General features: G+C 36.6%; 1 pseudogene; it reads left to right on the top strand.

Moving 5' to 3' along the window:
- Nucleotides 1–29,051: 29,051 nt before the first annotated feature.
- LOC101533039 (tubulin alpha chain-like) lies at nucleotides 29,052–46,352 on the top strand (annotated as a pseudogene).
- Nucleotides 46,353–72,089: the final 25,737 nt, after the last annotated feature.

Raw genomic sequence — 72,089 nt, 5'->3', positions numbered from 1 at the left:
ACGTTTTCATAAACGAGGCAATCTCAAAGAAACACAAATCCAAAAGAACATTGTGACATGGTCTAGAAATCACAGTTTACTTTTTCTTTTTTCTTAAAAAGAGAACCTCAGTTAAAATAATTCGGTGGCTCGAGGAAATCCCAGTACCTTTAAAACTGTGTCACTTATTGTAATGTAATTATTAAAAAAAAATTCAGTGTTATGTGTAAAACTGAAAGAACCAATAATAGAAATTGTTAATTTGTTTATATATTTGTAAATTGTTTTCAAATTTTCAGATCTATATTTTCATTCCGATTGCATTTGTAAATGAATACATTGAAAAATTAATTTTTTCCTGGTACTTTCTGGATTTTGCATGTTACATGTTATCATGCACGTTGTCCTCCGACTGTGAAATCATACTTAGTTAACATAGTACATTAGCCTGTGTTCCTCAGAGAAATAGGAGCCATAGCATATAATTGTAACATGGATTATGAGGGATTAATTAATGCCACTTTGGAGGCTGAGAAGCGCGTGATTGGTTAATTGTGTACTGGGAGCTCTACAAAATCTGGAATATTATTTCAAGTCAAGTCTGAGAACCTAAGAAGCAAGTATTCCAACGGTGCCAATCCGGATCTGAATGAAAAGCATGCGGACCTGCATGCAATGAACTTGCACTTTCTCCATTGTGTTTTTCTGGGGACATCTTACATATTTGATGAGGGAATTGCACACTGATGAGTGGAATTGGTTTTTAAGTTCTTTTCACTCACATGCTGATCTGACCCTGAAACTGCCTCACTGATTTCAGACACTGTGTTTTACCAACCAGTGACTCTAAGCAGGTTACCTCAAAGCCAGGAGCCCATATAAATATTGTGGGCTTATTACTATATTTGTGCAGTGTAACTTGATATGACGGGGCAAGATACAAAACTGACCTTGTGTACACTATAGCTTTCTCTAAAGATAATAGCCTCAAAATGAAAAACACACTCCGCTTGTAATGGCAATTTTAGTGCAAAAGTCTATCAGTTTGGGACATAATTTCAAGTGCTTGTAATAATGCTAAATTGCTTCTTCTAAGATTCTATCAGTTTCTTATATGGTTGCCAAGATTTGGGAAGTGCAGTTAAGAAATGAAAGTTAAATTTCTTTAATTTCCGGTAAAATATAGCTATTAATGTACATATACATAAAATTAGTTGGGGAATTTTTGTTAGATTTAGCAGATCTAGTTCTTATTTTATTCTGCATTTGTCAATGCATTTACTTTGTAATTTTTAAAATTTGAAGCTTTTGAGGCATTTGAACAACACTATGGTGTCTCATGAAAGTAATTATCCTTTATGAATAAATTTTGACAGTCTTCTTCGTTATCACTATGATTTGTCCCTCAATTCAAATATTGAAAATATATGATTTTTAAATAATTTACAAGAAGAACACTATTAAATGGCAAAACTGTAAAAGATTTGTAGTCTCAATTATACTAAAGAAATCTGTTTAGCAGGTCATGGCTTTTGTTGCACTTTGGTTTTTGGTCATTTCTCAATATTGATTTTATTGCATTGTGCTTTTTCTAATATCAAACCTAATGGCACTCATCATTCAACTTCACCTACAATTGCTTTGGATCATTTCCCATATAGAAACTATAGCACTTGAAAAATCTTTCTGGTAGACACAACTTCCTCTGAATTAAATGTAGTGAGACTATGTTGGTTTTTTTAATTTCATTGCACAGCACTTAATTAATACATTAAATGCAGTATATGTCATAAAAGAGTTTTGATAGTGTTTCCATTACCATACTTACATTACCGTCATTTTTTTTCCACACAAAACTCCTGCAAGTGGTCGTGCTTTGAACACTCATGTCAAAATCAAGAGCAACACACTGAAGTCCTACTTGAATAAGTAAAAAAGAATAACAGTTTTTTTCTTTTATTTTCACTTATTACTCATTATAGTAGGCATCTATAGACACCATATCCCTTCATTTGTCAAAGCTACTGTGATATTCAGAAAAAGTAACGGTGAAATTTCTCTAAATGAGTTTACATGTAGATTGCATAACAGTTCAGAAAATTTTCTATAATTTCTCTTTGCCTTTATAAAAATAAAGACAATTTTAAGTTGTGCTAAACTAAACACAATGCGCTCATATATTATAAGGTAAAGTAGTGATTGTACTCTTAACAATATCATAATTTCTAGGTACACATAAGAAATAATTAACTTTTTATTATTATCACCAGACACTATATCCTAAAAGTCTTACAAGCAAGTTCCTAGTCTCATTGATTTATATTTGCTTTTACATGCTGTTAGAAACATTACCATGTCATTTTCCTTACCTAAAGGAAGAGAGGATGGAAGGGAAGCATTTTGACATTCTTACAATGTAGCTTTTTTTTTTTTTAAAGATTTATTCATTTTTATTGGAAAGCCGGATATACAGAGGAGGAGAGACAGAGAGGAAGATCTTCCATCCGATGATTCACTCCCCAAGTGAGCCGCAACGGGCCGGTGCGCGCTGATCCTATGCCAGGAACCTGGAACCTCTTTCCGGTCTCCCACACGGGTGCAGTGTCCCAAAGCTTTGGGCCGTCCTGGACTGCTTTCCCAGGACACAAGCAGGGAGCTGGATGGGAAGTGGAGCTGCCGGGATTAGAACTGGTGCCCATGTGGGATCCCAGGGCATTCAAGGCAAGGACTTTAGCCGCTAGGCCACGCCGCCGGGCCCTATAATGTAGCTTTAATCAACTTGAAATTTATGCTTTTTTTGCTATTAAAGATGAATAAGAGTAATGCTGTATTATGAAAACCAATGAATTATTGTGTATGAAAATCAAATCCTTTTATATCTATTCTTTTCAGAAATTTCCCAAAGTATCATCAAGTTTAAGTTTAAGCTAAACACTGTGTGACATTGACCACCCCTGAGGGGTAAACAAGAGTTCAAACAGTGGTTTCGTTCATTGGTTATTACAGTATAAATCAAATGCAAAAACAGACACATAGGAATGAAGTAGATATCCTAAGATTTCATCATAATTTTTAGTTCATGTTTATGCTCCTGTGGTACTGTGATTTTTATAGTGTTACTTGCTGAATAATATTATTATCGGTGTATTAAGTGAACTGGCATTAGATTTTGTGAAACGTAAGGAAAAAAAAAAAGGATGGAAGAAAAGGATCAAAAGAGACAGAGAGGGACATACAGCTATCTTAAAAATTGTACCTGTGAATACATAAAATATATTCGCTCAATTAAAAAGTTAACAAGATTACCATGTTCAACTCTTAGGTAATTTCAAACTTCTTAAAATAATAGAAAATAGCAAAACTAAAATGATATAGCCAGTGTTGTGGCACGGTCGGTAAGGCAACCTAAGACCCTAGTATTCTAAATGTGTAGGAGTTTTTGTCCTGTATGCTCTACTTCTAATACAGCTCCCTGCTAATAGACTGGATAAAATAGTAGAACCTGACCTAGTGTCTGGGTACTTCATTTACACAGGAGACAAAGGTACAACTTGAGATTCCTGGGTTCAACCTGGCCATTGTGGCCATCTGGGGAGTGAATCTCTTACAATTTTCTCTCTTTCTGTCTCTTTCTCTTTTTCTTGTTGTATTCATCTGACTTTAAAAATAAATAAATGAATCTTTAAAAGTGTTAAAATAAGAATAAAATATTACTTCAGTCCTAAGGATAAAATATTGAAGGAATCGTTATATGCAGGTATATTTCAGTTATTAGATCAAGATTCATTGATATTGGTTTCTAAATATTTTGAATGGAGTTTCGAGTGTTATTATGTTTTAGAGATGTATTTTATTTATCTTCAAGGTACAATACAGATGAAAGTATATGTGAGAGAGCGAAGGGAGAGTATAGGGCTTGATTATGATTGGTCCAGACCAAATGCAGAATGCCGGAAATCCATCCAGGTTACACATGGGTGATGGACGTCCAACTGCTCGTCTATGTTCCTCTGTTTTCCCTCAACCTGTGCAGGATTGCACGTGGTCTCTGAAACAGAGGTAGAACCACAATGGCACTAAAGCATTAATGCCTTAACTGTTCAGATATAGTGAGAAAAGTAAGAGTGGTTACTGTTATAAGTTAATTTGATTCAGTGATTTTATTTGCAGTAGAGTCAAGCAGATTGACTGCATTCCTCTAAATGAATGTTAGCTGCATAACCTAAAAATGAAATTTAGGAAAAGTATATAGAAATATTAATGCATACAGACATCCTAGATGTGTTTTTTTTTTCTCCCTACCTTTTAGAGTGCTTCATGGTAATGGAATTTAGAAAATGAATATCATCATGATCCTCATGAAAATTAAGGTGGCTTGACTCTGTAGCAATTTGAGAACATAATCATCTTAAACCATCTGTTATCTTTTGTTTGTGCTACATCATAAGTATAATCTAATTTGCTCAAGAATGGTGACTGGTGATGGAAAAAAGAAAGTATAATAGGAATTAAGTTAGGATTTGTTTTTGTGTTCGCGGAATTTGAAATTGCTTGAAAAAATCCGAAGTACACAGCATAGCAATGTTAGATACTCTTTAAATATAATAATAAGGAGAAAGCTTATTTTGAAATATTCAGTTAAAAGGCTAGTCTTTTTTGTTTTTTAGTTTCTTCTACACAAGTTGTAAAAAAGCAGTGCTGTTTCAGGTACAACGAACTGCCAGCAAGAAAACTGAATAACTCTTATATTCACACAGTATTTTTCAGACTTCAGTCTGTCCTGCCTGAAAGAGAATGAATAGGCAAATCCAACTTCAACCTGTATGGTTCCGACATCATAAATTCATAATATATTTCGTGGCCAGCTCTACATATGAAGATAACTGATTTTTTTATACTGTAAAATTTTTGAATTTTTTTGTGTTATAAAAATTTTGTTAGATTTCTGAAACTCTATTAGTAGAAAAATGAAATACAACTTTAAGGACAAAAATAATCCCATATATTAACTATAATAAAATAACATTGTAAATTCACTTCCTAAAACATTTGGGTCATTTTTTCACAATAGAGTTTTCGGTGATATCTTTTTTTCCCCTCATTTCCAAATTTCTTAAATGTCGCTGAAAGAATCTGTGAATAACAGAGAGGATATACATATCAGACTTTAGAATTTGAATTGCATCAAATATTATTTTGCATAATAATTATTGTTAACACAAGGTTGTTTTCAGTATCTCAGACAGGGATGGCAGGTGGGTCCAAATGAGCAACTGTCAGTGTTTTCTAAGAAGTATTTTACATTGAAAATTATTAAATCAATGCGCATGGTATACTTTAAAGCATTAAAATAGAGTGATAGCATAGAGATATGGTAATGTAAAAACGAATGATTATAATTATTTTTGAAAAAAATGAACTTTGAAAACATTTGAAAAAACTACACATTTAGCTTTGAGGTATGGCATTGGACTGGGTGGTCTCAATCAACCAATGGACCATGAAGGTACTTTATCAACCGTGAAACAATAAAATCAACAACATCTCAGAATTCTCAATACCGCTTAAGCAGTACTGTTGGAATATATTACACATTGAAGATCCTGAGATGACGTTAAGTGTCTGTTCCCTAACTCCTAAAACTGATGGTGTTAGGCTGCTGGAAGCAGGCCTTTCGTCCAATACTGGAAGTAAAAAGAAAAAGTAGGAAATAATTGTGTCATTTACTTTTTTCAATTCCTTGACACTCCCCAACCTAATCAGTGGTTCATATGTGTATTCATCCTCCACAAGGATGTAAACATTGTCAAAATAAAAATAAATCTATAGACAACAAACCAACAAACGTACTCTCACTGCAATGCAAACAATCCTTTTGAGTAACAGTCTTTAGTTCCGATTGCTCCATTTCTGATTCTGTATCCTGCTGATACAGGTAGCAGAAGCAGAGGACAGCCCAAATGCTTGGGCCTATGAATGCATATGAGAAACCGGGAAGGTACTCATGGCTCCTGACATTAGCCTGGCCCAGTTCTAGGCAGTTTGGCTGTTCGGAGGGAAAACCAGTGAGTGGAAGAATTCTCTGTAATCCTGCCTTTACAAACAAAACAAATCAAACAAAAACTTCGTTCCCCAACATGATTTAGGTTTTATTAATAATATTTATCAATAGTGTTATTGCTTAAAAGTATTCTAAACTACTTCATATGAAACTGTAGTTAGCCATTTATTATTTTCTGAAAGGTTTAATGTTTATTAGACCTGGCACAATGGCTGAATTCAATAAATTCCCACCTTGCAAGTGTTGAGATTACCTAAGGGTACCTGTTCCTGTTCTAGCTACTAGACTTTCTATCCAGCTCCGTGCTTGTGGCCTCGAAAAGCAGAATAGGATGACCCAAAGCCTTGGGACTCCACACCCTTGTAGGAAACTCAAAAGAAACTCCTGGCTTCAGACTGGCTTGGCTCTGGTCATTGCAGCCATTTGGGTAGTAAACCAGCATGTGCAAGATCTTTCTTTCTGTGAATACTTTTTCTATAAAATAAGATTTTACTCTTAATAATCATTAGTCTCTCCCTCTCCCATTTCCTTTCTGTTCCTCTGCTTTCTTCCCTCTCCCCCTCTTAAATTCTCAATGCCTTTCAAATCAAACATAAATTTATAAATATTTAAAGAATAAATAGTCAAGAATTTGATGGTATATACGTATCAACTTTTTGAAAGCTATAAATAATAAAATGAAAACTTTTTTTTTAATTGTATAATTTTAGAGCTGTCACTGCTTCCATATTCATAACATTGCAGTATCTGAAATTTATCCTTCTGTTTGCACAGGTGTCTTTGCAATGACAGTAGAGAGATTGAAAGAGTTATGAAAAACTAAACAAATTTCATAATGAATACAAAGTATAGCAAGAGTGCAAAAATAAATCCAACCATTTTGAGTTTAACAGAATTTATTAGGGTTATTAATGCAATAACTTATCTTAAAACATGATTTTAAAAAGATATCGACAATTATAAGCGGTCATGTAAAAAACTCAGCCAAGACACCAGAAATTCGAAAGACAAATAAACAGTATAATATCTACTGATTCGAGAGTGACATTCTGAATTTCTTAAAGCTATTAATCACAATTAAAAAGCAATGGTTAGGGCCCGGCAGCGTGGCCTAGCGGCTAAAGTCCTCGCCTTGAACGCCCCGGGATCCCATATGGGTGCCGGTTCTAATCCCGGCAGCTCCACTTTCCATCCAGCTCCCTGCTTGTGGCCTGGGAAGGCAGTCCAGGACGGCCCAATGCATTGGGACCCTGCACCCGTGTGGGAGACCCGGAAGAGGTTCCTGGTTCCCGGCTTCAGATTGGCGCACACCGGTCCGTTGCGGCTCACTTGGGGAGTGAATCATGGGATGGAAGATCTTCCTCTCTGTCTCTCCTCCTCTCTGTATATCTGACTGTAATAAAATAAATAAATCTTTTAAAAAAAAGCAATGGTTATAAATCTATAAATAGTACGTAACATGAAAGTTGCAGTTTGAAGCAAAGTTAAGCAGCTGAAGAAACCTCCAAGTATTCTCATGGTGACTATGTCAGGTACTACTTAATCCCATTGACAGAACATGTGGCAATCAGCATATCTACTCTGCTCAAAGTGCCTTTTACACAGGCAGTGTGCCTTTACAGTGTAGTGTTGGGGATGGCTTGCGGAGTCAGATGCAGAATTACAAGTACTAATCCTGTCTTTTTTTTTTTTTTTTACTGAATCAGAGTATTTTTTAATCTGTTTGTTGCAATTTGAATTTCATCATTTGAATACTGCCTGTGTATGACTTCTTTTTTGCCTGCGTATGCTTATTTTTTGTCAGGATTGTCTATTTTGTTGCTGTTGAATTTGTTGAATTCGGGACATTGATTGTTTATGAGTTTCAGAATTTGTCATTTTTATATTGAAAGTACAATACCCTTTCAGATACTGTAGAATAATCTTTAACACCTTGGTATAAACCTAACCAAAGATGTGAAATATCACTACGATTAAAATTATAAAATATTAACAAAAGAAATAGAAGGAAAGAGTTAGTATATTCCTGGGATCAGCCGGATCGATACCGTCAAATGTTCATATTACTGAACGTAACGTGCAGATCCTTCTCAGGCCACTAAGAATGTACTGGATCAGAAGCAGATCTGTTGGTAATTGAAGTTGCTCTGATTTTGGGATGGTGCCACAGGCAGAGGCCTAGCCTGATATTCCATGATGCTAGCCCCTCTTAATTTGTGTATTTTTGCTTTTGTAGCTTTGTGTCATGACAAATTTACATTTCCTTCTTATCCTCTTCTTTGTATTTGCTCTGTTGCTGCTTTTAACTGACATGTCTGTTCATCATGTCATTACTCTCCTTTACTTTCTATTTTTTAAATAAGTTTGTTTATTGGAAAGTAATAATTTGAGAGAGAGAAACCCATGTTTTGGTTCACTCTCACATTGTCCATAAAAGCCAGGGCTGGATGGGCCAAATAAAAAGTAACCAGGATAAAACTCCAGGTTTCACATCTAAGTGAAGGGGCACAAACCACTCGGCCATCTTTTACTGACTTCTCAGGTCATGAACAGGGTTGGATTAGAAGTCGAACAACAGAATATCAGCTTTAACAGCTATGGCACAACTGCATTCCCCGTGCTTTACGAAGTAATTCTGTCACGACCCTTCCTCAAGCTTTCTTGGGGGATTCATGTGGTAATGGTTAAATGCAGAAAATGAAACTGTTAAAACCTGATGTTTAGATAAAAAATGTAAAAATCAACATATTGTAGTCGTTTCTGTTTTTTTCACCAAGCCACTTCACACTGCCCAAAAATCTTTTCTCAGGAAAAATCTCAAAATCGAAACAGGATACTTTATTACAGAAACTGAAAGATAAGATGGAAGGAACTCTTTGTGCCTGCAGATAAGATTAAACTGCCAAGCACCCCAATGCCTGTGCTCATTTTATCACCTATTTATATCCCTTTGTGATAATAAGTAGCAGACAAATCTTCCTTTACATGGTCCTTCGCTTCATTGACATGGTTTTTACACTTTGACTATGCGAACATATGCCTGTCATTTACATCATGAAACTTGGAAGATTTGGAAGCCAGTTACATAATGGGAGATAGGAAAATAGGGTTAAGTTTATTAAACAGTTTATGTCTCGAACTGCTATTTCTCTCATGCAGTGTTTTCCTACACAAATAACTCACTTTTATTTCAGGCAGCCTCCAATCAGATCTTTGCAATTATTTTATTTTAATAATCTTTATGTAGTTTATTTGGGGCACAAAGGGTCAAAGGCTACAGGAAAGTGAGTAAGGTCATTGTTTCCACATTATTATTATTCTTTTTTTTTCTGTACCTGGGGTAAGGGGAGAGATAAAGGAAGAAGCCCCACCCAGCCTCTCACCCTTCCAGGTCCCTGATGTGGGGCATGCTCTGGGGGTCCTCCTCACGTGGTTTTGAAAGCAGTTCTGAATTGCTGCCAATCTCGCCATTCTATGCATGATGAAATCTCTCCAGAATCCACTGGAGATTCACCTTAGCTTCTCCATTGGCCCAGGTTTTCACAGACAACACATGGCTTGTGTAGTTGATTGATTTATTCTGTCCTCTGTCCTGGTACCAGGTGTCCTCTACAGGTTCTGATGGACTGCCATAACCTCCATGTGCATCGGGGCAAGTGTCCTGAATAAGTAGTTTTGCAAGTGTCCCAAGTGGATTGAACCCTAACACTTATACTTTGCGATGATATTTATGTGATTGAAGGTTAGAACTGCTAATGTACACATTGGATGTTATATCAGATATGCTATAACTTCATATTTGTTAAATTTTGCTATAAACAAATGAGTCTTAAATTTAAAATTAAATTTTAAATGAAATAAGATTTAAAAATTGGTAGAAATGAGTACCTATCAATAAACCACTAGTAATTCTGTATGATCCTGCACAAGAAAACATGCTGTGTAAAGGGATTGTTTCTGGAGTTATTGGCACATTTGAATGCAAACTGCCTGACCATGAAAAATGAGACTTTCATTTCCTATAAAAATAAATTAGAAGCTTTGCTTTGCCAGTAAAGCTGTTTGAGCACCTCAGTTCATAACTATTCATGGTAACATAAACAGATGTTTTTGCTCATACTGTGAACTAGCTATGACATTACTATATTCAGCATTATTTTGTACCTAAAGAAAAAGTAGCTGCCTTGTTTTACAATTAAAATAAACTAGGCAGAATATTGATAGTCTTCAGAAAATTATACAATCATCATAATAACTTTTTAAAAATCATGATTCTTAGTACGTTACAGACATAGAATGTGTGTTTTAAATTACTATTTCTGTATTATAATAGTAAAGCTGAAATAATGGTTTAAATAAAAACATACATTATGCAAAACAATTCTTTCAGAGGAAGTTCTCACTTCTAAATTAAAAATAGAATAAAATAAATATCAAATATGCTATGCATTGCTACTTATGCTAAAATTATTTTGTATGAAAAATGATATTTTCTCAGATTACAATATGATGCTAGGGCTTCATATGTTTTAAGTGAGAACAATAACTTAAGAAAAAAATATGGGACTATCCATTCTTTTGCTAGTTGTACATGGGTTTGAAATTCTTGGAAAACAGTAAGGAATGCAGAGATATCAGTTTAAATGTAAGTGTCCTGACCTTACAAATATATATATTAGTGTCTTTTTCTACTGTGACCATTAGAAAACAGAATTTCATTTTGGAAATGACAAAGATTTTGATTTAGGAAAGAAGGAACACATTTATGGATTATGTTCAAGTATCTGTATGTGCTATTATCATCTTTATTGTGCAGCAAATTAAATCAATGCCTGTAGCTAAGCATCCTACACCATATCAGAGAGCTGTTTGAGTACCGGTTATGTCAGTTCTGATTAACTTTCTTTCTATCTCATGAGGCAGGAAAGGGGAAGGTGTTCCAATACTTAGGGCCTTGATTTCCATTTAGCACACAATTGGCTTTTGGATTTTATTGCATGAAGTTTTCTCTAGGATACATCATATTCTAGTCACTAATAAAGTGATCAATAAAATGAAATCATACCATGTATTTTTTCTGATCACAGTGGAATGAAACTGGAAAAGAAATATGAAGAAGGTAAATATATAGAAACATATTGGGAATGAACATCATGCCTTTGAGGAACATTTGGTAACAGAAAATTAAAATTGAAATAAAAAAATGTCTGGAAATGGGATCCAAATGAGACTCAATTGCAAAACCCTTATTTTGCAACTGCCAGGATTGTGACTTCCAATTCAGCTTCTTACATTTTGGCTGCAAAAGCAGTAGACTGTTTGATAAAACATTTTGTGATAGAATACTTATACATATTTCAATTTAAAATAACATTCCTTAACACAATCACAATAATAGCCTGACCTTAAACCAGAAAAAGTTGCAAGCATTTACCCCCTAAAGACCAGAAACTGTCAGGATGCCCATTCTCTCATGGCTATTCAATATATATTTTGTTAGTTTCAATCATAGCCATTAGCAAGAAAAAGAAATCAAACAGAAAAAAAGAAGGTGAGGTACCATGTTAGCAGTTGATATGATTTTCTGAAAGAAAAGCAATAAGAAACTCTTGGAATTCATAGGAGTTTGGTAGTTTGCCGAGTATAAAATAGAATCCACAAACAAAAATCAATAGCCTCTGTACACACAGACAATGTTATTAGTGAGGAAGAACTCGCAACATAAGTATCATTCATAAGAGTTGGAAAATATTTCAGTACTTTGGAATAAATTTCTCCAATGATATGAAACATCTGTATAATAGAAATTACAAGGTGTTCTACAAAGACACGTCAAAAAAATGCACAGAAAACTGAGAAATCTTTTGTGTTTGTGGATTGAGATAATATCACCAAGGCACCCATAATACTGAAAACAATTTACAGATTCAATGCAATCCTAAACAAAATACATAGGGCGTTTTTCTTATATCTAGAAAATATCATCTTAAAACTCCTATGGAAACAGAAGAGATTCTGAATACCTAAAATAATGTTCATCAACAAGAACAGCATGCTGGAAACATCACAATACCGAATTTCAATATGTACTACAAAGCAGTTATAATAAACAACGTAATACTGGTAGAAAAAATATACATATAAATCACTGGAACTGAATAGTCTACTAATATATTTTCCCTAAGCTGTGGTAATTTGCATTTGGAATGTAGTCCTCAGTGCTGGTACTGATAGTTCTTGGTGAGGATCTGGGAATCTTCAGAGTTGGGATAGGAGCCTGCTGCTGTCTGCCTGCTCCACTCTGGGGCCCCCCCCTGCTCTATGCATATGACCTGTGTTAAGAGGTTGTTAGGATTGCTCCTGATTCCCCCTATATGCGTTTGTCGTTTTACTGTTGTCTAATGCTAATTCGAGTCTGCTGTTTATGAGTTACCAGTTATGATCCTAATAGGTTATACTTCCTGTCTTCCTCACACCTTCTAGGGTGATGTGAGATTTCTCTGCTCTCTCTCCCCATTTCTTAGTAACATAGGGCCTTACAAGTATATTAAGTTTTACAGTTCTTTGATGTAGATCATAAGCAATCTGACTCATATCGATTGGATACTACTGAATAGCATTTTTAATACATACTCCTTATAAAATTAATTCTTTAGTGAAGCATTATACTTGTGATCATTAAAATAATTTTAAAAATTTAAAGATGAAATAGGAAAGGAAGAGAGGGAAGTGTGGGTGGGTGGCTACAAGATAAGATTGAAACTATCATTATTCCCTTAAATCTGTACCTAAAAAGTAATTGAAATTTGTAACTATTTTATATGTAGCGATTAACGAAAACCAGCTTGTCCATCTTTTTAAAAGAACACTTTTTTGAAATATAGGTTGACAGAGCGACTGAATATTATTTCCCACATAAGTGGCAGAAGCTCAAGCAGTCGCCTGCTGCTTCCCATGCCATATGGAACAGGAAATTGAACCAGAAAGCAAAGCTTTAACTGGAGCCGTGCGTTCTGAAAGGGATGCAGGGAACATAGTTTTAATAAGTTTATATATAGTGCCTTAATTGATTGTGTGGAAGCATAAAACTGCAAATGGACTCTGAAGTAGTATCTAATGATATCATGTACAAATCATTTGTTCTGTCAAAAAAGCCTAAATTATGATTGCTTTTAAAGTGTTCATAAAGATACACTTAAGCAACTAAAACAAATTACACAGAAGACGTTTCTCAGCAGTCGTCTCTCAATATTTAAATGGCCCGAAGATCCAGGAGGAGCCAGGAAAAACAAACATATTGTGGATTTTATGTATTTGACTTGTTGGTTATAGTTCACAACTAACAGTTTACCTAATCCTAGGATATTTTGTTAGATTTTAATTAACTCAAGCTGGGAATGTCATGGAATCAAATTTTCTGGCAGCAACAAAAATGAATCTATTCACATTGGTCTTACAACTGCAAAATATCAAAGTCAAACAATATTAGAAGTTAATCATGAAGGATATAAACAGGTGTATGAAAGGTAAAAAAAATTCTTTATCAAAATATTACATATTTTAAAGCAACATATACACATACATGCATAAGCAATGAATAATGTTTATGCTTGCCAAAAAAAAAACCCCAGAAAATCAAAAAAATTTGTGTTGCTTTTTACATGATTAGTCTGAATCATCCCAAAAGTTCCAGTAACAAGTATTGGATCCTAGAATGAATGGTACCATAGAGGCAGAGTCTATCGCAAAAAAAAGTTCTGTGACAACAAAAGACATGGGGGCAATGCTGCCACAGTGAAAAACTATTCAAGGAACCTGTAAAGCTGGTGATACACAGCAATGCTGCCCCTGCGTAATCAGAAGAAGCTAAACATTCAAGATTCCGATTTTAGTTCCCTGAGATGTGCCTCTAGAAATGTAAGATTTTAGATTTGTATTTTTTTTAAAGCATTGAATTCACGGTAATTAGTTCGTGACACACAGATAAAACCTGGTAAACAATGCATAGCCTTTACATTGTGATGGATATGTAACGTTTAGCAGGCTTCAATCATGGACTGCACAGTCTGTTTTGTACTGGTCTTTGGGACTCTGCACCTGCATGGGAGACTTAGTAGAGGCTCCGGGTTTCTGGCTTCAGATCGTCACAGCTCCAACCATTGCTGCTGCTTGTGGAATGAGTCATTCACCAGAACTTCCTCTCTGTCTCTCACTCTCTCTGTATGTGGGAGTTTGCAATAAAACTAAACAGAACGTTTTTAAAAAAGAAAACAAATAAAAGCTTAATTGTACTAGAATATTCTGCTATGTAAGCAGGTGTACTGTTAAAGAAATACAAAAACAAATACATGAGTTAAATGACACATTTGGAATGCACTTTAAAACTAACAATTTTTTGTTGTTTAAGGAAATCATGAGCAAAAAAAAATATTAGTTTGGTTTCTCTTTTTTTCCTGGGCTTTTGCACCAAGAAAAAAAATTAGTATGTAGTCTAAACCGTCCAAATTGATATTTTTTCTTTTTTTAATTATTTTTTAATTATTAGTATTATAAGTTTATGATACAGTTCCATAGGCTGCTGGTATTTCCCTTATCTCAGCCCCAATCCACCCACCACAGTTCCTGTATATCATTACTGAAGTATAGTTCTTCATGCAGAGTCATATGCTCATGATTTTCGGCATGTATAATGGCAGAGAGTCCAAAATATAGGAAACAGTTTCATTTTAAGTCCATCTTTGTCTGGAAGTAGAAATGCATACTGCGTTATATCCTCACATCTGGGTATTAGTCTCCATTTCAGAGCTATTGTACATCCCCTCAAGTCAAAAGTCATAATGCAAAATTAACAATAGAAAAAAATAGAAATTTATAATGCCATGATGTTAAATGATATGTTACTAGATATGACAGTCTCCATTACACAGCTACTATACATTTTTGTTGGTGAAGTGTGTCTCTTCTTGACAACAAATACGTGAGTTTTGTTTTTAATCCAGTCTACTAATTTATGACGTTTGTTGGAGCTTCCACCATTTACATTCTGGGTTAATACGTATAGATGGTGTATTTAATACTTAAATTTCAGCCATGGTATCATATAATTTTCTACATGAAGATTAATTAATTAGGCCACTGATGGCTATTCCTAACAAAATGCAAGATAACTAGGCCAGATTCATGTTAATATAACTATCAATAGTGCGCCAATAACACATGATTTTCAGACATTTGTTTTCACACACACTCAAATATACACATGTTGCTGTTTTTATCTCTTTATAACCCCATAAAACTATTGGTTTTCTACATTTTGTTTGTTGAATATTCCTGCAGAACACTGGTTGTCACTTTGCATAGTTTTGTATTAATTGAAATACATTTAAATAAAGCGTAGAAATGTTAGGTACATTCAATATCTTAAGTTATTGACAAGATGAAAATATCTCTACCTATTGTCTAAAATAAAATATGTATTAGCAACTGCTAATAGAGTCCTAGTAGGTATAGAGAGCACATATAGAACCGGTAGAAATTTGTTTTTGTAACAAAATTAATGTAACACAATTTTGGAATTTGCATTTCTAAGTTTACAAGCCTCTTTAATATATGCCCACATTTGTGGTATTTGCTAGCATAGATGCAAACTTACAACAAAGCAGAGCAGAAAGGAGCATTGGAGAGGACAGGGCTTATTTTTAAGATCATTCTTCCTGTGAATAAAATTTTATTTTGTACAACGTACCACTGTTAAATTTTTGCTTTAATTGCTGCTCAAAAACTATTTTGGGGTGACTTAATTATATTTAAAAACAAAAATTAATTACCCAAAAGGATGATTCAAAGAGCAGTCATCAAATCTATGTGTGCTTTGAGGAAGAAAACGTTTCACTAATACTTAATGCTATATAATTCTATTGATGACAGTTTTAAAAAGGAAGTTCTGCTCTAGGAAGACACAGTTCAGTGAACTTCACATCTGAATATTCTTAGAAACTTCAACTTCCATTTTAATTATAGTTTGATTTTAGAACCAGGCAATTATTTGTAAGAATAAAATATTTTGGCAATTTCATTTTTCTGACATCTCAAATTTTTTCATCATGATTTGTATCCTGTGGATTTTTGTTTCAATTGTCATGTAGAAAAAGAACAATTCACTTTCTTACAATGTGAACATTTCTGCATTTATTTCTACATCAAATATGATTGTTAGTAAAGTCAATATTTGCATGTCAGCAATGCGTAATATATTACAGTGGGAAAATAATTGAAATTACTGCTCTTAATGGTTATAATACGTATCTTCAGTTTCCATGATGATAAATTATCGTTAGTGTTTGGCTTAAATTAAAGGCACAGAAGTTTTTCTTATTAGTTTTTGCTAAATCAGAAGTAGTCATTTATGTTGAATAGCACAAGTAAATGTAATGTTTAAACAAATTATGTTTCAAATTGTCTCAAAATTCTTGCAACATATTTCGGGACTAACTGCAAAGTAATCTCTATAATTTGTCTCAAAGAACCAATTGACATCTAATTTAGCTAACACTAACTGTTTACATGCAAATTAAGCACTTATCTGAGCAACTTAATTGGAAATAATTCTCTGGTGCTTTTATTGATTTGAGTAACTGCTTTAATTGAGTATTTCATCAGCTTCAGGTTTCTATAGGAAGAACAACATGCTGAACTGAAATCATAGCTTATGGTTCATGCCAAAAATATTGTTTTTAAATAGCGAATACTATTCTCATTCAAATTCACAAATAATTGGACCTTATACTACAGTTCATCTTCTTGCACATTAATGAGCATTAAGCATAGGTAGAAAAAGAAATAACTGAACAAAACCTTTTGTGATTTTCTAAAGGATATTTATCTGTTTGATTGATAGAGAAAGCAGGAGGAGAGGAAGAGAGAATGAGAGAGAATGAGCAAGAATGAAAATTAAAGAACCTCCATCTATTGATTCATTCCAAAATGCCTACAATATGTGCAACCAGGATGATACAAAGCAAGAAACCAGGGTATTCTGCAATTCCTATGTGTTTGCAGGAACCAAATTCTTGGGCTATTCTGTGCTGCTTTGCTTGGCTCATTAGCAGGGTGTGGGGATCAGAGGTGGAGCAGCTAGAAGAGGAACCCAATTCTTCATAGCGTTAAAGCTCTGTGTCAATCCAGTTTGTTTGCATTTAAGCAGTCATATACTGTGTTTTCTAATATTTTGTTTTACAATTAAAATAACTTAAAATGCTTATTTACTTAAAGTCAACAAAGTTTACATATTTCACAATATGGTTATAGGAAGATAATGATACTTCTCATCCTACTCTGCCTCCTGCCCATAGCTGCCCTCACTATCCTCCCTTCTGATTTATTTTTAATTTAACAATGCCTTGTTTTTAATTCAGTTAAAAATCACAGACCTAGCTCTCTATTTGGTTGAAAAAAATTAAGTTTAGCAAATAGAAAAATAACTCACTGTTCCTCAAAAGTATAGACAAAGTATGGAAGGAATAATCGAATCTCATATATGCTTGTATAGGCACACAACACAGTTATATATATATACATATATATATATACACATGTGATATATAATATAATTATATAATATATTAAAATATGCAATACATTATACTATATGTACATATAACATAAAATACTAAATTGCATATATACAAATTATGTATATATGTACATATCATATGTGTATATATATCATATGTGTATATATATATATCATAGGAGAGACTAGGAAGTCTTTACAAAAGGAGAAAAGTTGTGTCCTTGACAGCCCTTGGATATGAGATTCCACCCACTGGGTCACCATGTACATCCTTCCAGTGCTTTGTGCTTTCCGCAGCAGGGCAACTCAATGAATGTCTGTGAAATAAATGTTTGGGAAAAAAATGAACTATCATTGCTGCCTTCTTGGGTTTGCTCTGACAAATTTAAGTTCTCAAATAATTTATGCCAAATATGATTTAATATCTTTGTGGCAAAGCCAAATTTCAGCCCAAAAACTCCCGGTCTTGATACATTAAAGGGATTTGTCTTCGTTGATATTTGTTTGTCATTATTGTGTGTATATTTATGCTCCTTGCACACAAGTTTATTTGAAAATGTTAGAAGTATAACACACACACACACACACACACACACACACACACACACACACATATATAGAGAGAGAAATTGTTTTTCATAGAATTCTTAGTAGTGAAAGGCTACCAAAAAATGAAAAAAAAAAAAGGATTTTCTGGGTGCTCTGGCTCCATATATTGTTTATAAGATTTGTTAATGTTCATTTGAAAGGCAGATTTGCTGAGAGATGGAGAGACAGAAAGATCTTCATGTACCAGTTCACTTCTCAAGTGGCCACAGAGGCCAGAGCTGAGCTGATCCAAAAGCAGGAGTCAGGATCTTGATCCAGTTCTCCCACTGCAGTGCGGCGTCCCATGGACGTATCCCTGCTAGGCCTTCGCAGGGAGCTGGATGGCAAGTGGAACAGCTAGGACATGAACCAGCACCCACATGGGATCCAGGCAACTGGACATAGAGGACCATCTAACGGATTGTGTTAGTTAAATCAAGTCTCATGCTAAAGAAGATTTCACTTGATCACTATTGTGGGGAAAGTTGATTTTTCTAAAGTCAAGTTCCCTTCCCTATTGTAATTTGTTCTAATCCATGTACACTTTGAATAAATAATTTTTTCTCCTCTAAGCAGAGGAATATGATGGAGTATACCAGAAAGAAGTATGACAAATGTCCCTATCTTCTCCCTGTTTGAATTGTATTGGCACAGATGATCTCCCTCTTGAAAAAGCATAATATTTACTTAAAAACAAAGACTACTATAACCTCAAAATTTTAAAAATTGAGAAAATTGACTCAGATAACACTTATCAATACTAGCTGAAAATATCAGAATATATGCTTATTATTATATCAATATTTTTTTTCCCTCCCATTGGATTCTTAAAGCAGATCTTGACTACATTTTATCGGTGCACTGTGTTAGTTTCTTTGAGAATGCCCTCCTGTTAAAACTGAGATAATAAAATGAAATGTATCTCTGTCTAATCTTTATCAGGGAGTCTCTGGCTAACTGTGGTATAAATGGGGCATGAAATGAATGTATTACTGCAAAGCGTGGAAATAAAACCCATTATCAACTAGAAATTAATCGCTGCAATGGCAAATCACTTTGTAAGCTGCAGGATTTTCTTTGTGACTGCTTTGCTTTATTCTTCTGAAAGCTTTGTTGCAAAGCAATCATTTTGTTCTCTTTGCTTTTTATGTCTTACATATTAATGTTCCCCTCATCACTGTTTGAATACTTAAAGAATTGGTGTTTGAAGATGGTGATACTCTAACAACCTTTCACCTCTTAAATCTACCTTTTAATTTTAAATTGTCATAAAATAAAATAGCTAAAAAGCCGTAGAATCTGTAAAATAAAAATTTTATTCATTGAAATCATGGGCTGTTGACTCATAATTCAAATAATTCTCTAATTTTTACCTTGATATTCTTAAACACCTTTGAATATTGTCATGTGGTTAACGTGTGAAACTACAACAGGGCAGTTCATTTGTTTTAATTTTTTGATTGAATTGTGCTCATGCAATAACTTTTCGGACCAAGAATTCTTTATCCGAAGAAAGCTAATATTCATGCTAGAATGTCAATGTATATGTTTAATTCTTCTCTTATTTTATTGCAATTAACATTAACCAGATTAGATACAATTTTAAGAAAACAATGGTTTTCTCCTGCTTTCTTGACTTACCTTCTATCCTTCTTCCTTCTCACAAACTACTTTATTTTTTAGCATATTCTAGACTTACCTCACAGTAAAAGATTCACTACCTCATCAGATAAAAAGTTTAACAAATAAAACGAAAAAAAAAGAGTATAATTCAGTGTGAAGGCAGGCAACAGCAACAGACAATAATTAAATAGGAAAATGTCCACTTTACTCACATACAACAAATTTTAAAGTAATCACAGATCACAGCTGTGGTTAAGAAGGTTATACTACTGGGAGTAACAAGATGGCAGAATATGGTAAGGACACATTAGAAAGATGGAGAATAATTTGCCATACTGAAGCACAGTCTGTGATCCCAGGAAATCAGAAAGAGCAGACCTACAGCAGACACCTGGTGACCTATGGATAAGGAAAGCAGCAGGGACAGTGGAAGGCTGTAGTAGTTACCAGACACCCCAGAAGCTATTGGCGATCAGAGCTCCACCCATGGCCAGGAGTGAAAGAGAGTTCATTGGAGCTCAGAAAGTGAACCTAGGCATAGAACTGCCCATCCTACTCCTTTGCATGGTTCAACCACAAGCAATAGCACAGTAGCAGAGCCAAAGTAGATGGCTGCAAAAGCCGGGTGGATGTCATACCTCCTATCCTCACCAGTGCCACATTGGGCATCATTATGTGTACTGATACAAGGATTTGTGGCTGAAGGAATAATAGTGATTTACACAGCAATGAGCCAGGAGAAAATTCATTTCTGGCTCGATGCTTTGCACTGATCTCACTGGGAAAATAGTATTGACATGGTATCCTAAAAGTTCCACTCAAGATATGTCCAGGTGGCCTTCAGATCTAATGGCCATCAGATTCAGCAAGACCAGCACCTTTGACAACCCTATGATACAGTGCTGCTGGTGTCTTCTAATTCTGGGTACTGCTCAAAAGTAATGCTGTGTAGACAAAGTTGCAGCTACAAATCAGGATCACAGGGAATGGAAAGTGGTGAGTCAGAAGCAAGGACTATGGTGAACACAATGCAAGACTAGCAAAAGCATGTACAGGGCCCAAGCGCGATGGCCCAGCAGCATAAGTGGTCTCCGTGAATGCGACAGTATCCCATATGGCCCCCAATTGTAATTCTGGCGGCCTCACTTCCCATCCAGCTCCCTGCTTGTGTGCTGGGAAAGCAGTAAAGGATGGCGCAAAGCCTTGGGACACTGAACCCTTGTGGGATACCTGGAGGAAGTTCCTGGCTCCTGGCTGCAGATTGGCTCAGCTCCACCCATTGCAGCTACTTGGGAGTGAACCTTCGGACAGAACATCTTCCTCTTTTTGCCCCTCCTATATATATATATTATGCTTTGCAATAAAAATAAAAATAAATCATAACAAAGAAGCAGCTATAACCAAAAGTCGCTGGAGGGAGTGCATAAGTAAGTGTAAGTGAAGAAGCGGGTACCAAACACAATCATTAAGTTCAACCGTTAAGACTACTAGGCAACACCGAAAAGAAATCGGCCCTAAGGAAAGGAATCTGCTATGCAGAATACCAATAACCAAGAACAGAGAGAGGCTCAATAAGCATTATTGATGCATCCTCCAAGAGGAACACAAGTCTTTGTCAAAACCACAGTGGGTTGAGGAAAACAATGAGTTAAAGAAATAAGGAGGAAAGAATTGAAGAAAAAGTTACACAACTTCTTGGAGTAGATGAGTTCAAGGAGTTTAAGGAATATGTCACACAAAAATAACCACAGTGCAACAAAATCAAGCCAAATTATTACAAGTGACATACACAATGGAGCATGTTAAAAATTCAGTGTGAAGGTTCAACAATAGAATAAATGAGGAAAAAAAAAACTCAGAACTGGAAGACTTTTCTCTCCACATTGGGGAACAATCACCCTTGATAGGAACCAGTGCCCACGTGGGACCCCAGTTCATGTAAGGCAAGGACTTTAGCCACTGGGCTACAATGCCTTTCAAGATGTTTCTCTTTTTTAATAAGTCATTAAGATACATTATTAGATTCCTTGTTTGTGATATTTCCACTGCTTATAAACACCTGATGTTATAAGTGTCACTTTTAGTACTGCTCATGTTACATTTTGTGGGTTTTGATATTTTCTTGTTTATTTTCATTTCTCCATGAAAGATGTTTTTTCGTATTAAATTCCTCAGCTTCTGCCAGCTGATGCTGTGGCTAAGTCCCAACAACCCTCACCCACTCTAATTGTAGATTTCACAGCAGTAGGAATAAGCAGCCCAGCCTTTTTTTTTCCCTGATCTGGTCCTCATGAGGCGCACAGGTGCTGTAGCCCTGCCTAGTCTGGTCTACCCCCATCCCAGCTCATGCTCTCCAGTGGGAGTAGCCGTTCAGCCAGGGAAACACCCCTTATTCTCCTGCTGCTTCTGTACCCTCCCTTCCTGGTTCTCATGTGTGCTGATTGGGTGCTACAGTCACAACTGGCACAGGCAAAATCACCTTGGCATTCCGTGTTGTGTACTGCTTTTGTCGCGACCAAACATGGCTCGATCCACACTCTGTTCTGGTGTTTGGATTTGCCCGTGGATGACGTGAACTGATTCAGCCTGGTCTGCCCCTGACCCATGCCAAATGTATGCCAGTGGGCCACTTCCCATCTACAGTGTTCTTAATTTCTGATGTATCAGCCTTGATTTACTTTATTGTTTGCTTAAATTCTTTGAACTCTTGTATGCGCATCTCATTGTTGAACAGAAGCTTTAAAATGATTTTTCTGAATTCTGTGTGCCCTTTTTTCTCGTTGTCTTCCTCAGTGAACTCTGAGATTGGCATGGGGTTTTGCTCCTTTGCAGGAGAGTTTTCGGTATTATTCATTGTGCTTTTTTTTCACAATTATTTAGCAACAAGTTAACATTTTGTTAACATTTTAGTTAGTTAATTTAATTTATTTTTCTGTGGCTTGTTAACATTTTTTTAAAATTATTTTTTAATAATCTTACTTAGTTGATTAGGGTACAAAGTGTCAAGGGCTACAGGGTGAAAGTGTGTAATACCATTTTTTCCACACTAATAGTATCACTTCTCCATGTTTCTGGGGTCAGGGGAGAAACAAAGGGGAAAGCCCCACCCAACCTCCCACCCATCCAAGATCTTTACAGGAGGCGTGCTCTGAGTGTCTTGCTCAAACAGTTTTGATAGTTCATCACTTCTGGATTGCTGCCAATCTCTCAGTTCCAATCGCAGTGAAACCTATTCATAGTCCACTGGCTGACAGTCTCTTCATGGTTGGGGTTCTAAGATCAGCAGTTCAGTTGGAGGGATCTCCAAAGAAACTTCATCTGAGATGATCCTAGGCCTGATTCTTGAGCGAGTTCGCTGTTACACAGTCCAACAGAGTTTGTCACACCAATCAGCTTATGCGCATGCTGGTCATTGCGATTGCTGGGTCAGTTCTGTTTGTCTAAGCCCTGTCTTCCTCGTGAACCAACGGGTGTTGTAGTCCACCTCGATCCTGCCCACTTCAGACTAGGCCCTAACGCAAACCGGTTGGAGCTGCAGCCTAGTTGGGACGATTCCTCATAACCCGCTACCAGTTCTGCCCCCTGCCCTGGTTCCCATGCTTGCCAGTATGCACCGCACGCTTGTCCAGTCTGTCCCATACCCCTTTTAGCTCTTACACATGTCAATGGGCATTGACCGAACCAACCAACCTACGATCTAGCCCACACACCTACTGGCAGGTGCCCTTCTGTACAGCCACCCCTGTCCCTGTCCTGGTTTTTGTGTTGTCCAGTGAGAGTGGTAGCCTCGAGGGACATGCCCTCTGTTTCCCTTCTAGGCCACACCCATTCCCAGATTATGCACTCTCCAGGTAGTTTTGGCATTTGATTTGACAGAATTAGCTCCCAGTGCCAGCCTCTGCGAGCTAGTGCTGAGGCTAAACCCAACCAACCCTCACCCACTCTAGTTTTTTCTTGCACCAGTCAGGACAGTCAGCCCACCGTGTCCCTTCCCTTATCTAGCTCACATGAGGCCCACAGGTGTTATAGCCCTGCCTAGTCTGATCTGCCCCCATCCCAACTCACTCTTTCCAATGGAAGTAGTTGTCCAGCAGGGGAGCCCACATTCCCATGTTAGCTTTGCCTCCTCCCCCTGATTATCACATGTGCTGTTTGGGTGCTGCAACCACATCTGGTGCGGTTCATCTGACCTTGGCATTCCTTAATGTGTACTGGTATGTGTTGCAACCGAACCTGGCTCGACCCACACTCTGTTCTGGCGCTCGGACTCACCAGCGGTTGATGTGAACAGGTTCAGTCTGGTCTGCCCCCAATCCATGCCATGTGTATGCCATTGGGATGATTTCCATAGCCTGTTCTGGGCTGTTTCCTATTGTGCTTCTTGCGCTTACTTGTAGGGACTGTGTCCTGCCAGAGGAGCTGCCCAGGTTGCTCTATCAGAAACTCTCCCAGTGCCAGATTTCACGCATAACAGTGGGTCCATGAGCCAGCCCTACTCAGTTCACCTCCTGTCCTAGCAGTAACAGTGGCATTTCCTGACTGGTCTTACACCCAATCTGGTTCTTACTGTTGAGTGTTTCAACCCAGCTATGGCGCTTCCATACCCCCATACAGCTTACACATGGTTCAGTAAGTGCTCAGACCTAGCCTAGTCTGTCACACATTTCCCCTAGTCCTGCAGAGCACCAGATGGTGTTGGAGTCTGGCCCAGCTTGGTGCTTCCAGTCCCAGTCTACACTTGTGCCAAGTGGGATTACAATCATATCCTGAGCAGAACGCAGCCCCCTTTCCAGCCTATGCATTCACTGTTGGGAAACGAAACCCAGCTAGGGTGTTCCCCTAGCTGCCCATCCTGGCAAATTCCCAGCATTAGATCACGTGAAGGCCAGTGGTTGCTCTGATTCAACCTGGCAGAGCCCCTCGCTTGTCCTGACCCCTTAGCCCCTCGCTTGTCCTGACCCCTTAGATGCTGTGGCTTAGCATCCCTGTCTTACGCAGATCAGTAGGTGCAAGGACCTACTTGGCATGACCTGTGCTCCAACCTGATTTCTGTTGTTCGTTGTGAGTTAAGGTTTGTTCAGCCCTGCCCATCCTGCCCTCTTGCAGTGGCAGCCCGGCCTACCCCACATCCTGTTTAAGGATGCACATTCAGGTGCTGCTGCCTTGACCTACCCTGACTGTTGTGGGTTCCTGCACCCGTCAGTGATTGTAGGTGGAATGGTTACACCTAGCTTAGTCCATCCCAACCCCAGGTTGCGAGCTAACCAGGGGGATTTGTATTTCCACAGGGTTCAGCCCACACAAACCCGTAGAATCTACCCCCAGACCAAGTTCTCTCATGTGCAGGATAGAGTCTTGACCCTGTCAAATGTGACCACTCCACCACTCCGCCACACTGCTGGGTATTGGTACCCAACACTGCCAGAGAGGTGTGGGCTAGTGTGTGGCGATCAGTGATGTTGTATGCTAACAGCCCATCCCTGTATTCCTCACTGGGCTGGTGAATCTGTCTAACCCAGATTGTCTTCTGGATCCTCCAAACCACCAGGTCTCAGTCCCCAGTCATGCGTAAAACTTCCATGCCCCTGACCAGGGCAACCCCCACAATCACCACACTGCAGAGAGTTGCACATGCCCCTGACCGCAAGGCGCGCACCAGTTAATTTAATTTAAATAATAGCATACAAGAAAATATTATTATTATTATTATTATTAGATTTATTTATTTTTATTGGAAAGACAGATTGCCAGACAAAGGGAGAGACAGAGGGAAAGATCTTTTGTTTGTTGGTTTACTCCCCCAGTGGCTGCAGTGTCCAGAGCTGAATTGATCCAAAGCCAGAAGCCAGCAGCTTCTTCTGTGTCTCCCATGCCGGTACAGGGTCCCAATGCTTTGGGCTATCCTCTATTGCTTTCCCAGGCGACAGCCAGGGAACTGGATGGGGAGTGGAGCAGCTGGGACATGAGCTGGTACTCACATGACATCCTGGAAGATACAAGGGAGGATTTAGCCACTAAGTTATTGTGCTACCCCAAAGAATATATGTTGTTAAAAGATATAGTTAACAAAAACATTGCATATCTGATGAAAGCAGTGAAATAATTTTCCTCAAAAAGAATTCAAGGAGATTTAGTAGATACAAAAAAATTGTCATCCAAATGTACAATCTTGTGAACTTATCCATTCATGTGAACTAAATAAAATTTAATGAATCAGGTCTATGAGATAGAATAGGTGGTAAAATGTGTAAATAAAAGTCATTGCTTAAACATTTTGAGGCACAGGAGATGACTTAATACATGTTCATGCAGCATGACGTTCTTCACCCAAGGATATAAAATATTTAGTTGGTTCAGAGATTTCCATAAATGACAATAGAAAAACATTTATACTTTCATTAAATATTTATATGCAACTATGTTGTTACTGCAAATTAAGATAAAATAGATTTTAATGAGCAGTAATAGTACGATTCACTATTATATACAATTAATGTTATCTTAACCTTGCCTTAAATGATTCATAGTAATGAGTTCAAGACAGATAGAAGCTTTGTGAGAATTCTGTTGTTTAAATTGTGGTGGGAAATATCGGCCCAGTGAGCTGAACCACTGCCTTGGAGCTCAGCATACCATATCAAAGCATCGGTTTGAATTCAAGCTGTTCCACTTCTAGTTTCACTGCTTGTTAATTACTCTGGAAAAACAACAGATGATGGAGCAGAGACTCTGTTATTGCCACTTAGGTGGGTAACTCTGCGTCATTTAGGCTCATGGCTTTGCCATGAACCTTCCCACGTGTTGTAAAAATTTGGAGAGAAAGCCCAAATGTGGAAATCCTTTTTTTCTCACTCCACCATTCAAATAAATACATGATCTTTAAAGAAAAGCGCGAATTAAGAAATTGTTATATTTCGTTAGAAAAATAATTAAGAATTATTTAAATCAAAATATAACATACAATGATGAAAAATAATCAGCTGCTAGAAAAATCTATGTTACATAAAATAGGCAAATTATTGCTAAGTGTTACACATATATATACAAAGATACACCTAAAACTCTTGAAAAATCAATAAAAGGCAATAGCTTATTAGGTTAAAAAACATATTAGCAGGTATTACACTGAAGAAGGAAACTACTCAATAATATATGATACATTGTTTGACATAATTTGTAACTATAGAACTATAATGTAAAAACCATAATGAGATTACATTCAATTCCCAACAGATTGGAAGCAAATGTAGACGACAATATGAAAATTTTATAAATATGCTATTGAGAGAAAGCTTGACACAGACTTTTAGTTATGTAGCTTTTGCATTAACTATTAATGTTGAAGATTTTTATTCTCTATAACTACTCGTTAAAGGCTTTTTTATGTGCCTCAGGATCAATATTGTAGAATATTCACAGCATCATTTTCTGCAATAATTAAAAAAGGTTCACAATTCATCCATTACTCAGTGGTGTAACGTACAAATACATACGGCATTTTAAGTTTACAAATGTAAATACACTAGTTATTTTCTGAAGTTTGCTAGTTTTTAAATCAATAATAATATATCCAATAGAGTAATTCTGTAATATGGCACATATGATGTATTTATTTCATAAAAGCCTTGAAAGAATCATATTTTTTAATTAAGCAATACATATGAAACTGAATTGAGGTAATTAACTTCCTGAAGATGAAGAGACTATCATATTAAATTGAAAAACATATATTGAACAGTGGTAATTGAAGATGTGGTAATGTTCCAAAATTGGATAGTCAGTATTATCACTTATATATGAGGTTACTTAAGCAATCTATATATACATGAAATGAAATTTACAATTTTATGTAACAAAAATATGACATATTTACATATTACAAAATATTCTGTAACGATGTAATTAATATATAAGAGTATAAAGTATACTATTCTATTTCTAACTGTAATGGAATTATTAACATAATTCAGAATTGTTAAAATATTTTCTATCATTTTTCATTTTGCATAAAGTAAACATTAATCTTTCTTTCTGTATAAATTTGTGCCAGGGCTGAAGCATGATTGCTCATTGACTAAATCTTCATGTTGCAATTGCCCGTAATCCCATAATGGTATGTCACGTACTGGTTGCTCCAATTCCGGTCCAGGTCCCAATTTAGGGCTTAGGAAAGTTTTAGAGAATGGCTCACATGCAGGACACAGAAGAAAAAGCTCCTGTGTCCTTGCTTCTGTTCTGATCAGCTCTGTCCATGGCAGCCATTTGGAGAATGAACCAGTGTTTGGAAGATTTTTTTACATCTCCTCTGTGTAAATCTTATGTGCCTTTTCAATAAAAATAAATAAATGTTTAAAAAAAACTGGTAATGAAATCCAGTAATTCAAATTTTAAAAATGCACAATTGTATTGAGGCATCCATGAATCTCAGGACTGGGGGATCCGGAGCCTGTGTTGTGTCCATGCGTCCCAGGGTGGGAATTCCAGTGTGGCCTAACGTTTTTGCCTTTGGGCCATAGACTCACCTGTGTGGTAGGTGCTGAATCTGGCAGCCCCAGCGGTCGCTTGTGGTAGAGAAGGGACTAGGTCTCTTGGCCCAGGTGCTAGGGCTCACCTACATAGTCTGTGTCGGATCCATGTGCCTCGGGGGGGGGAGGGGCCCAGAAGGTCTGGGTTGCATGGTCCTGAACCTTAGGCCCACGTGTGTGGTGGGTGCTGAATCTTTGAGCCCCATGGGTGAGGGCCTTGGAAGGGCTTGGGTTTCCTGGCCCAGGTCACTGAGCCCACTTGCGTGGTGGGGGCCAGGTCAGTGAACCTTGTTGTAGGGAATCTGGAGAGTCCCGGGTCTTAATGCAGGAGACTTGGGCCTTGTTATGCCGTGGTTGTTGGATCTTTGAGCCCCACTGTTGAGAGTTCTGGAGAGCTCTGGGTCTCTTGGCCCATGTGCCATGGTCCACCTACATAGCGGGTGTCGTGTCCATGAACCCCAGTGGTGTTGAGTTTGGTAAGCCTGGGGCCATGTTCCCACGTTCACAGGCACTAGATCTGTAAGCTACAGGGGACGTGGGTCCAGATTGGCCCAGGTCTCCTGGCTCAGGTCCATGAACCCAACTGGCAGTACTGGTCCTCCTCAGTGTAAAGGACAAATTGCGTTACATCAGACCATGACATACATGGAGTATATGATAGCTCATTGAGGCCTGCAGAGGACATCTGAAACTATAGCAGAGAATGGAGAACAGAATATATGGACAACTACCTCAGGCGCATGATGATAGCAAATATCTTGGCAAATGGAGGTTTATGGGGAAGATGATGCCTGCAGTGGATACTGAAAGAGAGTACTCATCCATGGTTCGGCAAGATCTACAGCATTTTGGAACTATTGAATCTACCCAGGTAGAATTTTCAGAGCATGCACCACATTGTGACTCTAAGCTGATATTGGATGGCCTTTTCTCATGCACCGATACTGGGATGGTTGTGAGGCTGGGTATATATAGCCTATCCTCTTATCTTCCCCCTACCCCTAGAAATAGGAAGAAATAGATAGCTTGGATACAGTGATCACACCCACTTCTCCCTAAGCCTAGATCCTTCCCACCCTGATTGATTATATAAACTTCATAAAATAATACTAAATAAAAGAAAATGTTCCGTTTACATCAACACCATGTTTTTTTAACTTTAATTTTCTTGATGCTTATATTGTTTCATAAGGGAATTTTATCCTGATAACTCAGCATGAGAAAGGAAAAATAAAAGTGTTTTAATTAAAGATACTATTGCTGGCCTGTGGGGCAGTGTATTAAATCTGTAATGTGGTAAATAGGTGATTTTGAGGGGGTTCCTGAGCGATCCTGATGGTCATTGCCAGAGAGGGTGTGGGCCCAAAGTTGGAAACAAGGGAGGACAAGAGAGAGCTCCCTTCCCTAGTCCTGAAACAAGTTTACTGTTCTTCTGTTGTTTCAATAAAACCCTGAGAGGAACCAATGGTCATTACCAAGAAATCTGATCTTTAAACTGAAGATCTATGTTTGAGCTTCCCAAACAATATAAATAATCCTGAAATATAGAGAACAACCCAGAGACACAAATCTACAAACATTCACCTTTTCCTGGCTTCTCTGTCCACACCCTGCTGCATTGCAAAGCCTGCCTTGGGCAAGCAGGATATTAGGCAAGAACATCCTGTGTAGTGCAAGCCCAATAGAACCTCCACCCTTGTTCCTGTTCAAATAATTAGTTCCTCCCCTGTTTCAATATTGATGATTAGTTCCTTCCCTGTTTCAATATTGATGATTAGTTCCTTCCCTGCTTCAATGAAGATAATTACTTCTCGGAAACCTCTCCTGTTCTCTTCCTCTCCTAGAGAAGAAGGTATATATATGAGGAGCAATATAAAGAGCCTGAGGCATTCTTTTTCACCAAGTACGTGTGTCCATGTGTTTCTTGGGCTAGCAGTGCAGGGGCTAGCAGCCTGGCATTCCCAGTCCACCCTAAGGGATTGAGCGTCCTGTCCTGCAGGTCGGGACAAGTTGGTACTGGGGAGGCTGATGCAAATTTTAAGAGTGATGAAAGTATATACCAAGACAGTGAGCCCCTCCCTATCATGGACCTTTGTGAGGATTTGAAGGGGGAGTGGTTATGCAACAGCATACTACGGCTCCCGCCCAGGTTCCAGGTGATGATGCATGAGCATCACTGGTGGGTAAGAAGAGACACACAAGTGGGGAGGTGTGGCTTTCAAGCTCTAGACCCTGAACAAGCTGCCTAAGTCCACAGAAGCAGGTGTTTGTTCAAGGATAGACTCCAGTACTTTTCTTGTCTTCTACCCACAGCAAGATATTCACATTTCAATTTGTCTTTTGAAGAAGAGCAATATTGTTTCTGTTCAATTGAAGTAGCTCTAAATGTTTCCCATCTTTGAGATTAGGTGGAGAATTTTCATTTTTTCTGAATGTCTTGAATGTGGAAAATTAGAGCACAGAGCATGAATTTACTGTGTTTTTTTAGTGAACTTAGCCAAGCAACAGAAAAAACTGCTTCTTCCATTGTTAATTCAGTTGATGAATGTCTTTCCATTACTGTTCAATTTTTCAACATCTTTGAGGAAATCAGGGCTGGGAGAGAAAATTGAGAATGATTTTGAAAAGCTGTTAATTAGGTGCTGTGTATCCATCAAAACCTCCCAGCTGACCTTCAAGAAAAACTAATCATAAGACATGTAATTAAATTAAAGATAAGTGAAAGAATGAAGTTTGTCCAGATGAAACAGCAAGTCATCTCCAAAATGCTTAGTGTCTATGTTAAGGATCATTAAAAAAAAAAACTATGTTAGAAGTTTTCAATAGGAAAGGCTTGTTATTGTGAATAAACACACAGTACTTGGGCTTAAATGTGAGCAAATTTGCTTATCCACCTGACAGTTCTGTCCCTGTGTGTCTTTCTACATGTGCTTAAAAAAAAACTTGTATATTATATTATTATTTTTATAAAATTGACTTACTTTGCATGAATGTGTATTATAGATAACTGCCCTTTCGATGTTATAGGAACCAGACAAGAAGCACATAGTTATGAGTAAAACAGTATGGAGGGAACATGACCTCGTTCTTGTTTCACATGAAAGAAGAGTTTCACAACAAGACAGTTTGCAAAGCAAGATTTATTTAGGTCAAAAACCTATGGTAGCAATCAGTGGTGTGCTCCAAGAGGTGAAAAAGACAAAGAAACGTGAACTGGTAGTCCTTTAAGCCAACCTTTGGGGTAGGGAGAAAATTAGTATGGGATGGTGGCGAGAAACCCCATAAAAAGGCCAGGAATGCAGTTCTGCCTCCTCTGTCCATAATAAAACAAAGACAGGTAGAGAGATAATTTCTTCCTATTCTCACTATAAGCTAAAATCTCACAAGTGTGGAATCTGTACTTCCTTGCTATTTTTCTGATGAAACTGGAATCCCACAGGAAAGGAATGTGCACTTTGATGTGGCTAAAGGCAATTGCTGAGGAAAATTATGCACTGTGCACCATCTTAAAGTCACTTCCTCATTCTGACTGGGACCAACCTGTCTGCTTATGACTCCAAACTACCTCTTTCTATCAATCACATTGTGAATAACAGTAATATTTTCAGTTACGTGTGTGTGTCGATACATGAACATGTGACTTTAATTTCTAAATAATTTTTACTTCATGTTTATTGTTAACTCCTCAGACTATTTCATTTATATTATACAGAAACATTTCTTTAACTGTTAGTGTTTTGTTACCATCAAGGCTTTGAGGGGTTCTTTCCTCAGCTTGGTACAGAAGAAAATAAAAGACAAAAACAAAACAAAATCAATCGAACAAAACAAAACAAAAAATACCCTGGGAATCAGTAACAGAGATGTGTTATTTGTAAAGTGAGGATGTGAACATGACAAGAAGAAAGGAAAATCACTTCTTGGAGATCTGGGAAATGGAGTGTCCTTTTGAAAAGGAGGGAGAGACAGAGAGGTTTTGAGAAGTATCTTATTTAAGGATTTGCTGGCTCTTACTTCTGAGTGGGAATCTGCAGAAGACCTTCCCCATTGGTGATCTCTAATCTGTTAGGAAATGGCTGGGGAAGTTCTGCTATTTACTTGTTGGTATTATTGGGTAGTTGACAAAGGATAATTTTCCAGACAATGTACAATGCTTTGAGGTGGTGGTATAATGAGAATGAATGGCCTGGAAGTTTTGCCTCTGGAACTCACATAAGATTTTAGTGGGCCAGACAGCCTCAGTTATTAACATAGTTCATGTAAATTTTTTCTGACTATGTTGAAGTCATTATTATCTTCTTTAGTATTGATACAGTAGATCTTTTAATTCTTTTACTATGAGTCTAAGTGTGTCTGTCCCGTAGGAGAAAAAGGCTTTGACCTTGGAAAGATAAAATGTATTATATGATTTGGTCATTTCAGTTAGTGGTAGTATGAATTTATGTACTGTATATTTCACTTTATTATTTCTTTTCTGTTTGGCAAATATTTTTATTGTGTTCTTTTCTTGTGTTATTTGCACAAATCACATTTTCCTTCTAATGATTGTGCTTTTAGAGAACTGTATTATATGTTGTGAATTTTTTAATTTATTTTTAATTCATTTGCATATTTATGTTTAGTTATTAACATTTAGGTGATATATTGTTTCATATATATTGTAATCTTATCATTAACATTAGCCAATGCATAGAAGCATTAAGAAAAGGAAATCTTTTAAAGAATGTAAACTTATGTGCAAAGGAATGAGAAGTGAATTCCTGAATGCAAAACTTATTCTGTTGCTCCTCTCCCCTATCTTTATCAAGTGCTTGCTTGTTCATTATAAAAAGGCATTCACTGAATTGAAAGAGTAACATGGCTGTAAAATCATTATCACAAGGGTGAAGGAGTCATTTGCCTCTCCACTAGATGAAAAACCTGATGGCAGTGAACTGTATTTTTTTTAGGGGAATTCCACATTCCAAACTCCACAATTCACTATTTTATAGAAGACAAAGTTGGAGAAAAGAAATGAAAACCCACACTCATTTCCCTAAAACCACCACTTGAATGCAGATTGGCATCTCAGCCCTTCACTGTTATGTGTGGGAATTTCTGTTTGCACTTTTCCAATAAACTATGTGAAAGCACCTTCTTCTTAACTGGTTCATCAGCCACATAGCTGACAGCGCATGTTCCTGAGATTCCAATCAGCAGTAACAGTGTTCTCATTTTATCCCATGTATCATTTTTCTTCTTACTGCTTATTTATTATACCTATTATTACTACATGCATTATAAATCACAATATATAATGGCTATTTTTTGGAGTTACATTTTTGAAAAAGTTTGATTTGTGATAATATTTGCATAGTTGATCAGGGTAGGAAGGGTCAGGTGGAGTGGGGGAGACCATTGTTTACACGTTTTTTTTTCTTCTTCCCATATGTGGTGGAGAGGGGGATACAAGAGGAGAAACGATACCCAGCCTCCCAACCACAATCCAACTCTCAGTCTCCATTGGCACAGAAAGTTGCTGTCAAGTTTCACTGTGGTAGTTGATCAGTTTGTTTGGCTCTCCATCTTCAGCAAACCAGTGGGTGGTGTGGCCCAGCTCAGCCCTACCCAACACATGCTCAGCCATCACATACCACAGGGGGAGCTGCAGCCCAGTCAGAATGAGTCCCAATAAGCCGCACTCGGCTTGGTCTCCAGCTCTGGTTCCTGTGTTTGCCAGCATGTGCAGTAGACTGCCCCACACCCACTGAGATCTCATATTTATTATTGGACATTGAAGCCTAACTCAACCCAACTGTCTCCTCCCTCCAGTACACACTCATGCCAGCAGGTGCCACCACCTATGCAGCCATGACCGCCCCCAGTCTCGGTTCTCATGCCCATCCGTGGGAGTTGCAGCCCATCAGAGAGCAGCCCACAACTCCCCCATTGGACACCCTCCCTGCCCTGAATCTCATACTTCTCAGGTAGTTCTGTGGTCCAGCTTGACAAGACGTGCCCCCAGTCCCAGCACTAGCCAGGTGATGCTCTGGCAAAGCCCAACTAGCCTGCCTTTATTCTGGTGCATGCCTGTACCTGTGCATATAATTGGCTACTCCTACCTGGCTCTCCCGCAACCTAGTTCACTTGTAGGCCAACAGATACTGAGGCACTGCCCAGCCTTGTCTGCCCCAAATTCCAGTTCTCATGCTCACCAGTGTGAGCGGTGATCTAGCAGTGGAGTCTCCACTACTCCCTGACCAATCTCACCCTCCGTCCCAGCCTCACAAGCTTACCTGCCTGTCCAGGTCTCATGTGTACTGGTGGGTGCTTGGGCCTAATATAGTGTGGCCCATTTTACCTGTACACTTGCCAGTACCTGCAGTAGCCTGGCCTAGATTTATCTGCCACCATTTCAGCTGGTGCTGGTTGGAGTTGCTGCTCAACCCATAACTGTCAGCTTCTATATATAATAGTCCCAGCCCTAATGTGAACCAATTGGTGATATAGCAAGACCCAGCCTGTCCTGCACCCCATCCTGGATCTCAGATCTGCCAATGGGTGTTATGAACTGGTCCAGCCTGGTCAGCACCCATACCTGAGGCACAGGTATGCTGACAGTTAGTCTAACCTGGTGTGCTTTTTGCTGCTTCTTGCGTTGGTTTTTGCATTCAACTGCCCGGACTGCTCCCTGAAAAAGGAGTTCCTCTAGTTCCTCCATTGTTTCCTCTCAGTGGCATATCTTGTGCACACTGGTGGGTCCTTGGTCTGGGCTGACTTAGCCCACCTCCTGTCCTGGAAGGAACCGTAGCCTTGCACAACTGGCCCAAACCCAACCTAGTTCTTGCTGTTCAGTGTTACAGCCCAACCATACCTAGTCCACATCCAGATGCGGCTCTCATGTGGTACAGTCAGAGAGGAAACCTAAACCAACCTGATCTTTATCTACTCTGGATCTCACGAGCACTGGTGGATGCTAGAGTCTAGCCTAGTATGGCATACCCCAGAGCCCATCCACACCGATGCCAAGGGACACTGCAGCCATGTGCAGCCCAGACCACCACCACCATTCAGACTTTCGTGTTCATCAGTGGGAGCTTCAACCTAGCTGGAGTGTCCTCTAAGCTCCCTAGCTAGGCCTGTTCTCAGTCACAGATCTTGTACACGCCAGTGCTGTTCTAACCCAGCTGTATAAATCCCATTTCCTGTCTTGACCTTTGTCATTAGATACTACAGCCTGGCCTGAACTTGCCTGCCCCCAGTCCCAACTCTTGCTGGTGAGTACCACAGCCTGACTCTGCCCAGTCCACTGCTATCACTGACTCATACAAATCAGTAATAATCTAGCTGTGCATGCCCCACATTCCAGCCTGACTCCTGCACTTGCCAGATGAGATAAGTTCTGCCTTGCCCTGCCTGGTCCACCTCCATCCAAAACTACCCAACATTCATGCAGTCAGGTAGAGCTACCCTGCTGGTCTAACACCCAGGCCTAAATCACATGCTCCTAAGTGGGAGCAGAGATCCATCAGAGGAGTTTCCCTAGATCCTCCACCATGTGACAGTGACTGCTAGACCTTTACTCATCATTGGCTACCCCCTGTATCATGGATGAAGATCTATAAAATTCCATTTCAATTTCCTATCTTTACATATTTATATATGGTGTTCAAATTTACTCTATCAACCTTAGCATACATATGAAAGCATAACTTATTTTTCATCCCTATTTCATTTCTGGATGATATTCTCTTATGTGCTCACATTTTCTATTCCTGTACAAAATTAGCAATGTTTAATACATGTTATAACTTGCAAAATTGGAAATTTTACCCTTTTAGTATTGTAGTACAGAGTATCACATTAAATGCTTGATGTTTTTTTGATGTCAAGTTAATTTATTGAAATTATTTGGATTTTTTGACTTTTGTTTTTTATGTTTTTAATGCCTTCACATTTGGAGCTAACATTTTGCCTCCTCTATTCTAAAACTGGAAAGCTCAACTGCTTTCTCCTTTGTAAGATATTTAGCCAATAACTGATGAATGTAGGTAAAAACCATTCAGAGCGGTGATGTCTGGGGTGACCTGGTACAGAGGATTTTGGCACTGGTTCATTCCCTGGCTGCTTCATTTCCTATCCAGCTTCTTACTTGTGGCCAGGGGAAGCATGCCTCGATTCGCACAGGCTCAGATACCATATGTACACTGGTTCTAATCCTCGCAGCTGCTTCCCATTTGCTCCCTGCCAGTGGCCTGGGAAAGCAGTTGAGGATGGCCCAAAAGCTTGGTACCATGCACCTGTGTGGGAGAGCTGGAAGAGACTCCATGCTCTGGGCTTCAGATTGGTTCAGCTTTGGCCATTGCGACTGCTTGGGGAGTGAACCAGGAGATGGATGATCTTCCTCTCTGTCACTCCTCCTTCTGTGTATGTCTGACTTTTATTTTCTTATCTTAATATGACATACTGATTTTTATTTTCTTATCTTAATTTGATTTTTATTTTTCTTATCTTAATATAAGATACTGATTTTTATTTTCTTATCTTAATATGACAGTCTATTACACAGCTCCTCTAGATTTCTATATGTTATTATATATTACTATATTATTTCTTTGCAGTCTTTTGGTTACCCTTTTTATCGAATCATGTCATCTGCAAACAGGGATAATTTTACTCCTTCCTTTCTAATTTGAATTCCTTTAATTACCTTTTCTTGTCAAATTTCCTTCATTTCTTTTCCTTAACTATAGCAAAGACTTCAAATTCTGTGTTAAATTGCAGTGGTGAGAATGAACTTCCTTGTTTAGATCCAGATCCTAGTTGGAAAGCTTCAAGTCTTCCCCCACTCAGTATTATGCTCACATTGGGCTTTTCATATATTTTCATCAACATTGATTATGGTGTAGAATATGTGACTCCATTCTCTTCTAGCTTACTGGGTTTTTCCTTAGAAGTCAGTTATGATCCAGAATGGAGTCTTTCACAAGGTAAATAACATTTCTTACTATGTACATTCAAGTAACTTTTCTTTATAATAAAACAGAGAGTGCTTGATTACAGTGTGCTACGGTAAGGATTGCTTATGGTCAAATCTATCGAGTGCATTGCTCTTCTGTATTGGGTTTCTCTTTTCTTTCTCCATGTTGAGCAAGTTCTCATTAATGTTTGAATACATCTTTCAATCACATTTTCTTTCGAGGCCATAAGAATCTCCTATGACTGTATTCAGCCTTTTGATGCTGTAAGTTAATCCTTGTTTGGTTTTCTTAGCTTACTCGGGTCCTCTTTAACATTTCTGATTGTGCATTTCTGATTGTGATATCATCCAGCACTGACATTTTGTCTTCTGCCTTAGTCATTCTATTATTGAAATATTTTGTTTTATTTTTATTTTGCTCTATTTCATTATTTATTTGTAATACCTTAGTTTGATTTTGTTTGAGTGTTACTATTGTATGTGCAATGCAGTCCCTAAATTCCTTGAATCCCTGTATCTGCTTCTCATGTTTTAAAGAGCTTTTATAATGATTCTTAAATCTATCTGGCAGTTCCTCAATGTCTCAATCAGCAAATTCTGGGACTGAAATATTCTTTTGCTTTTTTGCGTGTGATGTGTCTGTATCCTCATTCATTGTGCCTATGCCCCTGCATTTACCCTTGGCCCTGCCAATTCAGATTGTGATATTGTTCTCTTCAAGCCACTTTTATCCATAGGCCATGATGTCTACAGGTTTGTTGATTGATTTTATTGATCTTGTTCAGTGATTTTGCTGGTCTTGTTAAAAAAAATTCCTCATTTGTGGCACTTAACGCTACGCCCTCCAGTGAGTTTCAGCCTCCTCAGCCAGTGTGCCCAACACATTTCTCTCTGACCTTTCTGACCCTGTGTCCCGGTCACTCCAGTATCTGTTCAGCCTTTCTCCCATCCACCCACATTTCCACCAGAAGCTGGGCTTGAGGAGACACTGGCTTTGTGAATTATAGACATCACAGAGGTTTCAGAGGCAACCTAGTCCCTGTTGGTGCTCAGCTCTGGACTTGTTCCCCATGGCACATGGATTTCTCTCTTTCTCTCTCTCTCTCTTTGTTTCTCTCTCTCTTCTTACTAGAACCTAATAGCACTTAGATCATGGGACAACCCAGGCCTATTTTGGATAGAACCACTGAGATCCCAACTCGGTATTATTTTACTGGTTGGACCTGTTAAATATTCCTGTGGTGTTCGCTTGTGCAGAATACTCCAGAAGAGCTGGATGTGGGTCCTCCCTCTGCTTAGTGAGTGTGCAGCTCTCTGTTATTCCCCAGGTGTTTTGCCACCATACGTAAAACAGCACCTGATGTGTCACTCATGGCAATGGTGGGTTGCTGGTTTGCAAAGAGCACCCATGCCCCTGTATCCATCTGTCAGAGTTCTGCTACTTCATTTTGACTTGTGATTGATAATTAACAGTCCCTGCGACCTGCAAAATCATGGCTTTCTATGTCCGCCGTGGTGTCCGCTTGGCACCTGTCTTGCTGGAGCTTTGATGGCTGCTGTGCTATCTCCTCATGCAGTGCTCCCTGGTGTTTATGCTGCTTCTTTGTGTCCCTAGGATCCCAGGTATTTCTCTACTGCAGGTCCTCTCTACTCCTATTACTTAGAATCACACCCTCTCTGATTCTCCTCTGTGACTCCTTCAACATCTATTCCAACATGCCCTCACCCTATTCTGCCTTCTTGTCTCCCTATAGTTTATAATAGAAGGGAAGGAGCAGTGGACCAGCCACACTGGGGAACTAAAAATTCAGTGTCTTTAATTTGACAGACAGGTAAAAGTGCATTTTGTTGATACCATAAGAATACAAAAAAATATGAGAAAACGTTTAAATTTAAGTTATTTACATAAGTGCCACTGCAAAATCAAAATTGATAAAATAGGCTTTATCATTGTACAGCTAAAATACAATCTTTGGTTAAAATCTGTAATGGATCTCCTTAGATCTTTTAGCAGTGCATCTATAATATAGTTGATTCTGTTGAGTGAAAATAGAATTTAATGATTTAATGCAGTAACACAATAACTTTGCTATATTAGAGGTATATTTATTCATTTTGATTTGTTAATGTCGGAAAGTCAGATTTACAGATAGAAGGAGAGACAGAGAGAAAGATCATCTATTCGTTGGTTCACTTCCCAAGTAGTTGCAATGTGATCTGAAGCCAGAATCCTGGAACCTTTTCAGGGTCTCCCATACATCCTCACATCCTCAACTGCTTTCCCAGGCTACATGCAGGGAGCTGGATGGGAAGTGAAACAGCAGGGATATGAAGTAATGCCCATATGAGTTCCCAGTGTATGCTAGGCAAAGACTTTAGTCACTAGGCTATGGCGCTGGCCCAACTCCACCTTAAAAAAAGAGATATTTTCTTTATTATTGGAAAGATAGATCAGATTTACAGAGCGGAGAGGCAGAAAGAAAGATTTTTCATTCACTGCTTCATTCCCCAAATGGCAACTTTAGCTATTCAGCCATTGCTGAAACACAATTTGTGTTTCAAATTGCAGCAATATGGTGAAAACAAAAAGTATATCATAAACAAATATTTTTGACAACGAATAGATGAAAATTAGATTATGTGCACATGCATAAATAAGAAATATGTGTAGTTTGCAAAAATAAATTTCTTAAGATTTCTTCTGATTGATCTAAAATAATTACACAATGAAATAGCAACATAATATAATAAAGTGATCATTATATCAAATGTATCTGCATACAGAAAAAGTAAAATTCAATAGTGAAGAGCAAAAAAATTAAAATAAACTCAATATTGTTTTTGCATTAAATATTTAATAAATAACAAGGCAATTTATGAACCTGTATTAAAACTTTCATGTTCTCTTTGAAATATCATCCTATCACTGTCATACTGACTCAAAATATTTTCAAGTGAAAATTTAATAATACAGAAAAGGATGAATTTAAAGTTTTCATTAAATTATTGCATTTCTAAATAAGATTTTTCCATGCTTATTATGTGTGCTGTCACTGAAGTCGGCTTGCTGCTAACATCCTCAACACTTCTTGGCTTGATTTAAGTTAACTTTACTTTTCTTGATCTTAGCCAAAAGTCGGAGAAACAAGAATATAAGTTAGATTCAAGTGTCCTGATAAATATATTGAAAATCAAGAATGTGTCTTTAGGAAAAATATTTCTGTGTGAATTCATATTCAAGACATTTGTTATTACAAGAAATCAGGAGATATTTTATGAAGGCATCGGAAAGGATACAAATAGAGTCAAAAGGACGTTGCAAAATGCATAAATGAAAGAAGAAAACAAGCAAAGGCTTGTATGCCGCTGTCTAGCAGTGACGGTGTCCAGAAGCTGTGACATATCAACTGCACCCTGTTTCTGCTTCTTCATTTGTTTTATTTTTTTACTGAGATCAAAATACAGCCATCTTGTAATTATCTCCCCCGTTCAAACTTAATAGCTTTCTGCTACAAGGTCATTTTATCTCTGATCAACTTCCTATGATGTTCTGTCTTTCGATATGCCAGGCCTTGTCTTAAAAAAAAAAAGCCAGTGAAGCCCCTGGTTTTATGTTTACGGATGTGGAACATAATCACTGAATGCTTTCTCCTATGAAAAATGGAGGTGACTGACTATGGTTAATTTTTTTTTGTTTGTTTTTGTTTACTTACAAGATAGAGCGCAGGAAGGAGGGAATAGAGACAGAATGGGAGAGATAGAGAAAGATTGAGATTGACATCTCATTGCAGCTTCAGTGATAGATCTCACTGCTTGCTTCGGTTCTCAAGTGCTCACAACAGCTAGGCCTGGACATGCCAAAGCTACAAGCCAGGGACTCCATCGGTGTTTTGGACCTGGGTATAGCAGAGCTTTGTGCTGCAGCCATCAGCTGTGCTTTCCAAGTTATGCATTTGACATTGATTTGAAAATGTAATAAAGGGTATTTCATCTAGCACCCAGATACCAGATACAGCCATTCCAAACAGTGGAACATATTTCAGTTACGGTTACTTAGTTTTACTGATCGTAAGCTTTTTGAAAAATAACAACACTCCTTTTCAAGTTACTAAAATTGTATACTTGATTTTTAAGCAGATTCAATTTTAGCATATAATCTTAAGAGCGGAAGAATGATTATTCATCTTTTACTTCAACAAAATTTTTAAAGATTAATAAGAACAAAAGTATTTGTGTTTCTTTATGTCATATACTTTTGGGCAAGCGGAGTTCACAGTATACGTGAAACAAATCATATCCTGCAGTGGTAGAAAAATAACACCTGCCAAACTTTAGTGGCATAGTCTCCCTTCAGTGAACAGGTTTCATTAATTTGCTTTAAATTTGGCAGAAAGCTTGCCATTGGGAACACAATGGCAGACACTTCATTATGAGTCCAGCTGGTACATGTAAGTGGTGGCTTAATCCAACTCAATATAAACACAGTCATTTTGCTCTTTTAAGATTTGCTATAGGCAAAACTCACTCTTCTTACAAATACACACAAAATCCAAAGTAAAAGCTAATTATATTACTCCATGCTGAGTCATGCAATGAATTAACATGCATTGCTACAAATAGCAATATCTTTATCTGTTTATGAAATATAGTTCAATTAAATTAATAAAATTCATAGTGAGAATAGATTTTTCATTGTCATATCTGCATCAGAAATTTTATAGCTGTACACATTAATTCAGAACAATATCATAATGACATGTCAGATTTTTTTCTGTGTTTTTGTTTTTGGTGGAAAAAAAAACTTTTTTTATTTTAAAGAAGTACGAGTGGTTTTTTTTAATGAATAATCTGCTACCTGATTCTCAATTTGAAATTATTATATATAAAAATAACTAAAATCATGTGTACTATAAGTCTTTTGCTTTTTCTTGAAGTTTCTAGAATAATTTGTGCACTAACTAGAAATATTTGTGGTCAAATGTGGCAATAGTAAATAAGAACTGATAACAATTTATATATTAAAAAAGATAATATTAGTTAATGTTAACAAACATTTTGCTTAGTGTTTTCATTGGCCATTATCTTATGTTCGTTTATCCATCGTGTTCTTATAAAATACTCTTCAGTTGCTATTTCTCCCAACTATGGTAGAAGAAGAGGACATAAGTTTGGACAGGAATAGGGTTAATTCATAATGCTATATAGATGGTGATCAGCTCGTGACTGCTAAGGGAAGAATTGACACCAACTTTTATGTTTGCATTTTTTGTCAGACGTGTGTACGTTTTGTGTTGGTAAAATGGGAATTAGAGTCAGTTCTTGTCTTAGAATGGTTCCATGTATGATATTTTGACTTCCCATTGGTAAGCATTCAGTGAATAAGAATAATGTATTTTGTGGTGTTGTTAATGTAATATTGATTTGGTACTTCAGGAACAAGATGATGAAAATTAATTTGATGTGATTACATTGTAGTTCTGAAAATCACCAAACACTACTTTAGATGTGAGCACTCAACAAAAGGAAACACTTTACTTGAGATTGAAAAGGGGAACGAGTATGCAGAATTGGTAAAGACATCTTTTAAAGTTTGTGATTGAATGGAAATGACACAAATCATATTCCTACTTTTATTTAAATGTACTAGCTTACATCAAATGGCTAGATAATTCATTGTCTCAGCAAGTTTCAATCAATTTTGATTTGCCATTACAACGAAGGGATACAGGAAAATCATTTGCTATAGCAAATAAGATGCTTCTTATAATATCTTTATGTGAACCAACAAGGGGAAAGCATATTTTTCTCTCAATCTCTTTCTCTTTTTCTGCCTTTTAATTAAAATGAAAAAAAAATCATCAAGTAATCAATCTTGTCCTAAAACCTGAATTTATTTAATATAGTTGAAGTCTTACAGTAATCGGGTATCAAGGAATACTCCAGGGATTCAAAAACAACTATCTAATAGTGTTATAGGAGAGTTAAAAATCATCCTATACTTATGTATAAATTCAGACCCTAGTTGAGACTCTACTGAAGATAGTCAATAAAAATTAGCATTCAACTACATGCATTTTGAATTTCAAAGCATGTTTAAAAATAAACGTGAAAAATAATCAGCATCATATTATGATATATCATTTTTAATGATCTTAAAACAACTTGAATAATCATTCTAGTTGCTGAGTATAGAGGGCCAGTTTTCAGTAATTGTAAGAAATAAGAAAAGTAGGCAAAAAAGTTCAATGTTGGGCCTGACACAATGGCTAATTGGCCAGTCTTCCACCTTCAAGCGCCAGGATCTCATGTTAGCACCAGTTTTTTGTCCCAATTGCTCCACTTCCCATCCAGTTATTTCTTTGCATGAGGATGGTCCAAAACCTTGGGACTCTGCACCCATATTGGAGACCCCCATGAGGCTGCTCTCACCTGGTTTTGAATTGGCTCCACTTTGGTTATTACAGCCACTCAGGGAGTAAACCATCAGATGGAAGATCTTTTTCTTTGACTGTGGTTCTGTGTGTAGATTTGCCTTTCCAATTTACATAAATACATTTTAAAATAAGAAAGCTAGATATTCTGAAGTACATAGGTGATACTGTACTTTTATACTCTGACATCTTTGCTCTTTAACGCAAACACAGTCCTCAATGAGTGGAGGCATACTCTGAGTCTGGAAATGATCTGATGGTTTGTTTTGAAGTTCTCTGATAATATCAAGTATCACCTGAAAATTGTGTTGATGTGTCTTTATTGAGCTCTTGTATAATACATGCATATTTATATATATAATTTATATGTGAAAATTGTATATGAGATTATTAACAATGATTTTTTTCATTATTCCTGTTTACTGATTCTGACTTTAAAGGTAAAGAGAGACAAAGATACAGATTGGGTAGTTCTCCCATGGACAGATTCACTTTACAGACATTTGTGGTGGCCAGTCCAAGATTGGACAAGCTGAAGCAAGCACCAGTAACTCAGACTTTCCAGTCCATGTCCTGCATGGTTTATAAACTGGAATCAAAAATGGAGCTTATACTTGAACCCGAGTGTCAAGCAGAAAGCTTAAGCTACTCAAGTGTATTCCTGCCACAAGGGAAAGTCTTTTGACAGAGACACTCTATTTTTCTGTACTTGAAGTAGTAAACATACATGAACAACCAATTCAAAATTTAAATTTATAATTATTACAGTTAAAATTCTCAGTTCACCTTTAGGAAAAGATGCATAATCTGAACATTCAGAGTAGTATCTGCTTTTCTTGTCTGATCATAACCATGTACTTAAATGGCTATTAGAATGTGTCTTTAAACTCAAAATTTATCAAATAAAAAGAGAAAAAAAAAACCCCATGTATGTCTCCTGCTTAAATATTGTACCAGAAGACACAGAGGTTTGTTTTTGTTTTATTTGTTTTCCTGATTGTTTTTATTTTTTTGGACAAGATACTTACTAAACTGGTGGAAAACAATATTTGTTTTAATTTAGACATTATAATTTCAGCTTAAGAAGGTGTAAGTTCCTTAGAACAACTTATCAATTTATCAGTCCCACTGATAAACTATAAGTAACAAAGATGTTAACTAATATAAATAAATAAGCCTAAAACATTTTTTGGTACTGGGTTATATGTGAAAACTGACATTTTATATTTTTTTGGCAAAATATTTTTCGTGATATTACTTTAATAAATATACTGTTAAAGTATAACAGAGTTTCCACAAAATTGTTGCACTTTTGTTATAAATCACTAGCAAGATAGTTTCATTCTGATACTATGTGAATGAGGTTCAAGTCAGATTCAAAATTATAGGAGCTTTACTCTGCCCATTTAATTAGCTGCAAACTAAAACATTTTGCATTAACTATTATTATTGGACAGCAATGCAGATATTATTTCTAAATAAATGTCCTGGAGTGTAGCAAGAACAAAATGCAATATTTTTGTTTAGTTTTGGAGTGAATAATATTGATGGGTAAGTGGTTAATTTATTTTAAGCAAAACATTTTTTCGAAGTTTAAATAAACATTTTATGTACCAGAAATGGTGTCATTACTAACTTAAGCAATAATTTTATTTTCATTTTGGAATATATTTTTCTTTTTATTTATGTCAATAATTCAATTTTGTAGTGGATGAAGTGGCCTATCAAGCTAATCCTTACATTGCCGTGCCAGCATCACATATAAATGCTGTTTCATATCCCAGCTGTTCTAGTTCCTGTCCAATTTCCTGCTTATAGCCTCAAAAGGCAGCGCAGAGTATTACTCAAATCCTTACACTCCTCTCAACTAGAAGAGGAGTCTAAGAAGAGCTAGAAGACCTGGAAGAGACTCCTGGCATCTGGCACTGGATTCAGCTCAGCTTTGGCTGTTGCAGTTATTCAAGGAGAGAACCAGTGGTTAGAATACCTTATCTTCTCTGAGTCTCTAGGTTCTGTTAATCTGCCTTTCCAAAAAGAACACGAAATAGGTGAAGAAGAGGAAGAAGAAGAAAACAACACGAACAACTCCTTATAAATTGCATTATGTTTCTTGCATGCAGTGTTAAGTCAACCAGCTAACCAGATGGTAAAATGTGAGCCTCGCCACGGGAAATACATGGCTTGCTGCCTGTTATACCGTGGGGATGTAGTTCCCAAAGACGTCAACGCTGCCATTGCTACCATCAAGACCAAGCAGAGCATCCAGTTTGTGAACTGGTGCCCCACTGGCTTTGAGCTTGGCATTAATTACCAGCCTGCCACTGTGGTGCCCGGTGGAGACCTGGCCAGGGTCCCACGAGCTGGGTGCATGCTCAGCAACACCACAGCCATTGCCCAGGCCTGGGCTCGTCAGAACCACAAGTTTGACCTCATGTAAGCCAAGCATGCATTTGTTCACTGGTACTTGGGTGCGGGCATGGAGGAGGGAGACTTTACTGAGGCTCGCGAGGATATGCCAGCCTTGGAGAAGGATTATGAGGAGGTGGCAGCACACTGTGCTGAGGGAGAGGCTGAGGATGAGGATGAGGAGTATTATCCCACTAGTGGGGCCTAGTGGGATAGCCTAGTGCCCAAAGTCCTCACCATGTATTCCTGAGATCACATATGGATGTTGGGTCATGTCCTGACGCTGCAGTTTCTCCCTTCCAGCTTGTGGCCTGGGAGAGCAGCAGAGGATGACCCAAAGCCTTGAGAACGTGCACCCACATGGGAGACCTGGATGAGCTGTTTTCTGCTGGCTTCAGATAGGATCAGCTCTGGCCATTGCGGCTACTAGGGGAGTGAGCCAGCGGAATAAGGTCTTTCTCTCTGCCTTTATAATAAAAATGGATAAATCCTTAAAATGAAGATGCAAAGTGGATGATATTGCTCGGATATTCAAACATTATATTACTATGAGATTAGTAACTGAGTTAGCATTGTTGTTGCTAAAGGCATTTAGACTCGAATCAGAACAAATTGATCATGAAGATATTTCATGAGCTGAATAATAACTAGGCATTCTCTCTATTCAGACACTTGGTTGGAAATATTAAGTGAGTATTAATGATCCCATCAGATTGTAAATTGGGACTTGGTAGTTTCATTGAGAAAAGTGTTGTTCTAAGAGTACATTACGTATGAGGATTTGGATAATCTCAGATCTTCTTGTATCTCCATGTCCTCTGAACACTTTCTACTGACAGAGCAAAAATCCTTGAAAAATGAAACTTCACATCTTGCTGTAATAAGTTTTACTTTCCATACCTAACGTAGTAGTCCTTTAATAATGTGCTCATGTCTAATGTCATGCTGCTGCTTATGGCTGAGTCCATATCCCTCAAGAATACCATTTGGAGTGGGGAGCTGGATTGGGAGTAGAGCCGCAAAAATTTGAACAATGGGATTTAGGCACAAGAGACAGAGTTATAACCTACACCAGGGTCCTGGCACCTGACAGTAAAAAAGCTACTTATATTCCACCAATGAATCTCCTGCTCACAATATGAGTTCACTTGGCTTAGGAGAACACTAGAATTTGGCCCCCTACGATTCTAATGTTACCATGATTAGTTAATGGACACAGGAGTTTAAAGAATACTAATATAATAGAGATTAGAGTAGAAATTATTACAGCAAAAACAAATATGAGATTTGGAATACAACCACCGATGTCCAAATTATTTTTGAGATGGGAAACTGAATGGTATTGCATTTTCTTATGAAAACTCTTGGCAATGGGAAAACTAGTTTCTGTGTATATGACTATTGGATATTCTCTGTGAATCTAGGATACTGAATGGATAGTGGTACTTAAATCTTTTCCCAGATTACACTAGGTAAAAGTTTCTGGGGTGACAGAGACTTCAGGATTACATAGTACAAGTGCCAGCTATGAATTACAAATGACATAGTGCCAGTTAGAGGAAATATTTAGTATTGCTTCCTTGCTAATCTTAAACTTTTTGAAATTGTTATTTTTCATGATACAGGTTTGTAAGTGTAGGTATGCCCCCTCCACCTCAGTTTCTTCCCTTTCAGTTCTCCTCCCCAAACCCTAATATCTCCTCCTGCATATTGTTACAATGAACAGTCTTTGAGCACAGTCAGATTCCAACATTCGTTATGTAAGTATATCATAACTTTGTAGATACAGGCAAGCATAGAAAATCTAGTATCTGTTGTGAAGCAGCTTCATTAGGAATTCTCTAATTCAGCAGTAGAGATGCAGACTGCATCATATCTTTATTTCTGGTTATGCGGCTCTCCATTATATAATTCACCTAGACAAATATATTTATATACATCTTTACTTTTATAGCTATTGATGTTGTATTTTTCATGAAGGTTAACTTATCTCAGAGAGAACACGTGATGTTTGTCCTTTTGGGAATGGCTTATTTCACTGAGCACAACGCCTGTTGTTGGGGCATTTGGTTGCAAATGATAGAATTTCATTCTTTTAATAGCTGAGTAGCAGTCCATGGAGTTGATGTACTACTGCTTCTTTATCCATTGCTCCTCAACAGTCATCTTGGTGGTTTCCATGTCTTTGCTATTGTAAATTGTTCTGTAAATATAGGATTGCAGGTCACCTTCTCATAAGCAGATTTAATTTCCTCTGGATATATTCCCTGGAGTGGGATAGCTGGATTATATAGTAGATTTGGTGTTTGGTTGTCCTAGCATTCTCCATACTGTCTTACATAGTTGATATACTAACACATAACCAATAGTGGAGTAGAATGTCTGAACTAAATTCAGTGTTTAGCTAATATGACATCATTCAATTGACAGGACTGAAATTATTTTAATCCTATTAACAGAACCCTGTCATCAGAATAAAAAAATATAATTACAGTCTTTTACATGTTTTCCCGAAATAATCCAGTGTTTACATTGTTGATTCCTTGTAATAGTGTTAAGTATATGTGAAAGTGTACTCTTAGAAGTTTCTAATTTATATGAAGAGACAGTTAAAATAGAAGAGACATTTAAAATAAAAGAAACAAAAGCAAAATTAAAAACAAAAAATCCCTAAACATTACTCTCTTTGAGCCATCATTAAGAAGAAATTCTCCACACATACACACTCGTGTGCACACACAAAACCATGTACTTAACTCCTCAGTCGATTGTTCATTCTCCAGGAATAGCTAGTACAAGTATCATCTGGAATAGGAAAAGAAGAACACACCTGCATTGTGTCAGGATAATGTTAATCTTTAATTAGGAGTGATATGTTTTGGTCTGGTGTAGTACAATTGAGGAGTCAGAACATTGTAGCAATTTTTGAGCAAAGTTTAATGAGAGTATAACATAATCTTAGATCAGTATAAGGAAGGTGAAAATATTTTAGATAAAATATAATAACATTATATATCTATGTATATGTACATACTTAAACACACATGCATATATTTCATATATGTATATATATGCCACATATGTATATATTTGCATTGGCTAACCAGAGTGAGTTAAAATTGAAGAGAGTAATTGAGACAGAATCGCTAACCATGAAACTTTAAGTCTGCAAAAGGGTGTTAGGGATATATATTATTACTTGTGTTTATAAAAATGAAAATTTATTCATCTAAGGTATGACAGATATTCCTGTATTTCATCACAAAATAGTTGTACATTCTTGAATTTGAAGAATTTCTTTAAGCAGGTTCATTTAGTTTAGTAACTTGGTAGAGACAACTAATCAATTAAAATAAATGAATATTGATATTGTAAGCCTTTTTCAATACTTTATTTATAGCACCCTTAAAGCAAACCAGACATTGCATTTAAGGGGTCAATATGACAATACAGAATTTGTAGGGCTTGTGTGTTGCGCTTTAAATTCTGAGTTTGATGAATAGTTGTTAAATATTTATTCCATGATGATTTACTCCTGCGATTAGTTTGCAAAACTTATTATACTTTTAAAAGTGAGTAATCTGGAATTATCGATTTCCTTTACATTCAGTTATTCAGACATCCTTTAATGCTGGAAAAACAAAACAAAAAAAAAGTAAGGCAATCAAGAAAATGAAATATAAGTGTACTGAATTTTTAGTTTATTCTATTATACATTTGAGATAGAGAACAGAAAATATTGATGTCCTGTGCTCTAAATTCAGTTTACTTGGAATCTACAGTTTATACAATGCTCTTTGGCATAATAATGTATTTATAAGTATATATATATATGCATTGTGCTTTTGTCTCTTCTTTTGTTCTTGATCATTGTACTTTTGGTTAGCAGAGTCTTCTCCTTGGGACAGGTTTCTAAGCTGTGTCATACACAGGTCTACAATACGATTTTACTTATTGCAGTTGGTACACACGAGGTGTCCTATATAGCTAGGTTGTTGGTGGCGCTGATCTTGTCGAAATCTGTTGGATGTTACGTCTGGGTGCCAAGCGGACCTATTTTGACCCGTACGATGCCAGAGCGTGGCTGTGTAACTTATGGCTATTCTCATGAGATCAATGTCAAGTTGAATAATATTCTCTCATTTTATTTCATACAACTTTGAAACTCTGATAAAGCAATTTAGAATACTATTTCATAAATATGGATTTCTTTCAAACTTGTGATTGGAAGCAATTAAGATAATAAAATGTTCTTCAGTCACAATGTCTAAGAGGAGATTGAATAAATGAAATTGCCAGCTTTTAAATTAATTTTTTTTCATTAGAAAGACTCATAGGAAATAGAACATTTGGTCATAAAAGTTAATATGTATGCATTTTCAACATCATAATATCAGATATGAAATTAAAGTTAATAAAATGTGATACAATGGCTTAAGCTGTTGGTTAGGATACCTGTATGCTATATCAGGCTGCTCATCTGAGTACCAGAAATTCTGCTTATCATCCAGCTTTCTCCTAATTACGTTGTGAAGTAAAAGATGGTACCTTGGGTACTTGGGTCCTTGTATTCATCTCAGAGACCAGAACAGTTTCTGGGCCCTGGCTTTCATTGTCCCACTTGCACCTGTTGCAGGCATTTGAGGAGTGACAGAGTGGACAGAAGGTCTTTCTCCAAATTTCTTTCTCTTTGTCACTCTATTTTGGAAATAAATACAATTAACACATGTTTCTAACTAAATTAAAATGTTCTGCTGGTAAGTATTTGAATTAATTACTAGTACCTATAGAAAATCATCTTTAAAAATTGATTTATTTTTTAATGAAAAGGCAAATTTACAAAGCGAAGATTCAGAGGAAAAGATCTTCTATCCACTGGATTATTCCCTAGGTGGTCCCAATAGCCAGAACTGAGCCAATCTGAAGCAAGGAATCAGAATATTCTTCCAAATCTCCCACAAAGGTTCAGGGTCCCAAGGCTTTGGGCCATCCTCCACTGCTTTCTCAGACCCTAGGTAGGGAATCGGATGGGAAGTGAAGCAATCAGCTCCCACATGGGTTCCATTGGATGCAAGGCCAGAGTTAAACCACTAGGCTACCTCACTGGACTCAAAAGCTTACTTTTAAAAGACTTCATCAGCATACTATCTACACCAAATTGCATAACACAGGAAATACCTAGTTAGGAAAGATTTTAAAATTTTATGTACAATACAAAACACTGAAAATGCTGCCAAACATAATTAAGTGCAGATTGTATTAAATTACAGCTTTCCAATAAATATGTATCAATACTTGATAAAACACAGCTGTTTTTCACATGACAAATTGCTTACCAGTATTCAGATATTTTATCCTCTTATTCAATTTTGCTTATATCATGTGGCCTTTCTTACTAATTATTCAAACTAGCTCGTGCACGGTGTAACAATATATTCAGGAATGACAATTTATGCAATTAATTTTGTCATTGTTTTTGTCAACGCAGTGCTCCCTGGTTCCTCTCTTCATCCCTCTCCAAATCCTGTTTCTCCTTCCCCTCAAGTTTCCTCCTTCGTCCCTCCGCATTTGGATTTGTGTCCTTTGCTTCCTTCTTCTCTTCCATCACTTTTCCTCCTCTTTTTCTTCTTTGCTACGAAATATGTGCATGGTTCGAGAAATTCCTAAGCATATTTCACTTGCAAAATGTGTCGACATCCAAAATGCAGAAAGTGGTTGACACTGAATATAATTCAGTACACAAGAAAGTTAAAAATAGTTCATCGATTTCCTTTTTTATATATTTAAAAAAAATAAACTGCCATACTTTCACTTTCTAATGCCTGAGAGTATCGCATTATGATAATTACCCCCTCAATCAATGTTCGTAAAACATCCGCCTTTCTTTATTAAGTTATGGAATCCCATTAAACACAAAAAGCAAGCTTTGCTAGCAATCAGAAAACATTTTGTTGAAAAATTTTTCCCAAGTTTGAAATTCTAATTAGACATTATTATCTGTTAACTATTATACACAGTGATCTGCATAATTGCTGCCTCTGTTAATTATTTTCCTTTCTTTGAGCCATTTTTTCTTATAATGATCTACAATTGAGATTTTAGAACATTTACAATAACAAAAATAATAGTATTGGTATCAAGGCGAGGACTTTAGCCATTAGGCCACTGAACCAGTCCCCCAGAAGGTTTGACTTTTATCTAGACAATTTTTTCTTAATTTAGAAAAAGAAAAACTTTTTTTAAAAGTAAAACTTATTGTTGTTAATTTAATTTTAACATAAAGCGTAAAGGCTTTATGTGTTTTTGCATTATTATTCCATGTTTGCCATATAAGATCTGGAAGAACCTCATTAGCCCCGGCTTTCGTCTCCTCTAGTAGTGGCCACTGTCGCTTCTTGGAAAGTGAACCAGAACATTGGAATGTCTCACCTTCTCTCTATATAAGTATGCCATTCAAATACAGAAACAAACTGTTCTGAAAAAAATTGAAAACTACTCAAACACAAAGAATAAATCACTTACAAGCTCAATTGATTGATATTTAATACCTCAAATTGGCAGCTAAAATTCACTGTTGCAATGATTATATAACTAGATAACGGCTATAGAAAATACTGAATGACAACTGCAAGAATAAACTATAAGTCACTATAAATAAAGTAAAAAATTCATATAAATAAAGTAAAAAAATTAAATACTAATTAGGTCAAAGTGAATAATGTTATTATACCTAAGTATGTTTACAATATGTTATTGAGTAATGAAGGTCACCTCTTTTTAAAAATCAAGTTAATTCATTCAGTTAAAGCAATAAATTTCAACATATACAACATTAATCAGCTCTTAATTATTCTCTTAACTATTCAGTACCAACTTAATCTACTACCTCTTTAGATACAAAATAAAAATTATGTATTTGTAGGAAACACATTGACATTCATGGTAACTTCAATAAATATAAGTGGCTCTTGTAAGTGATACAGCCTTAGAAGAATAAATATTTGGGTTTCTTATTTGGAACTGAAGTTTATGTAAACCACAAAGTGTTAAAGTCATGTAACCTCATCATCAACATATGATAAGAGTGCACCTGTGTATCCTGAGTGCTACAATACACATATCAACCCTATTGCAGGTAGCTAACCCTACACATTATGCTGCCACATTTTTAGAGGTTTAATCCCTCATCTCACATCAATAGCTATTTTATGCATAAATTAGGAACAATTACTAGAGGAGTACAAAGTTCAAGTTAGCTTTACAAACAAGGTCGTTTTCTTTGAGTTCCCATCTGAAAATAAATTGCAGATGTCATTGGAACTATACTCAGGAGGATAAGTTAAAAGAAAACGACAAGGTAATAAAATCAAATGGAAACTTCTAGCATGCTTATTTTATTTGGTTATGTACTTTGTAAGAGCAAGAAAATTACATGTGGTAAGTGTGTTTTCAAAACCATAAGAAGTGGCAATTCACATAACCACATGCTCAGAAATATGGAAGGAATATTGGATGATCCACGCCTGAATTTTAGCACAGTAAATTCAGCTGCTGCTTGCATCATCAGCTTCTCCTCTCAGACTGCTGTTTAAATTATACATATACTGCTTTCAACTCAGGACACTTACTGTGACTAAGAACGAAAGGGAAGATGGCTCAATTGTTCATATCTCTGCCATCCGAGGATAGGTATAGCACTGACATTCTGGATTCCTGGCTTTGGACCAAGCCCTTGCCATCACTTGCTACATGGATTTGCAAGTGGCACAATCCCCCAAACTCTTTTTCTGTTCCTCTATGTAACTTTGCTGTCAAATAAATAAATAAGTAAATAACTAAATCTTGTTAGAAAGTTTATGTGATTACAGTGATCATGGACTAGACTAGAGACATTTTGATAGGTGTATAGGATGCTGCAACTACTGTAAGCATCTTTTCATTGTGTATTTACACTCAGAATCACAAATGACACACTTACATAAATTGGTTTATGCACATTTTATTTGACAACTTTGTCATCTGTCACTTTGAAGTTACAATTACAGGCACACCGTTGTTTCAAAATCTCAAATATACATGAAAGAGGGATAAATTCTGTGTTCACAATATAGAAATATACTTCAGGAAGCACCACTGTCCAGTTGATTGTCAATCTATAAATTTGCTAATATCTCACATGTGCCGTTCTTTAGCAACACTATTCTAATTTCCTTTATATAGCATTTGGTCTATAAGATGCTATCACACAAAGCATTGTTTTTATCAGGAACTCACTACAGATTAAAGGAAGTATACAAGTAGCCCTATGATCATGGGCCCTGCCGGTCCTACCACATTGGTTCATTGCAAAGGGAATCATCATTCTATATCACTGAAATCACACAGTGAAAATGCAGCAGCAGGCCCATCTTGAGCAAAACACTGGTTGGATGTTATTCGATCCCCGAAAAGGCACTGAGCATACTTAAACAGAGAGTATTCTATGAATCTGTGCCATCAGTGTAAAGAATACAGATGTCTGGAAAGCAAATCAAATCTGTAGTGTGCTTCCTTATTCACATTTTCTAAAGATTCAAGTTTGAATTCCTATACCTACTGTTTAGGATCTGTAGAGTTGGAAACCTGGTTTCTGAAGGAGACAGAATCATTGCAATCTTAGCAGTGACTCAGCTGTTTTCTAAATGGTCTAAATGTAGAACAGTACCAAAACAAAAACAAAAACAAACTTCTACTGCCAAGGAACATATAACAAAAGGAAGCACTACCTAGCAGGACAAAACAATGTTAATGAAGTATTAAATCCACAAGGCTTGAAAAATTGGATACTTAGAACTTGAAATTTTTAATGATCACATTCAAGAAGGCTAACTTATGGGACATACACCAGCAGGAAACAAAGACTCCCCAAGATTGAATATTTAGGCCATACTGTTAAGTATGCCACTGAGATCAGTCAAGATGCTAGCCTCAGGCAAAAGATATTAAGAATGGAAAAGGAAAAGAAGGAGTACAAATTTCAGTTGAGCATCTTACTCCAAAATGGGGCACTAATTCCATCTTAATTACCACTTTTTCCAAAGATTATTCTTGAAAAAATGAATACCATCCCTCAAAGAGTGGTTTCCTTCCAGGTACATAATGTAGGATTTGCTGTGCAGTTTATTCTCAGTGGATGCTGAGGAGATGTGAAACAGACTGCCTTCAGGAAAGAACCTGGCATTCAGTAGGAAGGAGGGCAGTTAGCTGACAACCACCAAATGCCTCTTTTGGTCTTTCTCTCATCATTTTTTATGCATTTACTGCACAGGCAGTGACCACGATGTTAGCATTGCAGGAGTTCTAGGGACTGGTTATTTCTGGTCAATGTACAATTCTTCTAATTGTCAGCAGTAACTTTCATGCATCCCACTGAACTGGACAAGTCTTTGTCAAATACTCATTCATATGTGAGATTATACTTGCAGGACATTCCTTCTAACATGTTTTTCTTTCAGAGTTATGAGATAAATTAAGAGTCTGAGTACTTTCCAAGTTAATGTCTCTGCCTGTATCTAGTGACTTTTATTTATTGTGTACACACAAAAGCTTATGCACTTAAAGAATCAGTAGATGCTTCTCAGTGGAAGAAATCAGCATCTTGTTCTCTTAATATAAAAATATATGGATCTGATAGTGCATCCCAGATCCATATCAGCGTATGGCACACGGTGTCAGAACAAGAATATCTGACATAGTCCTCTCTTTTTGGTTGCAAAAAATGGGAATATAATATTACCTGAATGCATAATTGACATAAAAGTTATATATTTGTTTATACTATGGTATTCCAAGATATTTATTGACAATAACTCTGGAGGACTTTTTTATAGCCCATTCTTTTAATCAAAAGACCAATTATGGGGGCACATAACGGATGCCATAGTTACACCAGCATTTGGGGCACTGCTGTCCTATATCCAGTTGGCTATGCTTGACTCCCCGCTCCTCCATGAGCACACAATCCTGAAAGCAGCAGGCAGTGGCTCAAGTTCTTGGGTTCCTGCTATCCATGTGTGAGGTTTCTGTCTTCTGGCACTGGGTTGGCACAGCCTCTGCTTTTTGGGGGCATTTGTGCGCTGAATAGGTAAATCTCTATGTACTGTACTCCACTGCCTTTCAAATAAAACATGCTAAATACATAAATAAAGAGTAATATTTTACATAAAAATCAATGAATGATTTGGTTGTTGTAAAACATTCATCATGATTGTAATTGGCATGTTTTTGAAACATATATTACTTTTGATGTTTCATTTGCAAGATGATTTAAAATAATTTATTAAACAATCAGACTAAGGCTGAATTCATAAAAGACCCAAGGTTCAAACTAATGCCACAGCAGAAAGCTAAGACAATTAACCCAAAAGATCTCATTAATATTCTGATTTTCTTGAGAAGAGAATAGAAGCCTTACCTTGGTGTTAAGCTAATTTTATCATAAGAAATTAAACTCATTTGCAACCCCAAGTGTCCCACCGGAACTATTGGGAAAAATCCATGGGACAATAAATTTCATAAGGGAAAAACTGTCTTCCAAAAAAACAAAATTAAATAAACCCTATAAAGAAGAGTCAGCCTGTTTACCAGGCAATACAAAAAGTTTCGAAGACAAATGATCAAATAGATCATGTAAAATGGAAACTTTTCAAATGGTTAATGAATTTAATGAAAACCAGCACAATCATAAGTAAGAGTAATTGAACTGAACATTTGGGCAAGAAGTTAAGCCTTTGTGGAAAATGCCCGTATTCTACAATTTGCTCCCTCAACCTAAAATCCAGCTCCTATTTCTTTTCTCATGCAGTTCCTGTGGCTCACATAATTGGGTTCCTGCGTCCACTATGGGAGACAAGAATCAATTTCCTGAATCCTGGCTATAGTGTTTGGTCAGCCCTGGATTTCATGAGTTTAGAGGAGTGAATTAGCAATTAAATTGCATTTTCTCTTTCTTTCTCTCCCTAATTTTCTCGTTTTTTGTTTCTGTCAGTTTTTTAATTGAAGATTTTAAAAGCACATTAGGTTAGTTAATGTTAATAATTAGCCAATTATTAATTACATTTATATTTATTATTCATTTCTTTTTTATCACTGGCTAATCTAGGTTTGTTTTGTTTAGTTAGTTTGGATGATTTTCTTTTTTACCATTTCCTAAAGCGGAAACAAAATCTCAATGGATTTCTTCATCTATATCTCAAAAGAAGTTTTAACCAGCCAAGATTTTATAGTCACGTAATTTTTTTCCTCCTAATAGAAGAAATCCTGAGCCTGGAGAAAAAGATCATAATTTTTCAGTGCATTTGATATTGCATAAAGCATCTTCCACCATGTTACAGAAAATGACACGACTATTAAAATCAAGCACTGGGACCCAGCGTGGTAGACTAATAGCTAAAGTCCTCTCCTTGAGCGCCCCGGGATCCCATATGGGCGCCGGTTCTAATCCCGGCAGCTCCCGGCAGCTCCACTTCCCATCCGGCTTCCTGCTTGTGGCCTGGGAAAGCAGTGGAGGATGTCCCAAAGCCTTGAGACCCAGCACCCATATGGGGACCTGGAGGAAGTTGCTGGCTCTTGGCTCCGGATTGTCACAGCACCGGCCGTTGTGCTCACTTGGGGAGTGAAACATCGGACGGAAGATCTTCCTCTCTGTCTCTCCTCCTCTCTGTATGTCCAACTTTGTAATAAAAATAAATAAATCTTAAAAAAAATAAATAAAATCAAGCACTGAATCATTTTGGAACATAAGCAGTATTCTTCAGTCAGCGATGATACCAAAAAGCACAATATTTCAGATTATCCTCTGCCACTATGCTTCCTCAAGTGCAGACGTAGACAAGGTAGTCAATTTTCACATATACTCATTTCATCCAAATCAGTCTTGTCAAGTGATTTCAATTTTTTCTGATATTTGTCAAAATATCAATCTTTTAGGAATGCAGTTCATTTTGGTGTTTCCTTTTCGAAAGTAAGCAGAGTAGACACAAAGTACGTTCTTGTAGCATGTCATGCTTGAACCATGACTACTGTGTATTGAACTGTGTATTATTACAATTAGGTTGACTGTCTTTGGGTTGTACATTTTCTGTTATGTCTAGAGAGACGTTTTTATCTGAATTATAAGACATACGATGAACCATATGGGAAGAAACGACTAGTCAACTTTTAAAGACAAAAAAATTGAAGCATGGGAGCTAGTGTTTTGACTCAGTGAATTAACCCGCACTTTTGGAACCAATGTAGTGACTCTGCAGACCAGTCCTGTACTTGTTTTTCTGGATTCCTGTATTGGAGTGCAGTTTTGTGTCCTGTCTTCCCCTCTATCACCAGCATATATATGGCAATTTAAAACTCTGGAATGACCTCTTGAAAAATCAACTCCGTTTCTTGGGCCCGGCATGGTGGACTCATGGCTAAAGTCCTCTTCTTGAACGTGCCCCGGGATCCCATATGGGCATCAGTTCTAATCTCGGCAGCTCCACTTCCCATCCAGCTCCCTGCTTGTGACCTGGGAAAGTAGTGCAGTACAGCTCCTTGATCCGGATCAGCACAGCACTGGCTGGTGTGCTCACTTGGGGAGTGAATCATCGGACGGAATATCTTCCTCTCTGTCTCTCCTCCTCTCTGTATATCTGACTTTGTAATAAAAATAAATCTTTATTCAAAAAAAAGAAAAATCAACTCCATTTCCCTCACCATTCCTGGACTGAACAGTTGAGTAATTTGGTTACCAAAGGTCAGTGTAGCTGGGAAGAACCAGTTCCTTTTGATTACTTATGGGGAAATTTTTAAAAAAAATGCAATGTTTTTAAATGGATGGAATTCAATTATTTTTTGTCATATGCTTTATTCATTTATTTATACAACAAAGAGTTAGAGAGACAAAGACACACACAAAGGGCCACCAGTTCACTCTCCAAATGGGTGCAACAGTTGCCAGGTCCAACAAGTAGCCTGATAATCCACCCTCTTTTCCCATATGATTGTAGGTGCCTAGGTACTTGGATGTTTTGTTGGCTTTCTCCAGACAAAGAAATCGTATTCCAACTTGGTACTGGTTAAAGTCACCTAGATTCTCTCATTCTTTTAAAAATCCTCATACCTCATTAAGAAAATCTCTATATAACTCATGAACAGCATTTCCTTTTACTCTATAGCTGTGGTTCAGGTCAAGCAGGAAAATATAGCAGGTTTGAAAGAATTTGTAGAAATGCAAAATCTCAATATTTAGAAACACGTAGGAAGCAACTGGAGAATTTTTAAAAATGTAGTCACAAATACAGAGCATATAGATTTTGTTATGTATTCAGGGTGATCAATAAATCCAGGACTGGCCTTAGCACTCACTCAATAGACGATGCTGAGAATAAAAATTAATCCCCACCCCCTGTATTCTCTATTATATCTATGGACAAAACAGTCTGTCTGAGTATGTAAGAAACATGACCAGCAATATGTCAACCAGATTAATTATTATAATTCACGTGCTACGAAAACAGTAACATGTCTATATGGCAAGTTACATTCTGTTGTAGACACCATAAAGGCAGTTGACAGGTGTGGATTTAGCATTTAAAAGTGCACAACCACATGACAAGGGGGAACTTTTTCTAGTCTAATAAATACAAATTCCTATTTTCTAGAAAACCATTGTGAAGCTTGATTTATAGTGTGTACAAATATTGAAGATGTAATTTTTGGTCAACTTGACTATGTAGATTACACAAATAAGTGTAAAAACAGTTCAAATTAAACTAAAATATATATCCCAAGCTAAAGTGTCCTATATGCCTTCTGGTTTTTTGCTTATATGTCAATGTGATGAGGAAGTAGATATGACTCTATTATTAATGAGGACTATATTTTGATGCATTGACCACCTACACTGTGTTGCCAATGAAACCAAAGCTAGTAGGTAATCCTAAGTCTTTCGTTTAATGTAATGGAGATTAAATAGATTATAGCCTACATTTTCCCAATGTAAAATCAGACTACAGGTCCCTTTTAGATGTATGTAGAGTTTCCTGACTCCTGTAATTTGAAATAACAATTGAGGTTAATATAGAAAATTGTTTTTACACTGATAATTGAAGTCCCATTAATAATGTCCTTAATTAAATGATGTATCAGGCAAATTGTATGGATTTATCTTTAGCATCTGTCAATCAGAACAGATCTTTAATTGGCATATTACTGTGAAAATTCACCATAAGACCATCGGAAGCTAGCATCAGATGAGAAGCAGGAGGAAAGATATTAATAACAAAACCAACTTTTATGTAGAATATCTTTGTGCTTAATATCTGCAGCTTCTCTTATTACATCAAAAAATACAACTTTCTTTTTAAATTTCTTGAAGGTTTAATTGCTTTTATTTAAAAAGCATATTTGACAGAGGAGAGGCAAAGGAAGGTCTTCCATCTGCAGTTTGATTTCCCCAAAAGATTGCAAGGGGCAGAGCTGGGCTAAGCTGAAGGTGGAAGGCAGGACATGTTTTTGAGGTCTCCCCTGTGGGTGTCGGGGCCAAAGGAGTTGAGCCATTCCCCACTACCTGCCCAGGTCAAAAGCAGGGAGCTGCATCAGAAGTGGATAAGCTGGGATATGAAGAGGTGGAGGATTATCCACCTGAATCACTGCGTCGTCCACAAATATTACTTTCTTAGTACAAGTAATGATGTAATCAGAGAAATAGTGTAAGAGATTGCAAAATTGCTTGAATGTTTCATTTACAGTTTTTCTTTTTTAAAATGTGATTGCAGTTTTACATTACTCATTTATTGTAGTTTAAATATGTAATTCAAAATTTAGAAGGATTTGAAGAAAAAAATCTGAATAATTTTTGTTGAAACTCGCGTTGAATGGAATTTTCACAATAAACACATACAAACCTTAACAAATGTAAATGTTTTAAAAATTTGTAAAATGTTTCAGAAATTCTGAAATTCAACTACAGATTTTCACAAGATTTTCCTTGATGGGATGGCATGTTGACTCAACATGCTAACCTCCTCCTCCATGTTCTGGGATCCCATGTGGGCACACATTGCTATCCCAACTGCTCCCATTCCAATAAAGCTCCCTGCTTCTGGCTTGGGAAAGCAGCAGAGAATGGCCTATGTGCCTAGGAACTTTAACCTACATGGGAGACCCAGACGAGACTCCTGGATCCCTAGGTTTAGATCCGCTCAGCAATGGGAGTGGTGGCCCTTTTAGGAATGAAGCAATGGATGGAATCTCTCTCTCTCTGTAAATTGACTTTCCCAATCAAAATAAATGAATCTTTAACTGCCTGGAATGATGGTTGAATGGCTAAATTCTAACCTTCCAAGTGCCAAGATCCCGTAGAGATGCTGGTTTATGTCCTGGCTTTCCACTTCTCATCCTGCTCCCTGCCAGTGACCTGGGAAATCAATAGAGAATGGCCCAAAGCCTTGGAAACCTGGACCTGTGTGGGAGACCTTGAAGATAACTCCTGGTTTCTAGCTTTGCCTCGACTCAACCTTAGCCATTTTGACACATTCAGGAAACAGCCAGTAGTTGGATGATTTTCTATTTGTAAATCTGATCTGCCATTCCAGTAAAAAATAAAAAAAATTTCTTTTTAATAGAAAAGGTTTTACTTGATGGAAAATTTCTTTAACAAATATAAATTTAACAAGCAAGACAAAAAAATTTGGACTTTCAATTTCTTTTGACAGGAGTTAATTATGAAGATTGTGAGATCTTCTGTTGTAACAATTAAGCTGCAAATTCCAAATTGTAGAAATGTTTTGCTTGCTGTACATTTCTCCTAATTGAGACTAAGTTTTTATTTCACACAATTAATGAAATTTCATAATATTTAAAATTATATCTATTCAGCCCATGTTGTCATTCAGAGCTTTTTATCCTATGTACCTAAACATTTCAGGATGTATATCTAAAAGATAAAGATCCTTAGAACAGGATTTATATGTATCTGTGCTGATAAAGTTTCAAACAAGTGAAATCTGTGTGAGTTGACTAAATCTAAAGTAGAAAAATGTCACAGGGAGACTCTCAGAAACTTTGGATTTTTTATTCACCTGCTAGGATCTCTGGGAAGGTTACCACACTGCAAGATTTTGACAGACTAACAAAGAGCGCTTCAAAGTGAAGTGTTTTTTAAACACTCACACCACATTATGGGTAGTCAGAAGACCACATAACGTGGTAAAAATAAGTCATTGTTGATCACATAAGGACATAGATGGCAGTTAAGCGTCTTACATAAATGAAAATAGTATTATTAAAGCCAGGGATTATAGCCAAAATCAATCTTTTAAACAGAATAAACATGAGACCTCTTTCCCTTCTCCAGTTCCCTGTATATGATTGTGTGTTTATCTCTCGGTCTTTCAAATTAATGCTTTACATAACTCAAAATCACAAGAGCCATCGTCACAAACAGTATTCGATAAAAGTGATTTTATTTATTTATTTATTATTTTTAATTCATTAATTACATTGTATTATGTGACACAGTTTCATAGGTACTTGGATTCTCCCCACCCCTCCCCAAACCCTCCCACCATGGTGGATTTTTAAATTTCACGTGGCAAAAGTGTCACTGATTCTCTTAACCATTGAGTTACAATTTGCAAAGTAGATTGATTTTTTATTTCGTGTTGAAAAAGGAAACATATTTTAAAATAATCACCCGTATACATCCATGTGTCTATATTAATGATCTGTTTCATAATTACATATAAAACTCATATCTAAATATTTGTACAAAATTTTAATCAAAGAATGGCATATGTGAAATTCCCCCATTTGCTAAAATGACTTTAAGCATAGTGCATTAATAAATCTATTTGTTAATGTATTTATACTGCATTATAGTTTTTGAGCTTGATATATAATATTTAATATTATATACAACAAATACATATATAAAATGTAACAAAATGCAAATATTAAGATTGTAGTTACTTTGAAAGAACGCTGATAAATCTCATTTAGCTTTCAATATTAAAGACTGGATAGAAATTGTCCGTATATATCCACATTAGTAGTCTGTCCTATGTTTTTAAATAGACAGATATCTTCTACAACTATAGAATGAAAATTAACCCTTGAATATTCGTAAGGAAGCATAATAACATCTTCCAAAATGCTTTTCTTTTCCTGTAGTCACTCCTGATTCGAACGGCAACTTTAAGCTAATTTTTGCTGATGAATAACTAATAAGAGAAATATAAGAGGATGTGCATTAATGACATATTTAAAATAGATGACCTTTAGTTTAAATTGTCCATAAATGGGTTTTTACTTGGGAAATTAATTAATTTCAATGTCGATAATAACGTCATTAAAAGGGCTGAAAAGAATTAAAATTGTATAATTAAAGCATCCATTACTACAGTAAGTAGTATAATATTTAAAAAAACACTTGTATAAGGCATATTTAATTTTAAGAGAAAATCGTATAGTATAGCTAGTATTTGCAGGCTTCTCCAGAAATGGTTTAGCTGTTAGTAATATCAAGTAACAGTGTTTTGTTCTCACAAAGAGCAATTTTTAATCATGTACTGTGTTGATGTCCATGTTTTCTGAAATCAAGAATTATTGGCTTAACTTTTAACCATAAGCAAACATACATAATCTTACATTGCTTAATATTACCTGCTTAAGATGCAGTACATGAAGAATACTGCATATATTGAGCACTTTGAAGCCGAAAAGCAATATTTTACACATCCACATGAAGAAGTGATTGGGGTTTTCTAACAGAACCAATAACTGTTTTTGACTTTTTACTGTTAGCAGTTTTTAGTATTTACCAAAACTTTGGATGGTAATATATATAACATTATCATTTATATATATTCATAGAATCCAGCAAAGAAATTAAATTAACTGGATACACATCCAAATATCATTTGTTTAAACAAATAGGCTGCTATAGTTATGAAGTATTACAAGCTCAAACGCTACTCATTGTGCATTTAAGATTTCAGGATGATTTCTCTGTACTCCCTCCCCATTACGGAATAACATAGGGTATTAACAGTGTTATAGGTTTTACAGTTCTCTGATGCAGATCAAAAGAGCAGAAGCCAGGAGCCTCTTTTTGGTCTCCTAAGGAAGCTGAATGGGAAACAGGGCTGCTGGGACAAGAACTGGTACCCATGTGGGTTCCTGGTGTGTGCAAGTTGAGATCTTTAACCCAGAGACTACCACACCGGGCCCAAGTGAATATTATATTTACTATAATATTTATATGTATCAATTTGTTTGGATTTAAGGAAGGATTATGTAAAAAACACTGAGGATCTGAATTCACAATGTGCAGTACAATGACTGGACAGAGATGATTCAGTCCTCAATCTCATAGGAATTTCAGGAAACAAATCCTCAGGAATGTAAGTGAATAGGAGGGATCTAGTTTTTGCTTCCCTAAGATTTGGACCCCTCCCATCTTAACAATCACAGATTGCTCTCTAGGTAATACATCTCTAGTTATCTGTTTCTGGACTTGTTTCTTAATGTATTCGGAACAGTTTTCAGGAATGTTAGACATTTATTTATATTGCAATGTCAGATTGGATAGCTAAAATAAGATAAATTTGTCTCTCTCAATTGTGGACAGTAGGAGCTCAAAGCCAAGATCACTGAATTCAACATTTTGTGAGGCCCTGCATCCTGATTATGTACTCAGAAAGAGGGAGAGAGATACCAAGGAGAGATCCTAAGAAACTCTTCTTATAGGGGTACTAAATTGATCATTAAGGTTCCACTCTCATGACTTAACTGCAACCCAAACCTCACCTTTTAATATTATTACATTAGATGTTTTAATTCCAAGGTATGAGTTTAGATAAGAGGCACATTAGCATCCATTCCATTCTGATAACAAATATGTTATGTCGAACATTGGAAATTTCAAATGTTGAAATATGAGCTCCTGTAGCAGCATTTAATTTAACAGGCTGTATGTACACCTAGCATCTCAAAACATTGTAATAAAGTTGAAATATATCTGTCTCCTGGTAATGTAGTAGTCAGCATTACATTTTAGCCCCAATGCATTGTTCACGTGTATTTGCTCGGTTTGATATAAACAAATCTAGTTGTATGAAAGAACAGTGCATACAGGGCACGCATTTCACCAGAGGGCTGAGCTGCAGACGAGAGCCGTAGTGTCCCGTAGCAGAGGCCCACATTCATTACCTAGCTCTAACTCCTGACACCTGCTTCCAGCTGGCACAGACCCTCGAAGGCAGGAGTGATGGATCACCCAATTTGATTCCTGCCACGCACATGGAATATGTGAATTAAGTTCAGGGATCCTGTATTCACAACTGCCCAACTTCCAGATAATGTGGACATTTGAGCAGAAGATGGGTCAGCACTTGGGGACACTGTCCTTAGTTTTCTCACACTCTGAGTCAAATGATTAAATAAAAATTTGATATAGAAGTATAATATACATGATTATGTAATTATGCATATAGTTTGTAACATTGTCAGTGGTCACTATATCATTTATTTACCACACTACACTTTTTATTAGAGTAACATCTTGCGTATAAACGTGTTCATTATAAATCAACAAACCATGTTCCATATATCCACTGTTTACCAGATTGAGTAATGAAGCTATAGCTTCCAGGTTTGTGTAGCAGCACACTGCATGATAATGAAAGAAGTATGCAGTCACCTAAGAACACAATTTTCCACAACAATCTTTATCACTAAACATTCTATTGCAGTACACCTCAACACCAATGAAATCAATAAACCGAAGTCAGGCAGCTGGTGTAATAGTGTAGTGGTTTAAGTCCTTTCCTTGAATTCGCCAAGATCCCATATAGGCACCAGTTCTAATACCAGCACATCCTCTTTCCATCCAGCTTCCTGCTTGAGGCCTGGGTAAGCAGTGGAGGACTGTGCAAAGCTTAGGGGCCCTGCACCCGGGAGACCCTGAAGAGGCTCCTGGCTCAGCTCCAGCTGTTGCAGCCGCTTGGGGAGTGAGCCATCAGACGGATGATCTTCCTCTCTGTCTCTCTTCCTGTCTGTATACTTGCCTTTCCAAAAATAAATAAATCTTAAAAAAAAAATAAACCAAAGTTGGAATTTAGCATACATACTAAAATGTGGCATAAAATCTACTGTGACAGTTATTTAGCTTGCAACACAAAACATGCTTTAAATTTGGAGATAAAAAAGAGAAGTATTGAAGTTTTATGTACTAATATACATTCTTATAAAAAAAAATAGGCTTGTTAATTCCTAATTTAGCTACTCACCTGGTCCACTAGAAATTTTGCTTTTCTCATGAGAAAAAACAACACAAAATGTAAAACTTCATGTCTAATTCATACAATTGGGTAGTGAGATTATTTTACATATGGGGAAGTTGTATATATCAAATCATATAATTTATTAGTATATGTTTAATGATGCTTTATAGACATAAGCAAGTTTTATTATACCTGGTTTTATTAGCTCACTCACTGTTTTTTTCATTATCATTAATAAATTTCCTCCAACTCTACAGGGACAATCTACCATCTGAACACCTGTATTTTTCATTGCCCCATACTTTAGTTCACAAAATCCTTAACTTTTGCATTCCACTCTGCAACCACAGGTTTTATTTTAGCTTACTCTAGTACTTAATCATAATTTGTTAACTGTTTTAGTAATTTCTCTTAAAAATTTCTATGTGCATCTTACATATCTTTATGAGATAAATGATTAAGTCACACAATCAAGTATAAACATTTTGCAATATAAGATGTAGAAACAAAATGCAAAATCAATTCTTATTTATAAAGAAGATACATAAGTGCTTTATAAGATTACTGACCTAATCTTCAAAATTAGCACATTCACTGTTCCGAGTTTATTTTAGGATTACTCTTCATGTGTATACACTGTTTTATGGAACAAAAAATGCGTAAGAAAAGTTTATAACTTTACTATGCAAGATAATTTCACTGCACTCTGCTTATTTGATCCTTTCCAGTCTCCAGTCCCTGGATGCCACTCATGTTTTTATTCCCCTCCCATATTCTGAATTCTCTATAAACTGATGTGATTAGAGTGTATGTTATAGAGAGCTGCAATTGTCATTTTCCACCAAATCTTGCACAAATGTTCTCAATATAGTTTTATAGCTTGATTCCTCCATTATGTTCATCACAAGAATATTCCACATTCTGAATGTGTCACAATTTATGCAATTGTGTACTGAATGAAGGATATATTGTTTTCTTCAAAGTTAGGCAAAGATAGTTTCTTTAAAGCATTATTTTATATGGTTTATGTCAGTATACATTTTCAAATGAATATCACCCAGTTTTATTACAAGATTATATTGTAAAATTACATTATTTAATGAACTTATATTTAAGGTTTATGTATTTATTGTTGAAAAGGCAGATTTACAGAGAGGAGAGACAGAGTGAAAGGATTTTCTAACGACTGATTTACTCTTCAAATTTGCAGCAACTGGTCACTTGCTGGTCTCTCATGTGGATACAGGGCCACATAGACCTGGACAATTCATTGCTGACAGAGTATTCTGTAAGTAGGATGATGAAAGTGAAGTGGAGCAGCTGGGACATGAACCTGACCCCATTTGGTATTCCAGCATTTCCTTGGAGGTGGTAGATTAGCCATTAGGAGATTAGCAATTTGAGCCATCAAACCAGCCCTGAGGGGCTTCTAGACCATCCTTCAAAGTAACTTCACTAATTTGAGCAGTGATTAAGAGTTTCCAGTATTTCAAATCCTTCCCAAAATTGTGGGTTGCCATTTTTTTAAACTTTACCACTGTAATATTTATACAGAGCTGTTGTATTGCTTTAGTTTATGTTTCTTTGATGGCATAGGGTACTGAACAAGGCTCATATGCTTAGTTGTTGTGTGAGTGGCTTTTGGGGTGAGGTGATGTTATATATCTGGTCTGTTATTCACTCAAGATATTTGTAGTTTTTTTTTAGGGTTTTTTGGTTGTATATTTTTAACAACAATCACTTATTAAGTATGCCTTTTGCAAATACCATCTCCAATTCTGTTTTTTTTCTTCATGTTTTCTCACATCGTTCTTGTATGAGAAATTTTACAGTTAATAAAGTACATAATATTATATATTGCTTTCATGTACTTTTTGATGTTCTGTCAAAATTATCATAACCACATCCAAGGTCAATAATGCCTTCCCCTGTGTTGTCATACAGGAGTTACATATATATTTTCAATTTGCATTTAAGTGTATAATCTATTTGAGTAGTTTTTGCCAAGAGTTGTATGTCTGCGTTACATTTATATTTTATAATTGTCTGAAAAATGCAGGGTCATGTCTCTGATTTCTGCAGCTTGACAGGTGGAGAAAACTGGACGATTTGGTGAAGTGCTGAGGATGCTCATGGCAGGGAATTTCCATGGATGGTGTATGATATTGTAATGCTCATTTGTCACGTTGTGTGATAATACAATTGTTTCAACATTACATCATGCATTTAGTAAAATCCATATATATGTGCGTAACCTGAGTGAACTGCAGTTTAAGCAAGGGATATATTATTATTATTTCCCCAACTTCAATATCTGCAGCACTCTGAGGAGAGACATCCAGTAACAGGAATTAACAAGTACGGCAGAGATGGTGTTTGTGGGCACCCATTCTCTCTACCCAATTTATCTGAGTAAAATTGCTCTAAAAAATATAGTTTCTTTTATTTAAAGAGGACCATGTTTAAAATATTTTAATGAAAACTAACCTTGTTTCTATTTGGCTCAAAATAACCATTTCATCCTCTCATTATGACGTACAAAATGTGTTATTTCCACAGCTGAATTTGTAAATTTATTCAAAGCTCCATTGATTTTCTAACATTGCAGAGAAAAAAAAATACTCTCTTAAGAAATACTGTTGTTTCACTTTCAAACATGGTGAAATCAAATAGTAAGTAAGCTGAGTTGTTCTTGGCAGGTTATGGCAATGGACAGATGGTTTTTCATTATCTTTGCACAGACATACAAGGCTCGTGGCAGAGGTATCGATGCTTACTCATCTGTGAGAGAGCATTTTCTGAACTGCTTGGCCAGAGCTTACCCTGAATCTTCCTCCGCATCTGTGACAACATCTGCCTTAAACTGCATGTTAATATCTGTATTTCTGCTAGGAACACACGTTCTGTCTTAATGTCTTCTTGAAGGCAAAGTTGTGTGAGTATAAAGTGGAGCATTTGAAATGAGCTTGAAGACTATTCTTCCTCTTTTCACATTTGCAAAATCTTAGTTTATCTCCATTTTTTTTTCCGTGCTAGCATATGTTGCAAATGATAACTTAGGAAAATAATTTCTTTTTGAAACAGCTTTCTGAATGATTAATTGGCACACCAGAATGGTCATGTATCGAAATACTTTATTTTAATGATAGGAAAATGTGTAGCAAGTTACAAGGTATCATAACTCATCCAATCAAATGATATGAATGTACTTTTCTGATGCTGAATACAATTAGGCATGTTTTTAGGGAAAATACTATTTTTTTTTGCATTTTTTACAGTTCAGCACATTAATTTAATTTAATTAATATACTGAGAAATGTTGCTTTATTAACAAAGACAGAGATGGAGGGACAGAGAGGGAAACATATTCCAACCATTGGTTCATTCTCGAAGTGGCCTCAACAGCTAGAGCCGAGTAGATCCTACAATAGAAGCAAGGAGCTTCTTCTTGGTCTCCCATGTGGGTGACTAGGAGCTTCTTCCTGCTCTCTCCAAAGAACTTGGGCCACATTCTCTAATTTTCCTAGCCATAAGCAAGGAACTATTGGGAAGTGCAGCTGTCAAAATACAAAGTGGGATACATACGGGTTGCAGGTGTTTGTTGGTAAAGAATTAGTGTTTTGGGCCACAGTACCGCCCTTTCGTAATTTTCAATCTGCTTTTCCAATTAAAAAAAATACATATATAAGAAAAAGAAATTCTACCATCTGGAACTAAATGGTCCCAACTAGAGACCATTATGGTCAGTGATTATTTCAATCCCCAAAGGACAAATCTCATATGTTGTGTCTGACATAATGCAACCGTCATGCAAAATTCAAGATCAACAAATATACAGATAAGCATATATATACTCAGAGATACACTGCATAATGGAGGCTAGTATACCATGAAGTAAGGATCCATTGCAGCATGCATCTACTTCTGAATAAAGGACAGATCCCAATGAAACTGTTAAATACATCTTTTTATTTTTAAAAGATCATATATACATATATACATATATACATATATACATATATGTTTAAGTTTTATTTATTTTTATTAGAAAATCAGATTTATAGAGAGATAGCAAGATCTGCCTTCTACTGGTTCACTTCCCAAGTAACAGCAACAGCTAGAGCCTAGCACATCTGAAGCTGGAAGCCAGGAGCTGCCTTCAGGACTCCCACACAGATACAAGGTCCTACGACTTTGGGCCATCCTTGACTCCTTTCCTTGGACACAAGCAGCGAGATGGGAGGGAAGTGGAGCAGCCGGTACAGGAACCAGTGCTCATATGGGATACCAGTGTATGCCAGGCAAGGACTCTTGTCACTAGTCTACTGTGCAGGTCCATGAAACTGTTAAATATATCTTGACAATAAAATTCTCAGCTTTCTGCCATTGTCAATATCTACTGTGCCATTTCACACTAAAACCAAAGAATGATCTGCTTGTGACTGCTGTTGAACGACTATACTGTTGTAGGAAAACAGTGGAGGTAAAGGGGATGGAAATATGGCAGGGGAAATTCCTGAACCTAGGGAATTGTATGATGAAAAATGAAAATTTAGAAAAATGAGTGCAATGAAGACAATAAAATGTCTTTGAGTATTGAATCTTATTGAATTCAATGTGCTGTTTTGTTTTTCCTTCTGTATTAATTTTATTAGATAATAAGTATTAAAGCAATGAAGAGATGACTACAATAGAATTTTTTAAAAGATGTATCAGCTTGGTAAATGATTTACTTTTCTTTCTAGTCAAAAATGTAGGCTTTAAATTTTTTTTGATATCTTATTTGCTAGTTTTCCAAGATAAAATTTGCTGCTATAAATCAGATAGTTCGTCAAGAATATTCTTCATCTTTACTTTCATTATCAAAGAAAGAACTCTGCTCAAATCTGAAAAAATGTAAATCATTTTGTTATGCTCATTGGTGGAAGTTGAACTAAGCATGAGAAATGACTCTGTTGTCATTGTTTAAACTGCCTAATCTCATAAATTTTATCGCATTTTCATTTGCATGTAATCTTCATATCTGAACAATCTGAATTTGGAAACATTAAAGAGAGTCAGATATGCTAAATGAATAATGTTTTAACTAACTTTGTATAATCAGAGAACCATTAAAAAGTTCCCAACATTGGGTGTCCAGGTCAGATAATTGCCCAAACAAATTCATTTCCATGAAATTGATGGGACTAGAGTGCTTTAAATGCTCGCAACTCCTTAAACATCTGCAGATATTGATTTTGTAAATATTTTGGAGAATTTTAATTAATTCACAATCTTTTAGATCATTTAAACAGGTAACCTTTTCTCCAGGAATGTTGGTCTCTGAGGAAGGATCACTCAGTGTGGGTCAGATAATGACCAGATTCTGGAGTCCTCCCTTGGGAACAGATATTAAGGCACATCTGTATTAATATTTAAACATGAATTAAGCTAGCATATATCTTGACTCGTTATGTAACTGAGCTAATTTTTTATAGGGCTTTGTTGAAACCATACCATCATAAAAAAATGCTGGAGATTAGTTGATATCCCAATCTTTTCTATGTGCCTGCCTTATCAGGGGGATATTTCTGACTATCCCACTGAAAGAAATAATAACTTATGGCACAAACAAAATGATTAAACATTCCATAAAATTGATTTTT

This window comes from Ochotona princeps, chromosome 7, assembly GCF_030435755.1.
Source record: "Ochotona princeps isolate mOchPri1 chromosome 7, mOchPri1.hap1, whole genome shotgun sequence".
Taxonomy (NCBI): Eukaryota; Metazoa; Chordata; class Mammalia; order Lagomorpha; family Ochotonidae; genus Ochotona; species Ochotona princeps.
This window is presented reverse-complemented; position numbering and strand designations above follow the sequence as displayed.